Below are 72,089 nucleotides of genomic sequence, written 5' to 3' on the forward strand. Positions count from 1 at the left end.
ACAAACAACTGCCTACTTCTGTATTGATGGGTCCCTATAAAATGGCTACAGCCTCATTCTTTTGCTTTTCAGGCACTTTTTATTTAGAGTGTTCTCTGAAGCAACACACTCCTTGTTAGTTTTGCTACTCCCTCCATTTCCATCATCATTATCCTGAAATGTACTTGTTAGCAACTGGTGAAAACAGATGTTCCTTGATTGAATTTCATGCAGAAACTGGTATTTGAGAGCTGAAATTTCAAAAGAGTAAATAACGTGACATAAATTGAAGTTTAGTGGTTAATTACCATTAAATGGGCCTCTTAATTGGTATAGAATGCATTGAGAAAAACATCCATATTTCACTTAGTCTTCATTAACATGCTTAGAAGCACACATTAGATTTATAATAATGATGTTTAATAGCTGATATTTATTTTCCAGCTAAAACTTTTCAGACAGAAATTACCAAAATACTAAACATAAAATGTTCAATGGAGAATTATTGTTAGAAATTAAATAACTCCTGCAATATCTATTGCTCACATTTCACTCAGGCAAGTGTAAAAGGAAGCTACATAACACAGCTGGACTAATTTTGAAGCCTTTGAAATGCCTTTTAGCAGATGACAAAATCCTGACTGTTAGAACTTCCATTAACAACCAAATAGTTTAACAATACACAAATGATTTTGATGTATCTACTGGGAAAACTATATCAGGAAACCATAATGGCTGATATTTAAGGGGGACGTTTGCTAGAAATCATAAGGCCTACAAACTGGCCCTCTTAAAGAAAGCACCTGGGGGATTCCACCATATGTTTAAGCTTTGTCTTGTCCTACAAAGTTAGTCTGTCCTTCAAGTGATTTGTCAAAGGGGTCTTACTGTGACAGAAAGAATATGTGCTGCTGCAAGAGAGGTTGAGAGAGGAGGAAAAGAAAAAAAAAGTGCTTCTGGCTTTTTCAACAGCCAACCACTGAACTGATTATAGCATAATTAAGGCTGTAAAGCCGTGAGATTATCCACCTGGTTATGCGCTAAAGTCACCATCTAATAAGGTAAATTAGCAGGTCCAGCCTAACGTTTGGTCCAGGAGCCCACCTGATTAATGCAGTTTATTGGGAGCTGTTAAAAGCATTAACTGAAGACATGCTCAGTAATTCGTCATATTTAAAGGCTTGGAAATTAAATCTCTGCTAGCAAATGAGAAGAGATAAAGCGAAATACTCTTTTAGAGGTTACAAATTTGCAAGCTGGTTTAGGGAAGCACCAAGAGAATTGCTTTCATCTTCATTTAAGTGGTTAAATTGAAAATAATTGCTTCAACAGTAAACAGAATTTAATTAAAAGGACAACGATACCTGGGAGAACAAACAATAGTAAATTGATTTTGTTACCAGGTGTTGTTGATGCTGTGTTAGTTTAAATCAAATAAATACAATTGCTAAGTGCAGTAGGTGCATTGCGGACTTACTTTTCATCCCCTGAAAAGTGAAGCACACTCAGGTTCCTGCTTCAATTCATGATAAAATAAATATTCACTGGTATTTTTATTTTTTTAAAAGGTCCTCTTATTGACGTTGTTATTTTGTAAAAGGAGACATGCTCTTTTGAACTCACAATTGTTGTACTATAAATGACATAAAGCAACATGCAAATAAGAATACATTGAAAAAAAGGAAGTGCAGCAAATTTCACAGAATTAGTTCTGGGCAAAACTAAGAACTAAAGTGGTCTGCTGTATTGTTTTTTTTTTCAAAAAATATTTTTAGACCAGCCGTGACACAGTATCTATAAACTTATCCTTCTATAAGGGTAAGCTTGACACTTTTTCTCTCTACTTTTACATCTAAATATACTCCTTTTTTGAACTCTGCCCTGTATGAAGCAGTCATGCATGCCTGTTTTAATTGAAAAGAGGTATATGAAAACACTAGGGTTTAAAAACCACAATAAATTATTTAATTAGTTAAAAATAAAATTGCCTTCAATTTGAAATGATAGACTTGCAGACACATACAGTACATCTTCACTTTAAACACAGGTCTGCTGTATGTAACTCAATAATTTTATTTTTCTTTCATTTATAATTGTGACGTGAGTGATGTTGTCATTTAAATTGAAAAAAAACAAACAAGTGTGAATTACTTCTAGAGACTTGTACACAACAGTTTTATTTTTGCCCCTAGACATTTACCTCTTTTTCACAGCAGAACTGGTCAGAAGGTTTGAATTTGGATCAAGATAGCAAAAAGGGAAACTAATATAAGTCTATTTAATTAAATACTGTTAGACTGTTACAGTTATTCATTCTAAATTAATTGTATGTCATAGACATATATTTATTTAATTTAGAATTAATCATATTTTGCTAATTGTAAATAACATCATTGGATTTTTTATGCATACAGTATGTTCCTCTGCAGTTAAATAATAGGTTACACTAGTGTTAAGGACATCCAAAGTACTCTCAATTAGGGAATGAAGTAGATCCATTGGCAAAAAAACAGAATTCATATGTAATTACATAAATTTAAGCCAAATGGATTGAAAAATAATCTGCATTTGTGAAAACTGCAGTTTAAAGAGATATGAGCAAACTATATTTAAATAGCCTATACAGGCCGATAAAGACTGCTGTAATTGTTTTCTTAATCTTCCAAAACAAATCTTTTGAAGCAAGTAATTTTTCACCTTATGCCATTTGACACAGGTTTAATATAGCTTTTGAAATACAAGGAATCTTGTAGTTTTAATCAATTTATAGTGACAAATTTTAGTTATCCACAGAGCTTTATAAACCTTATGCTATTATTACATATCAAGTAAAAAAATCCATTAATTAAATGTTTATTTTTCATTATGTGTGTAATAAAAAATGCATCCTTTTAGAAAGTGATCCTAGTAGTGAATTCTTATTTTTACTTTACTTTTACTTTGGCTGTAAAAATGTTGTATCAGACTGTAAATTTAAATCTTCCTATACTGATGAACACGCATACTGAATACATATATAAATTATTTTTGATATAAAAAGAAAAAAATACTTGACATATTTTGTTCATTAGGAAATTATAAAATACCAAAAAGGGTTATGGAAAAGCAAGACTACTGATGAGTTCTAGCTGTGGCAAAACGGGTCTACTTAGACCGAGTGTGTTAACTCTCTTATTCTGAGGTTACCACAAATGATTAATTTAGATTTATTTTATTATATATAGTTGATATGATTTATATTTTAATGTGCAGGAATGTTTATTAATGCATTCCTCACAACGTACATACGTACTGTACACATTTTTTATTCACATGCCCCAAAAATTGTTTTAGAACATCATGATGTGAGATCTGTTTTGTATTCCATACTTTAACTAAAATATATAAAGAAGCATATTGAATATTAATTCATTGTTGTCCGCTTTTTTGTATCCTTACTTTTCAGTTTATAAAGATACAAAAAATGATTAATTCAGTTAATCAGTAACGCCCTCCCTCAATGCTATCATGATCCCTTTTTTCAAAAGCAACATTTTTCAAATAAAAATTACATGATTACAAGGTCTTAAAATATGTAATAACAGTCTAAAACTATTTTTCACATAAACATTGTGAACACCAATATATATTTCTAATTTAGTGTGATAAATTAATGTCTATCAAGGATGTCAGAGCTATAAATAGAAATGTTGGAATTATTTTATTTAATTTTTGGCTCTTTTTAACAACATTACAATAAACATAATTAAATCTACTTTTAGTTTTACCTTATTCCATTTTTTTGTATTTAACACAAGTTTAAAGAGATTTTTTTACTGTCATAAAGATCAGACAAATTTAGAAGAATTCTGTTTTTATATGTCTGCATAGTTAGCTGTACAGTACTTGCAAGACTAAAATAATACTTACTTTTCTCTTTTTAGTAGTTATAAATATTACACATCAGTAGAAAATAAAGTAAGCAATAGAAAGAATATAAGATCCATATTTTAATTTGATTTTGTGTTTCCATTTAGGTTTGAGGTTTGAGGTTTGAGTTTTTGTCGAAAAATGAAAACTGAAAAAATAACTATCAAGCAATACAAAATATTTCAAATTTCAAATAGATTTTAAAGCTTGTTGTGAGCTTCTAGCCTTTCTGATATACAGTACAGCTCTAAAAGAAGTGTTTTGTGAAAAACAAGAAAAAGCTATCTTTTTTTGCATCTCAAGTGCAGATGTGGTACAGTCAGAGGTATGTAAACATTAGACATTTTGCAACATAAACAACTGACATAATATTATACAAGACCTTTGTTTATATAGCACCTTACCAATTTGTACATATAGAGTTTTACATACTTTCCATGGAAAGTTCCAAATGTGATTAAGTTATAAATATTGACAGGCTATATGTAGAGAAGTTTGTGTAAATATTTTGTCAGAGATACAAGCAGCCTTATTGCATGATTATGAGTGAAATCATATACAATGAAAAACAACATAATACAGAACTGTTAAATAGCAACTTTGATACCTGCAGTATAAACTAACATATTATTAGCCTTAAAAGTAAACACGAAAAGCATAGCACAATGATAAAGTTCTGAATCATGGCATAATTGCATCGCAACATGTTTTTCTAACTAATTTAAATGGTACCAAAATTGTGTCATGTTACAAGTATTAATCCCAAACTCTTTACTTGGTCCATGTATCTGTCTTAAATAATTTACATTTGGTGAGTTACTTAACATGTGATGCTAAGACTTTGGCATTTGTTGAGTGGATTTTTTGAGTCAAAAACAGATCCAAATGCTTCATTCAAAAATATGTGATATTAATAATATCACAGAATTAAAATAAATAAACCATGTGTGATTATTTTTGAAAAACACAAAGAACATCTGAAGTCTTGCAAAATTAATGCAACATTATAAATTAGTTTTGATTTATTCAAAAGGTAAACAAATGCAATCAAATAAAGTTGTGTGTTAATTACTTTTTAAAGCTATTATTGTAGTAATATACTTTATAGAATAACAATTATTGGTTAATTGACCATTTCACATAAATACTTAAAAAAGTGCTTGAATCAGTTTCATTTTGGGGATTGTTTTTTTTATTTCAAAAGAATAATTTTAAATAATGTAAATTGTGTAAATCTTCATTATTATTATGAAGTTTGTGAACCTACTTCAAAATAATAGCATAAAGTAAATTAAAATAATGGACAAAAATGTTAAGGATTTTATTTATAGTCTTTGTTAAGTTAGCCCATTGAATCCCAAGGACGTCAGGAGGGAGACACGCAAATGAACAATTAACTGAAGCATAGCTCTACAGATATAACAACATGTCTCTTCTCAATGCATTTAAAAAATATGGCTAGGTCATTTCAATTTTTTACCCTCTCTGTGCTGAACAATTTGGTGGAATGTGGCCGAAAACGCTGAGAAAACATTTTGCAGTAAAGTCTGCCATCTTCTGGACCAAACAGAGAATGACCATATTAATAAATGTTTCCCAAGAAGCTTCACTGCCACAGATGAATAATGTTCTAAATGTATAATAAATCACATTTTGTACCATAATAATGGTGAGAAGAAAGGAATTTTTCCTATGAAGGGGAATCAAATCCATCATGAAGGATTTCTTGTGTTAATGTTGTAACACAAAAAATATCCTTAGAAATACTTCAGCAATCAAAGATATACAGTACATGTAGCAGTGGGTTTACCTCTGATACAAAGGCATTGCTCTTTCCCACTAACAGCAAAAGTGCTCTGTAGAATGGTTTTGCTGAGTATTCACTGTTGTTTTATGTGGCCTTGTTGTTGTTCAAAGTTTTTTTTATGTGCATATACTGTACCAGACACTGAATTTAATTTTTTGGTTTAACTATGCTCTAAGGTGCCACCCGTAACCTTGTTTTACAAAATTAAATAGATGCATAACCTACCACACAGTGAAGTGAAGTAAAAAAGTAAAAAGTCATAATTCCTGTAAGAGCTTTTATTTCCAAATAAGCAAATCAGATAGATTTGTAAAAATGAAAATGATTTCTAATACAATATAATAAGATTTTTTTAATATTTGAATGTCTATTTTTCTAAATTTATTGAGATTCAATATTAGTTAGTGTATATACTGTACATAGTGATCATTTCTTCTTCACTGTTACATCCATCCAATTAAATCCATATTGCCCTAAATGAAGATCATGGCTTTACTTAAAAAAATAAATATGTAAAACTACTTAAGTGTAAATGTATGAATTGATCTTCTGCATTTTACCTACAGTGAGAGAGGAATAATTTTAAAATGCTAACTACAATGTATTTTTTTCTGAACAACAAGAGCAATAATAATATTACACAAGTTAGTGATTTTATGTATTGGTTTATTTATGCATGATAACTTCAGTCCAGGCTTTGAAATATAATAATTTGCGATTAGTACAGTAATTACAAGTTAATTAATTGATAGCCTGCCCTTTATTTGAATAGTTTTTAATATTTTGTTACTTATTTTTTCTTATTAAAGCTTAAGCTTAGTCTATCACAAAATAGGGGCTGGATTTGCCCCTATAGGAAAAAATAAGACTCAAGGCATACCGTATTTGGCTGTAGTTTTTTGTTGCAATGTAACAGTGTATTTGTTTGAAGGAACTATTTGGCTGTGAATACAAAAATGGATGCTTTTTCTGCATTCTGTCATGTACTTTTTTGTAAGAAACTGATTGAGCAACTGAGCCATTTATATTTTGAATAATAAAAGTGAGCTTCTGAAAATATGTGAAGTTTCAAATTTCAGTTTTGATAAAAAACAATATGCAAAAAAATAATAATTAAAATATATTTTCATTAAATTAGTTAATGTTCAATGTAAGACTTTGAGATGCTTGCAAAAATTGTTATGCATCTGCAGTCAGTAGATAATTTCAAGCAATACAGAGCAGTAAAATCTAAATACATTGCAGATTAATTGGCTTAAGGGAGATGTTGATTTAAATATTTCTGTTCATTATGTTAAATTACAACATGCACCTTTTTGAGCATTGTAGCAAAAAAGAGCACTTACACAATTTAGATATTGTGTGTTTATTTCTTTGATATATAAAAATAGAAAGATTCTGTACATGGGTGCACATTGATGTTTTGTTTCTGATCTGTCTATTGTCTTCCTTGTCAGGGGGGTAGTCCAGTTACTAGAAATTCTATGAAAGTAAATACAGTAGGATAAGGTTATGAGTCAGAAACAGAACATTGATACAGTATATAAATATTATCACCATTTTGTATGTCACAACACAAAGTAAAATTAAAAAAGACAGACTGTAGCTAGTTCTGCTGAAAGGTGCTGAAAGGTGAAACGCATCTACTAAGGGAAATTTAAACTAGAAAATATTAACTATTTAGACTTATGTGTATATGTGGTTTTCCATGTTCCCTGCATAATAAACAAGTCTTCAGTGAAGTTGTATATGGAAAAATAATATTTTTAGAATTATAATATTACACATTAGTTCTTTGTTATTATTTTATAAATATCACATCATTGCTTTTTTGGAAGTCAATCCAAAATGTAATTTATTTCTTCCAAACAATTCCACTTATATATTTGTATTATACTGATACATGTGGGTATTTGAGGTCCATTGAAAAAAGGAACCTAATGGTTAAATTAACATACAAATTATGGCATAGACAAAACATACTGAATTCCAGGAATAATCATTTTCAGTCTAGACAAACTATAGGTTAAAATCTTTAGGTTGTTTCATCAGTGATTCATATGCAGGCATATTATGATTGTTTTTTTTTTATTCTCAGCACTCTATATAACACTGTAGAGAACCAGTTTATTTACCAAAATGTTTTAATTTAATATGAAAATCTATTGAATTTTTGTAAATTTGGGTTTGGTGACAATACCATTTGACATTTTATGAATTATGTTTTGGTTCATTGTTTTCTTTTGTAATGAAATTGAAAAATTCGGATGTTCTCAGATCTGTGAGCTACACTGTTGGCTGTAGGCATTCAGCATTGTAAAATTCACAATCCCTCCTCCAAATAAATCTTGTTGCCAAGACAAAGAGTTTTAAATTCAGACTCATCAGATGAAAAGCTTTTATTTATCTATTACAGTGTCTTTTTTTGGGTAATTTCCCAATAGATATAGGTGATATAAACTTGGAAAATGAGGGCTTCCACTCAAAAATCCATCTCTGAAACCATCCATTTTCTATCTGCTTCCTCCAAATCAGGGTCACGGTGGAACCGGAATATTTACTGGCAAACAATGGGCGCAAGGCAGGATACACCCTGGACAGAACACCAGTCCAGTGCAGGGTGGACAGACCCAAACACCAACATGTCCACACTCACACAGGGACAACCCACCAGTATGTCTTCAGACTTTGAGTGGAAATCATCTGAAGGAAGAAACAGGCAAATATTCAAGCTTCAATAACCATGGCCACCTGGCTATACGTACTGTACAGGTGTCTGCCAAATGACCAGCTAACAAGGATGTATAGATATAAGAAGCAGCTATGTAGTAACATTTGTATGGCACGTAAGGTGTATAGTATACTAGAAATAACTTGTACAATAATGGGCAGGAGTAGCTTTGTTCATAGGTTTAGTTAACTATATGAGCATGGTTATGACAGATGATTGGGCTGTGTGGAAATAGGAAGCAGGTCATAAGTCATATGTTGACTACCTGGATGTAAAAATTAGATGTCCAGCCCCACTGAGGTAGTCAGACAGATTGTGCCAAATATGAATAGCATCAATTGCAGCTATACAGCTGAAGAGGAAATGATTTCCACCACCTGTACCAATACTGTACCCATGGCATAACGGGTTCTATATTAAGCATATTCCTATAAGTTTAGAAGGAACTTATCCTGATACAGTATACTCATGCTAGTTATCCAAGATCCAGCAACTGAGATTCTTTTAATCAGGCGGTGTCCAGAATTAGCCAATAAGCCAACAAACTTGATGTTCTAAGGAACTTTCTGAGATCAGGGGGAAATCAGTTTCAAAAATGATATGACCATTGCAGGGAGGATACTGGAATAGCAATGAAATTGTTATTGAAAAACGACTTGGTTTATTTGTTGAGGAGATAGTTTGAAGAGTAGAAGAGCAGAAGTGACAGTTCAGTCCATTTCTGGCTTTTTATGGGGTCAAGTACATAAGGGTGAGACAAAAAAAAGTTATGCCATCAATGAAGGAGTTTAGTACTTAGCAGTTAGTAAAAGTGTTGCACCTAGTAATACTTCTAATAGTAATAGTGAATTCTAATAGTAAGAATGCATTGTGAGATATTTTTTAACTTCAGAGGAAGTTTTGGAATGGAATGGAGTTTCAAAGCAGTGAAGGCCTCAAATGAGTAAGAACAAGTTAGCAGTTTTATTCATTTAACATTATTTAATAATGATACATTGTGTCTGTACAAATAGTAAAGTGAACCAACTTGAGCAGAGGGAAAGGGAAAAAACTGCCATCAAACTGCCACAGGAAGAAGCTCCTGGAAGGTGGAAATAGAAGGAACAGAAACTGGGGGAAAAATGGAGGCAAGCGAGAAAGTAATCTGGAGTACGTACCATAGCAGGAACTCAAAAGCAATCACAGGACCGTTGGTATGAGAATAGGTACTGGAACGCGCAGCAGTGAAAGCCATTAAACCAGGTGCTGCTGACTTCTGCTTAAAATAAAACAGTTGTTAGGATCCTCCTGAAGAAGCAAAAAACAGGACGAAAAGCCTGTGAACTTCCTCCTTAGTCCTCAGACACAACTAGACTAACTAACTCCATAAGCAAGGATTTTTACTTTATTAACTGTCATAAATTAAACATGTCTCCATGCAGTTAAACAAAGCAAGAAAAACAAGAGCCCCAGTCTCAAGTAAGCAGCATTTGCCTTCAGACACTGTTGGATCAGAGGTCAGAGAAGACTATGGACAGTGGAGAAACAGATAATCAAGATACGGGTGGCTTGAAAAGTATTCAATTTACAGTAGATTAAATCTATCATACTGTAGATTAATCTAACATAGATCCTGATAGGTTAATCATGAATGTGGTACTTTTGTACCTTCCAAACATTCCTTATTAACTCCATTAGACATTGCAGATAAAATCACACAGTTTCATGAACATTTTAGTTGGAATCTTACCTTATTGGGATAAATGTTTAGATTTTTTGCTATTTCTGTTGTCATTCAGCCTTTGTTTTCTCAACATCCATATTCTTACTTAATTGTTTGCTTCACATGAACAGATGCAGCTTTTGCAGGAATGAGATGTAAATGAGTATGAGTAAAGATATGTATGGATTTAGTGGAGAATGGATGGCAAAAGATTAGAAAGATTCTCCTTGAAGTCCTGAACAGATTTATGCTAATACATAAGTTAGTCAAAAAGTGTCCCAAATGGTTTAAAACATCAATTAGGAAAAAACAGAAAAGAGAGTGTTTATGTTGGTTTTTTTCATTGAATGTAGGTCTTTTGTAAATCTAAGCATTCAGGTTCTGGCCATGATGTATTTTATTGTGTTCTGTGTTGTATCTATCGAAGACAATATCATAAGAAAGATGCTGAATGCATTGACCAAAATTACACCAATAGTAACACAGCCAACAGTATATTATTAGACTTGTATTTATTGTATTTACTTTGTACAGTCTGTGCTTTTCCATCATTGAGTTTGGTTGATATGTGGGAAAAAATAGAAAATCCTCAATTTTCACTAGCACACACAGAAATTCAAGCCACACATCACAATTTTAAGAGCTGTATATTTTTGGTATAAATTGATGGATGTTGTTCAGAGTCCGCAAACTAACATTAGTAGGTAATCAAATCTGGTTTGATTTTTCATCACTCTTAGTGATCTAGGTTGTTCTGTGGTCAGAGAATGTCCATTTGTTGATCCACTCTGTTGTTCTTGGATGAGTATAAAAAGCACCTCTTCTACCACCATGGGAGGTTTGGCATCAATCAAAAACTCTATGAGTATCAGATAACATCATGTTTAATGATTTGTAGGTACAGAAGCAGCACATATGCTTAATAAACTGTATCTTTTTTGTTTTTTAGAATTGCATTGATTTGTCTGCTGAGAGAAGTTAATGAGAAAATATCTAAACTGAAAAATTGTCTCCTTCATGATTTATTTTAAAAACATGCTTCTGCTGTGATACAAACATTTGACAATATCCATATATTGTAGAATGGCATTGTATGCCTGCAGAATGGCAAGGGGGAGAAAAGAACAGTCAGAAAAGAGAAGATATAAATAAAACTGCAACAACAAGAAAAGGCATCCTTATTTATGACAGGATTGTGCACTAAAAGGCTCTAAAACAGGAGTGGAGGGTGATAGTTTGGAAAAACCATGTATTTATTGATGGGATACATGCAAAGTCCAGCCCGAGCTCTGAAAAAAAAAATATCACTTGCCCATTTGCCCAGAGCACAATGTCAAGAAAGAGCCAATCATGTTGGAAAATAGTTGGAAAAAATCAGTTTGAGTGGGCAGTCCACTATCAAATCTAGTTAGTAAGTTTTTTGCAGAAATGTCTCATTCAAGCTGTCCCCCTGATAGAGCAACTTTATATGCTTGTGGTATAATTTCAGTAAAGCTGTACAATACTACATTTATCCTACTAAATAAAGCACAGTTGGGTTATAAATAAATATATAAATGGAAAAAAAGAAACGCAACATTTCCTGGAATGAGAATACAATAGTAATAGCTTATGTACTTTCACAAAAAGTTGTCAATTTGTTTTAAGCCCTCTGACCAGCAATACAGCTTGTGCAATGCATTGCAACTCAATCACATAAAAGCTTGTTAGGTGCACTTTTACACAACAAAGTTCAGGTTGAACAATGCCTGATCGGGTCACCTTTAAAAAGGCCTTAATTCAAAGGCCATTGGCATGCTGCAGGCAGGCATCTCATGTGCCAGCATTGCCAGACACTATGGAGTAAGCCACTCCACTGTGTCCTGACTGCAGAGAAGGTTTCAGCAGACCGGCAGGGTAGATGACCGTCCAAGATCCGGTTGCCCTCAAGTGACCACAGAGCGTGACCGACACATAGACTGGTCCATCTGAGAGATTGTTTCAGATCTGCCTACTGCTGAAACTGCCGGCAGACTCAATGCCACATTAGTGACAGGACAGTGAGGCTCCATGCTGCTGGCCTTAGAGCAAAGAGACCCACTGCTCACACCTCCTAGACGTCACACCCAACTGGCTTGGGCCAGTCAGAGGCTGCGATGGACTTGTCAACAGTGGCATCAGGTCCTCTTCACAGATGAGTCGCTCTTCAGCCTGTTCCATGCAGATGGGAGGGCCAGAGTGTGGAGGAGAAGGTGTTGTGTTTCTTTTTTCCATCAGTATATATTCAAAGGGATTCAAAAACATGGATGAGATGTGCAATGCTGCACATTTCACAACATGGGACACAATGGTTGAAAGACTACCTGAGTGGCAAACAGATATGTCTAGTTTTACTGAGTTATGTCATTATATGACTGTGACCAGAATTATTTCTGCTGTGGAATGCAACTGGCTGAGAGTCACTGAAACTGGACAGACATGAGCTGACCATGCTTGGCTTTGCTTTCCAGTTTACTCCGTAAAGCCCAGAAGAGTCACTACAAAGTGAAAAAGGGTAACCTGATTCACACATTAAGTGTTTCATAAATCTCACAGGCCCATCGCTTTCACATTCCTGGTGGTTGCCTATGTCATGTTGGTGTATCTGCAATTATTCCCCTGAAAAAATATCAAATATCATTGTCTTCACTTTTTTGATGACTGCATTGAGACTGCTTTTTTATAAAGGCTGCTTTGAGTTACAGATGCTGCAAAGTACAAAAACAATTACCACAAGAACAACAGAGCCCTTAGTGAGAAGTTTACACATCCGCTTTATATTGAGATGTGCATTAGAACAATATAATACTGCACTTGACACAATGTATATATCAATATTTGCTTTTCTTAGATTTGTTATGTAATTGCAATAACAGTGAGTACAGTTCGAAGTAGTGTGAAATAGATTTTGCTATTTAGGAAAACAACAAAAAATAAACTTAGCAGGTATGGTGATGACAAAAAATTAGGTGAGGTTGCAAATATGTTATCATCAGCAAAACGAACATTAAAGATATAATTCAGATACCTTATTATTTTATGTGTCTGAATATATTCAGTGAGTGAAGCAGAAGTATGAGAAAACTATAGAAATGAATGCTGACTAATTTAGACAGTGTGATGGAAAAAACGAGAATGCTTTTGTATGATATTAAGTGTTAACAATGAATTGCAAATGAAATGATGTAATATTAAAATTATACAATGCATTAGTTAGAACTCATTTGAAATATTGTGTTCCATTTTAGCCAACATACTGCATGAAAGATATGGCTGCTAACAGCATTACAAATGAGAGAAATTAGGCTAATTCTTGGTCTGAAGGGATCATGCTCAGATAGACTAAGTGAATCTTTTAGTATTAGACTCTTAATACCCTTCTGACTTTTTAATCTTATTTTTTTTCAGTAGAGAACATTATGTAGGGACTTATCTCAGGTATTCAGAATTTGATTGACCAAATCAAATCAGAGGGCTTTTTGAAGATCATTAACTATATAAGGAGAAGAAACACAGGTAGAAATAAAGTTTAGGAATATTTAAGATGGAAAACAGATTCCCATAAACGGGAGTAAATAAGAGTAAAAAGAACTCCTTAGACACATTGTTGAAACCAAAGTCAACGAGAACCTTCAAGTTACAGCTTAATAGAATTATTTGGTCATTAAACTACTAGGAACCAAGCATATAAAATAGGCTTCATCACTAAATCTAATTTGTAATCGTTGTTATGTTCTTACATAGTTCAAAGATGGATGAGCCTATTGTACATAATTTTTTACACAAATGAAAGAAGGAGGATCTGTCCCAGGTCACTATCATTGCCATCAGCTTTAAGATGTCTGGGTCTCAAAGTTTTACCAGACAGAAAAAGAAAAGCGGAAAGAACATTTCAAGGGTCCACAAATTGCTGCTATTTTTGGATTAGATGGCAGGTCATGATGGATGACAGGACCTAAATGTTTTGTTTGCCTGACTGACAAAAACAACACATGGGCAAGTATAGTTATACCCGCTGTTTATTCTCACGAGCAAGTTAATTACAGTAATAATTATATAATTTCTAGCACTAAAAATCTGATTTTAATTCTTTACATAAGTCATACAGTATGATGTCTTGAACACATTTGACCAGAATGTCAAATGGTTGTGATACACTGTAAGATAACTCTGGTTCTGGAAAGCGGTATTGCAGAGGAATTATGTTGCTACCACATAAGCAGTATGTGTGTTTTTTACACCATGAAGGTTATGTACATTAGGCGCATTTTCATAATTGTGCAGTTGAGTTTGAACCACGCAGTGCAATAAATTGGTGTTAAATGATATGGAGTAGAAGACATAATACCTATCATGTATTACTATGTAATTGTTGTTTAGCTGTATTTTGTTGTATTCCTACTTTACATACTATTATTCATAGGCACATCATCCTCTTCTTGAGTGATTAGCTGCTAAAAATGTAACATAATTTGACATCTTTAGCGGTGAACCTACAGTTTAGAGGTTAGACCACATAGAAGGGCATGTTGTAACAGACAAATAAGTTATGGATCCGAAGATGAAGTTTAAACAACTGAGTTTATTGCATGCAAGGAACAATAAGAATTGTCTAGAGAATTGTTGTAAAGCCCCAGTTTATATAGCAAACTTCAGCTGTTTCTGACCCAAATTGTTACTATGGTAATGGGGGGAGGTCACCTGTGTTCGGACATTCTCCAGACCTTGAACACTTTGAATGGCTGGTCTCTTCTTCCCATGGTTAGGGAGTCTCCAGCTCGCACTTGGAATCTCTTATCAGTTAACTCCCGTCCCTGCCATAACTCAAAAGTGTTTAAGCATGGAACGTCTTGTACCAAAAGAAGTCTTTGTGCAGAAAAAAAACAGTTAACCCTTTTTTTCACATCTTGTATCTTTCTTCAGGCAGCACGGTGGTTCAGTGGTTAGCATTGCTGTTTTGCAGGACTGGGGCGCTAGGTTAAATTCTTTAGTTGCAGTCCGCGTGAAGTTTGTATGTTCTCCCTGTATTCATGTAGGTTTATGCCAAGTGCTCTGGTTTTACCTAGTGTTGCCTGGTGATTATCTCGTGAGGTGTACACAGTGTACACAACAGGATAAGGGAAAAATACAAAATACAATAAAACATTCTGAAATATTAGGAGGTTAATATAGATCAAGACTGTAAGCTTAAAGCTTTTGAAACTGATTATTTTGTATAATCTGCAAATTTGACAAGTGCAGTAACTTTATTACATAAAAGTATAAACTACTGATATGTTATAGATTAGTATTAGCAGTGGTCCAAAAACATATTTCTATTAAACGTTTGGACTTATTGTGGATTGAGTTAACATCTAATCAGCGTCCTTTGCTTCCTATTTTTACCAATTTTTCATTTATGTAGCTTTAAAATTGAAGGTTAGTTTTTCAATTGGTGCTATGAAAGTCTGAATATATTATGTCATTAGCCCTGAAGTTATAGTTGTACTATACTAGTGACTTGATCAAAGTGATCTAGGAGGTTATTTACCTAAATCTATGTTAACTTTCTCCCAAAACACCATTTTAATGAAAACTTCCAATTTTGCTTCTCATATTTTTCCAATAACTTCAGATGCTAGGCTAATTGGTTTATAATCCCCTGGATCTCTTTTGTTTTTATGAACGAGTATTATATTTTCTATTTTGAAGTAATTAGGTATATCCCCTGTCATATGAGTCATTTTAATCATGGGAAATAGCCATTTGGTCCATGCAATTTGCATTATTAAAGTTATCTAGACCTAGGCCCCTTAATACCTTATTCTCCTTATAAACTATTCTGTAATATTTTAAAACTGAATAGGATTGTCTTTTAATTGTTTCATATTATAACTTCCCTGATTTCTGAACACCTGAGTAAAATAATCCTTGAAAACATCTGCCATTCTCTCCTCATCTTCCATAATAAGACCATTTGTATCCCTATGACACTTTAATACTTACCTTACTAATTTTGTTTGCCATCTCAATATTGGAAAAGGCCCTTGACATTAGTTTGGCTCCCATAAGCACAATATGTTTGTTTGAATCTGTCCTTAGCTCTTGAGACATTTTTACCTGCGTGTGCATCTCAAGATATTGCTGTGCTTGGCCTTATCTTAATTTTTTATTCTGTATAAACTTTATAGTATAAAACATTTTGTAATATTAAAAAACATTTCTATAGTGATATATTAAACAATTTATGCCAACGTTTTCTGGACTACAGTTTGTTAACACTTATTTTTTCTTGTGCCTTTAGCGCAAGTGTAGCCATGCGTTTTCTACTTATTTCCTGTAATTTACCTCAATTTATTACTCTTAGGCTCTGTCTCATTCTCATTCTCATTCTGAAACCTGCTTTACTAACATCATAAACCATTGCTTTAGACTGTCTTTTTTATTTTTGTAATATAACTCATAAGTGATCACATCATGGTCACAGTTTTCCAATGTTTCTCTTATTTTTACCTTTGTCATTTTATCTGATTATTTGAAAAGATCAGATCAATTCAAGCACATATCTTTTCCTAGAAAGAAATCATTCATCATATCAAAACCATATAGTTTTAGTAACAGCATTTGTGCTGATAAATTGGAATATCGTTTCCCATCTGAAAACTGAAAATATCCAATAATATGATCTTCTCCTTTATGCAATACTTCTGCAAATGCTTTACTACTGACAACACTAATGCCCTGCAGATTTTCTTTTTGTTTTATCTCATTTTCAATCAAAGCTAGGTTAGACATATCTGAACAACTTGCATTCAAACTGTTAAATGAAACGTAGGAAAAAATGGTACTTCATAAAATCTCTACTAGAATCCTATGACATTTTCCACGTATTTGCTTAAAAATCTACATGTTCTGCAACATCTGTGACAGTTAAATGTTACAGGACCAAATATTTATTTTTTTTCCTGTGGGAATTGAACATAATGTGTCATTAATTTCTGGGAAACCCTTGTGAGACTCAGTAGCTGCTGCCACCACCAGCTTCTCTGGTCTTATTACCTTACTCTAATCAATTAATTATACCATGTGCAAGAGAGATTTTACACTGACAATCTCTTGTGAGTCATAGTAGTCCCACAGTAATTGCATCTTTCTGTCCACCTACCTCAAAGGAGCAATCCACCAAAATGGATATTTTATTTCTGCAAAATAATATATAGTTTCATGTTCCTGTATAATGGGCTCTGTCACTGCAATAATAACTTACTCACTGCTTTAATAAACACATAAAGGATTTAGTTTCCTTCTTTTTGACTGCTTGCTTTCATTACTCCATCCATCATCAGTAAGCCACTTATCCCGGTCTGGCAAGCCTGAGGCACAAGGAGGGACTGCGCGCCTACTAGTGCTCTCCCCCTGGATGGGACATCAGTCCATGGCGTTGTCATGGAGAAAGGGACCATTTAGAATAGCAGATCAAACCTAGCCAGCATGTCTTTGGTAGGTGGAAAGAAACTGGAACACCTGACAAAAACTGACATCAAAATAGGGAGGAAATAAGGACTGCACAGAGACATATTGTACTACAGCTCCAAGGTTAGAATCAAAACCTGAGCCTTAGAGCTGTTGGACAGTAATGCTAAGTGCCATACCACCATTTTGCTTTGTTTTATTTTTTTTTATGAATGTTCTTCCTTACGGCCTTGTGGCCATCAGTTGCATTTTTTTTAAAGTTCTCTCACTGTGTCATAAGGTAGACATACCACTCATGGCTCTGCGAATATATGAAACTTTGTTTATGATTACATTAAATTTTCACAAAGCCTGCGAGTATGTTACACTTAAAGTACTTAATTAAATTATTTATACTCATTGCATTCTTCTGTAAAATTATTGTTTGGTGTTATATTATTCTGTATAAATCACACTGTTGTATTCCAGAAATCACAAAACTGTCCTGATCTGTGGCATTAAAGCCCACTGACTGATTTCACACACACTGGACAAGAGCTGGTCAGGTTATTTTTGAGTGCTAGAGTCCATACTGAAGTTAATTATTTCCCCTATTTTAACAAAGTCTCCAAGACCCAAAGCTGCAAAAAATAAACATAATAGACCCCCCACACACACAATGCATGTGCAGTGGTTTTCTCTCAACAAGAACTTCATCTTTTCAACTATGGAGCTGCTGAGCAAGTCCTAAGAGCTTAATTTAATTATATCTGACCATAAAAAAAATGTTTTGAAAGTCATTCAGATTATATTTGGTAAGCTTTTTTGCCCTTTCTTTGTGGTTTGCCATTAGAAGAGTTTTCTTTTTTACAAACAAATCTATAAAAGCAACGTTTATGAAGATGAGACAAGGTAGATTTTGGCACTTTGCATCCTGAAGTTGCCAGTGAGTATTGGACCATCCAATTGTTGCCTTTAGATTTATAGTTTCCTCCCAAACATAAAGTTTAGCCCATGATGGCAAGATATTCTTGTGTCCTTTTCCTGGCAAAATGGCCATTACAAAAGTGGACTTAATGTCTTACTAATGGACATTAAAACTTTTTATAGATTGCATTTTAGCCAACCCTAAACTTGTGGAGAGCAATGACCATGAAAAACATATGACTACTGAATGCTTTCCCTGTAATGTAGTAATGTATTACCATCTTTTATACCCCTAAGGAAATAAGAAACCTTCAGATACCAGTATATAATTCTGGTGGCTTCCATTGCAATTCCATACAATACAATGTCACAGTACACCTGCCTTTGTTTAATTTTACATAAAGAAATATGTAGAGGTATGAATAAATGTGACCCTCTTGGTTTTGTGAATTCAGTTGTTAATAACAAATATGATGTATGATAATACTTTTCTCTATGCAATCCTGTTATGATAATAGTGTAACATTTGTTTAATTAGACACATTATCCTTTCAGCAACCATAGCCAGCAGCCATGTCACCCTGCACCTTACAATTGGCAACCCACTGAAGCTAAGCGGGCATGAGCCTGGTCAGTACCTGGATGGGAGACCTCCTGGTAAAAACTAAGGTTGGTGCTGGAAGAGATGTTAGTGAGGCCAGCAGGGGGGCGTTCACCCTGTGGTCCATGTGGGTCCTAATGCCCCAGTATAGTGATGGGGACACTATACTGTAAACAAGCGCCGTCTTTCGCATGAGATGTAAAACCGAGGTCATTAAAAATCCCTGGGTGTTTCTCGAAAAGTGTAGGGGTGTAACCCCCTCGTCCTGGCCAAATTCCCCATGTCTCCTAATAATCCCCCTCTATGAATTGGCTACATTACTTTGTTCTCCTTCCCTGACGGCAGGCGGAGCGATGCACTGATTGGAGTATTCTCGGTCTCATTTAATGGCAACGTCAGCTCAAACCAAACCACCAAATGGAGATGGGCGTGCCGACAAGCGGTTAACGATTAACGCTAGGATGAGAGAGATCCTTTCAGTAACCCATTCTACTTTAATACATTTTTTGCTTTTTAATCAGGGGTATGAATATATCGGGAAGGGTTTATTTAATCTATTTCAGAACAGAACTATCTCTCTCTTCAACTTCCTAATTAAGAATTTCCTCCATTATTTCTGCCTAAACATCACTTAATAAGTTACCATACCTTCTCTGTTATAAGGCAGAACACAGGTGGGCATGAACCTCTATGAGACAACCCCCCAAAGTGAGTCAGTGTTTTTCCTTGTGCTTCAGCCAAATTCATTATATTTCAGCTAGCATATCTGAATGAGGTAACCTCAAACTCACTAATTAGCTCTGGGCAAATACCAATTACAAATCTCTTTCAGTTTTTTTTAGAGCTGGAAGCAAATTTAAAAAATACAAATAAATAAGTCTGTGATTAAAAACTCAGATACAGCACAAACCAGAAGACACAGGAGTTCACAAAGACCAGGTTTTAGGGAGGCCATTGTTCTCTCGCTTCATTAGAAAACAAATTTGGGAAAATGATCCACTATTTTTATCTCCTGTCTACCCCTAATACATTCCAGGAATATTCTGTACTTTAGGTTCCTCTGAGGTGTTGACTGGAAAAAACTCATGGATGAGTCAGAATCACTAGCATTTGTGTTCTCTATTAATCATTGTTTGAACTGTCCACTCTTGAGCTTTGGTGTTCTCATGCAAAAACTGACACCCGTCAACAATTCAGTTTCTGTGTACTGTATTTACCACAATTCTAACCTCCTACTGACTCATTGCAGTCTACCCAGTATTGTTTAACCTCTGACTGTTCCACACGACAAAAAGTACCTTGTTTATCCTCCCTGCTCTATTGCCCCACTATTCACAATATCACCTGACTGTCCTGTTTCAGTGTTTTCTCCAGGTTTGGTTGTGCTTCCTCACAACAGTGGAACTCACTGTCTCAACTTTCTTAGTTATCAGCAATAACTATACTGTATACATGCTTCTTTCACCCCAAAATGCAACATTTAATTCTCTGTTTCGATCATTGCATAAGATACAGTATTTTATAGTTTTTCTAAGACGCGATATGCTTGAGATCAGAACAATTATACCATAAAGGAATAATTTTAATATTTAACATTTTTTCTTCAATTGTTACATTCATTGATCAAAAGTTCATCTTTTTTAGGAAGGACAGCACACTTGAAATCACCACTTGCCTTGTAGGGACTGCAAGTGACAAAAAGAAAACTGAAGCTAAGTCCTGCTGAGCAACCTTCTGCACCCCTCTTCACTGCTCAAAAGAACAACTATAGCTTCATTAATTCTAGAAGCAGATTCAGTGGTTCCACATCCTACAGCTTTCCCCCAACTCAATGACACATTTTTCATATCAGGACAATAACACCAACAGTGGCCCTGATGCCATCCCTCTATGCCCGTTTATCAAAATCCAAACAGGATCGCCCTTGGATTCTACCCCCAATGTCCATGGTGGCTTCCCATTAAGAATGTCAGCAAAATAATGACACATAAACTTTTTAAATCCAAAGCAACTGAATGTATAAGGTATATTTAAGGCAAATACAGAAAATAAGAAAAATGCACAAACACATGCACCCCTAACAGTCAATATGATTGATAGATAAGAATAGATATGGATCTAGACAGATCACATACATATTAAGGATGCACATAGAGAATCAACACGTATTTTTAAAGCACCTGTTGGAATAAATCTGTTTAAAATGCACATTCTGTTACCAAAATATTTTTCAGTAAAGCTGCACGGGGATCCACATTTATGTGTGTCTGGAAAAAAATTTAAATAAAAAAAATCACATGCTTACTTATGTATAATTTCTCATTTAGTTTGTGCTTGACTAAAATCTATTCTATTCTTGTTCTCTATTCTTATCCAGTCTATCTAGATAGTCTATCTAGTCTATTCTTATTATCACTATGAATGCTAAATACCAAATTACAATGATTTTGTTTATTTCAGTGATTTCAGTTAGCTGGTATATAGTGCTACCAATGGAATAATAGCCGGTAAATATTTCCTTAATTGCACTTCATATAACTGTAATGCAAATTGAAAACCGTGTTATGTGGTGCTCCAAAGCAGATTTGTTACCTTGATTTTTTTCTTTATGCATAAAGAAAACAGCTTGTGTTGCCCTGCAGGTAAGAGTGGCTCAAGTTTTCACCTTCACTTTTACTCCCAACCCTTCCCCTGAAGATCACTCCACATAGAGAAAATAGGCATCAGGAATGCAGGCATTGGTGCATGGCCTGCTCAGGCTTATTAAAACTGGAAGGAGGCAATATTTCACCCCCTAGAAATATAAAAAAGATAGACAAGTGAGAGAGGCTAATCCATCTGATGAAATTAGCAGGCAGAGTATGTAGCTGTTTGAGATGATGAACGAGGTTGAAATAGCTACACAGTCCGATATCCACTGGGATAATTACTCCAAGCTCTCAGGCTAAAATCTGTCGTGGAGGAACCAGGAGACTTTGATGGCTCTATTTCAATGGGCCTGCTTATGAAATACATAGTAAAAGCTATTAAAATTGAAATTGTTCTAGGGTGGTGTTCTGAGAGTAGGCTATTGACCCTATCAGGCTCTGTTTAATAAGGTGCACCGCACAGTAACTTGGCTCTCACGGGTGATATGGATTGCAGCCCACCTACATACCTTTAAGTGTTTGAGAATTCTTTCAAGGATTCAAGGCATTGATATCACTTTCATACAAATATTTTAGCCTGAGCAAATCTCTCTTTTTACAGGCTGGAATATGTTTTTTATGCAGTTTGCCCTGCTTGTTTCATACATAACCAGCGTTTTAAGAGAGAAAATGAGATTTGTCAGGGCTACAAAAACAAGCAAAAAGAGTAAAGTGAACAAATATTGTTTTAGAAATGATAGAAAATATAACATTTTTTTAACTTGCTCTGCCAAAAGTGATCAAAAAGCATTGAAAGGTTTCAGATATATTTCTAATCATAATCCTTTCTTTAATGTTAATTGTGCATTTTAATGTTTGTTGCTTATCAAAAATACGGGTTCTGTTTTGTCCTTATTGGTAGAAACAAGATCTTGTGTTTTAGAATGGTTTGACTTTTAGTGTGTTGATATTTTTTTATTATAAATACTATAAATTGGTGTGTAGATTAATCTTGTAACATAATCCCCATTTTTACAGATTTTAGAAATCTTTTAGATGTGATATGCCAGTATTGCAGCTGCAATTCATTTTGTACCTACAGTACCTTGTCATTTATTACAATGTGGTCTGTGGCACATAATACCCAGCAAATTTGTTGAATCTGAGATCTTTCAATACATGGGTCAATAAGCTAATACCAATCAAATAAACAAGAAGCACGAAATGACCTTCTCTGATTTGTTCCCTTTCTTATGTTCTACTATATTTTAAATTATACAGGATGATTTTAGACAAGTACTGATAATTAACTGCTAACTACCAAACATGCTAGATAAACTTTGTTCTTAGATTTTGATTTCTAAGAATATTGTGAGTTAAAAGGAACTATACTGTACATAGATATTTTACAAGGAACACCTATCAGAGATAGGGTGTCTTTTAAGAGCAAGCAGCTGGTATGATTTATGAGAATATGAATACTGATTAGTTCTGTATTCATAATTATTCATAAGGCTTCAAAGCAGCGTAAATAGATTTCTAATTCTGCTTTGCGTTTATATAGTCAAAGTTTGCAGCCCATGGGCATCTGATTTACCCTCATTAGGGCTAATCAATATGGTATAGCTAGTTTTGATTAGTGTAATGGATGGATTCCAATGAATTTTTAAAAATGCAATTTTTCTGAACAGAAGAGTCATACTCATCCCTATTATTATGATCATTTCTAAATATGTATAGCAAGCAATGTTGCGTTCTTGCTGAGCAAGTTGGAAATGGTATTCACACTTCCATGCATACAGTTATTTAAATCCTTCCTCTATAATGAAAATCTATTTCTTCTCCCAGAAAAAAAATAAAATAAAATTTACAACAGTGAATTGACTATTGTATTAGAAAAAATTATATCAATTAATTGCTAGCAATGATCATCAAAATGTAAAATCATTCTCAAAATGAAAAGCTCATACTATGGGATAAGAAACCAAATATCATATGAACATCATATGTGAATATAATTTAATACGGTGAAAATTAATTTCCGAGTCCTTCAAATCAGACATTAAACCACAACCCTGACTATTTGTGGTAACAAAAGATCCATGATTCTTTTTAAGGGTAGAAGTGCTAACCTGTTGCTTTAGATGCATTCCAAGTCAGGTTTTCTGAGTTTGGTGTCTGCCCTAATATTTTATTAAAGAATTCTTCAGGCTTATCTTCAGTCTTCACTCCAACAATTGTTACATTTCAGGAAGTGTAAATTATTTTGGCATTCTGCAAGAGGCAATCTGTTACATTAATGCAAAAGTAATGCAAAGTACTATTATAATTATAAATAAAATATATTATTACATGATTGATGTTCTGTTGATTTTAACACTTGTATCTAAATAAAGCCTCCCCATTCTTAGATAAAAAAGTATGCTGTACTAACTTAAGAGTTGGAACCATTTCAATAAACACATAGTGAACAGATGTCAGCGATTGTTTAGAAAGAAGAGTTTGTTTGAGGGCATGAAACCCTAAAAGAGAGAAGATCAAATACTGGTGTACAATCCTGAAATAAATCAGTCAGTAAAACAATATAGATACAGCTGGCACCTGAGAATACCAAAGGTATTTGTTCTGTGTCCACGCAAGATGACTTTGAACCTGTGTTTCATACTGTACAGAACAACATCTTATTTTGTTCTGCATAATTGTTTCCTGATAATGATGCTGGCAAATTGATGGATCAGCCAGGTGGGTATTCTCCTTAGAGCTATTTAGGCAGTGAGTAAGGCTAATTTTTGGCAACAGTTTGTGATATAATAAAGAAAAGAAGAGAAAACAGAAAATTAATTATTAACAAGTGACGTAAAAGACTAATACTGTATATAAAGCAGCTCACTATGTATGGAATTATTAATATACCTCAGTTGTTAAACAATATTAACATTTAATTCAAAGAACCAATGGATTTTATCCCTGGACTATTAATTAAGAAAACAGAGAGCTGGTTAATATGCAGAAAACAAATATTGTTAAATGAAGACCCTTCATATTATTGTATATATACAGCTTAATTAAGGTTCCAAAGTGATACTTAATAGTCTCGTTAAAAACAAAACTAGGCAGCCTATAAACAATATATACCTAAAAATGATACTCAAAAAAAGTAGATATTGTTCAAAGCTGAACCAGGTAAATGATGTTTAAAACCAATGCTGGTATAAAAATGAAAATTATCAATGCAGTATAAGTGACTAGGAAATTACCAAACTAACCTATGACAAGGTTTCAAGTAGGATTTGGTCTACAGTGAAAAGCACAGGCTATCAATTGTTAAGTAATATTACACATTGCATTAGGGACTAATTTATAATATACAATATAATTAGAGGGTGGAACTGCGGTACAATGGACAATGTGGTACAATGCAGTACTGGGGCTCTAGGGTCAATTATTGGGGTGCTATGTGCATGGTGATTGCATGTTACTCCTCTTGGTACTCCGTTTTTCTTCCACAGTCCCATACAGATAGGTTAATTGGATTCTGAGAAAATTGGCCCTGGTGTGAGTGTGAGTGTTTGTTTCTGTCTGTGCCCTGCTATGGACTGGCATCCCATCCAGTGTGTATCTCTCCTTGTGCTCATTCCTTGCAGGGATAGGTCTCTCCTGTGACCTTCATCTGTTAAATTTCTGTAATCCTCATTCTACACAATGGCCACCTTGTATGATGGTATGAAAAATGTTTTATAATTTACTGAAAGGTGAGTCTAATTCACTCTCATGTCAAATTAAGTAAAATTGTGAATTCATAAAGGCATTTATATGATAAAGCAAAACACGTTGTGATAAATGCTATGTGAACCCACACTATGTGTGTGTACAAAATAACTATGATTGACTCCACATAAGGTAAAGCACCTTAATATGTGGAAGGAGCTATTGTTATAAAGAAGATTCCAATTTGAAAGTCACTGATTAGTATTAGTTTTCTAATAGTAAAACAAAAGTGTATGATTTACAAATGTGTTTCTGTTGAGAAATGGTATTAAACGAAGATTAATTCATAACATCTAGGAAAACAAAAGGTACTGTGAAAACAGATTATAAGGTTTTTTCATTATGAATAAAATAAAGGTGTGCTGTAACAGTATGAATACAGTAGCTGGGAATGTCTAGAGTTATGGAGAATCGTTTTTCAGAGACAGAGGTTTCAGAGTATTGGCAACCTGTGAGAATTATAATAATTTAATGTGTTAACCTATAACTTAAGGTGTCAAATACTGCAGTAATTGGGATCGTGTGATAATTTGTTTAAAAATTACTTGCCTAAAATTAATTAAATACCTTATTAGAGGATAAACTCATTTGAAGGTTTCCTCTTAGCCTTAGAAAGGTGGAAATGGTTCAGAGGTATAATGATGGGAAGTAAAATGTTGAGTATTTCATGGAATTGAATGTTCTTCTGTCTTATCTAGCAGGAATGGATAGTGGAAGCTGCTATAACCTCTAAAATCTTGTATTTCATTCTGAAAGTGTTGTAGGAGAAGGAGATATAGAGGACATATGAAAATAATTGTATAACCAAATATGAAGAGTCCACAGTAGGGGGTCTTATACTGATAATATTAATTTCTGAAAATTGAAATGTGAAAGTGAATCACCAATGATATTAAGGAAGCAAAGGATATAGGAAACTGAAAGGATGAATTGGTTGCAAATGGAAAATCATATGAGATGTCTAATTAAATAGGCACTAGAAAATTTTGCTTGATATGCCTGAATCATTTTAGAAAAGTATTAGATTGCACAGTGAGTTAACATTTAGAACATATACTGAAGGCTTTTAAAATAATGTGGGATCCTGTGGGATCCTGGTTTTTCACAAAATTTACCAAATACACTTTAGTTTAAATCTGTATCTGTTTTATTGTCTATCATGGTGACTTTAAATTCTTGGAAAGGGAGCTTATTTTTTATACCATTTACCCATATGATTTGTAACTATTGAAACACACTTGACTAACTGCTGCAACATCTACACTAATTATCTGAGCTCTTGCAAGGCAGCTGAAACACTAATAAATGTAATGCATTTTAACCTGCTGATAATTTTAGTGAAGAAATTTGTTAGTTAAATCAGGGGTTCCCAGTCCCGGTCCTGGAAGTCTGGTGTGATGTAGGTTTTCAATTCAACTGATCTCTACGTCAATCTACTCATTAGTGGCTTAATTGGAACATTTCATCACCTTCTCCTTGCTCTTCAGGTGTGGATATTTTAAACAGACCTAATATACAGTACCTGCAGACACAGGCACAGAATTATTGGTACTATGACAAGGTAAAGAAGCTTGTAGTCTCTCCTAAGACCACAATAGATCACTATTGTCTCTCCCTAGAACTACAGTAGGCTCTTGATTCGTCATTCTGGGATTTTCATAGGCATACATAATGTTAATTAGGTCTTGGGAGAATCCTATTTTCTTCAGATGGAGGTAATTTCTGTCAGAGTACAAAAGAGTAGCAGTCTGCATCTACAGTTAAAAAGAAAAGGAACGTAATGCAAGCTACTCAATTTGCAGGACTGCCAGAAAGGCTGGTTCTTCTGTAACTAAGCATCTACAGCATAACTGAACCAGCTAGTGCTAAAACAGAGTCTTCCAGGTGTTGAAAGGAAGACAGAGAGAAAGTACTGTTTCCCAGACTGGTGATGGTAGAAAAGAAAAACACAATCTTCCAAACTTCAAGAAGAGTTTGGTGGTGGTTTAACATTAAGCAGTGGCCCCCTGGATCTAACATTCCCCCAGAGAATATGGCCTTGTTATGTTTGGTAATAAAACACCTTAATGATCTAGCTGTGATTGTGATATGGACACACTTCTCTGAAATACTGCCCAGATGGCATCTCAGAGTGCTGGACAGAGGAACAAAAGGTGGCCAAGGAGTCTAAAATGAAGCTTGAAACTCACTGTGTGAAAATATTACAGTAACAGATGTGAGGTCCTGTGAACTGAAGAAGATAGGCAGACCAAATTTAAAAAACCTAACCTGGGCTAGTAAATCTCTGACCCTGTATAAAGTGATCCTGTTACAAGATCATAAATTCATTTCACATGGAAAATACCATACTGAAAAGGACACTTGTGAATGTCCAAATGTATATCTTCTTATATAAATAGATAATAGGAAAGGTAGATACAGAGAAAATGACTTTCAACAAAAAAGAGATGTTTTCTTATATACCTATCTTATATATATATGTTTGTAGCACAAAGAAGGTCTAAAATCTATCTTTAGCTGGAATAATAACTCAGATATAAATTTAGATCCCCCCTATGCTCTAGATGTGTTCATAAATAAATAGGTTAGTAAAGTCAAACAATCCTTGTTTCCTGCTTGAATTCCTTCTCTGAAAGGTGCAAGTACTAGTCTAATTACCTAAACTGGAATGATGCATGTTGATTGATGCCAGTCTTAGATATTATCCTGTAACAAGTCTTCTGTGATCATCAGCCTATTGGTTTAACAAAGGGAAATGTGAAAACAACAGATGCACTAACAGCTATTTATAAGAAACTCAAACATATAGTGAATTAATAAAGTAAAACTACAGTTACTGTGAACTTATAACTCACTATAGATGATTGAGCAGGAGAGAAGAGACCAGATCCTGGGCCTCTGTACAGTAAGTGAGTACAGTACGTGAGTCCTCACCATTCAGTTTGGGATTCTCTTACAGGTTTCACTCATTTTTCATCTAATCTCCAACAGCAGAACATCAGATATACTCCACACAACATGAACCCCTCTCCAGATTGTATAATTTCACACTGCTCCTTAAGGAAAACCTTTTCCTGCATACTGTATATACAAAAATTAAAGAGAGGTGTTTTGTAAGAGTTATGTCAGAAAGAGAATTACCATAGCCACCTAAAGCACACTTCTAGAATAAAATGGAGATAGTCTTAACAATATTATAATATTTATAACATTTTATAGAATTACACTGCATTAAACAGAAAATTGATCGATCTATTCTTTGTAATTTTAAGTACAGCAACTGTTAATAAGAAAATGTTGTACTACCAGGATTCTCCCAACAGAGAATCCAAAAAGTCTATTCAGAATGTAATTTACAATACACAAAATGAGATATAATAAATATAATTATAAACATTTGTACATATTGTATGTGCTTTTGGATGCTACATGACTGAACCCTGCACAAGTTGTTTCTGATTTACAGCATAATACTACAAACCAAAAACCTTTCTAGTCCAAAAAGAATATTGTTGTGTTTAATTTTGGGAAAAAAATGTTCAAACTTATTGTGTTTCTGATCAACTTATTTATTTATTGTTACAATGCTATTATAATGTAATTCCGTAATATATATAACGGCCACTTATACTTTATTGTGGAACCTCTCAATAAACCGAATATTCTGTAGGGGAGCTACAGTATTCTTGTTTTTGTTTATATACCCCTAGGCTGCTTCTTATTGTGTCAAAGAACTCCACAGAGAGGTTAATCTAGGCTGACTCTTGTAAGTGGGCTAATAAATTACAGACCTGCTTAGATCGCACTCAGCTCACTTCCAGTTAGATCAAGAGTGGTCACAGTGGAGCCCCACAGCATCTGAGTCATATGTTGAGACACACTTATCTTAAATGAGTTCTCTTTTCTAATCAGGTTCATTGTTTCAAAGTAATGATGAGAACACCTGAAATGTCAGTCATCTAACTTTCATACCTTCCCTGGGATGTGGATACACCATATGACCAGAGGTGGATAAACAGAAAACTGTTGTAAGTCTGAAAGTTAATCACAATGCATGTCCTAGTTGGGGCTGCAGTGTGGTTGCTCTGTAGGCTAAGGCTAAGGTTGCTGGTTCATATTCCGCGGCTGGCAGAGGAATCCTACTCCATTGGGCTCTTGAGCAAGGCCCTTAACCCCAGCTGTTCTTGTGGCGCCGTATAAATAGCTGAACCTGCGCTCTGACCCCAAGCTTCTCTCCTTGTCTGTGTGTCTTATGGAGAGCAAGTTGGGGTATGCGAAAAGACAAATTCCTAATAAAAATGTATATGGCCAATAAAGTGATTTCGTGGAATCTTTATCAAAGAAGAGCCAGGAAAGGTGTTCTCATTCACTCAGTAAGGCATTTATTCATATTGCGCAATAAGGAAAGACAGCAACAACTAGTCTGTGCAGCAAGAGCTGATTTCCAGAGTAAAATAGGAAAAGGTCCCTTATTTTATACACTAAGCTGATGCAAGACCCCAACTTGTTTACTTCATTATGGTTGGTTAGTAATACAAAGACAAGCAAGACAGTAATTTTCCAGTCCTTATAGGTCTTAGCCTTGAAGGACAGAGAAGACAGCTACGTTCAGTTTTGCACCTGCCTTTTTTGCTGGGGCAGAGATAAAATTATTAAAAGATCCCGTGCCCTTGACTCGCTGGGTACAATCACACTTTGTTCATAGAATCCAGCTCCTTTTACAACACAGCTCTGCCCTTAAATGACATTTTTAGGATAAAACACTTTTCTTCAGTAACTTTCCATTACATGATCTTATCTTATCTTGACACAATAATTAACACACATAACATGCTTTATTAAATTTATTTTGTAAACAGCACTTTGCAATAATAATGAATATCTTCTGGTGTCCAATATACTAGAAAAGGGTGAGACCTCTACCAATACCCTTTTGTTCTCAGATATGAGAACAACTGTTAAAAAAACAGAGGAAATGCAAGGTGTTCTATAACACATAATAGTCACCTTATAATTCCCATTTTTTGGATGAGAGTTGCATATGACAGGACAGTGGACAAACCCCTGTATGTAATGCAATGCTCTTATAGAAAACCTTCAACATTTCAAACATTTATTAGATGTTCACTATAGTATTTTGAAACACCTAATCGAAAGAATACCTAGCTACATCTACCATCCCCCTCTCCTCTGATATAATTTTGTAACAGTTGACTGTTATTCAACCTGACTGACCATTACAATACCATCACAAAGCATAAGAGGTCAAGACACACATGTTGTTTTTAATATTAGAAAATAAATCAGAAATAATATATCTATTCTTTTTTTCTGTGATGGACATTACCAGCAACATAAATCCATTTTACAAAAAAAGAAGTATTTATTTTTGTATAGATTTTGTATTAAAAAACAGTATACATTACTGCAAATGATATTTTTAATCATATTCATAAGGCCTTCTACATTTTTCATAAATTACTCATAAATATAGAAGAATCCATATACAAACTGGTGCCTTTAAAACTGTGTTCAAAACTGCAGCTATATAAGTACATATATTAATATTTGCCAATGGTGCTATTTTAAAAGTACTGTATTTATATGTACACTTAATGAACATAAAATCAAGTATAATATATTTAAAGTCTGTGGTTAAACTACTGATTCTGTCCCTGTGAAATTATTACTGCTAAATTGCACAATTTTGTGTTCCCTGTTATATCACTGTTAAGAGCAGTGTTATAAAATTTTCACTGACTGAAATGCTTTCTAAAGTTAAGGCTTACTACACCATAGGCAGAAGCTCATCTCTGTTATCTTACTTTCATTGTCACATATAGAGGGCATGACTCTTCATTCACCATCACATTTTTTTCTCTTCCCTCCATTAAAATGCATTCTTTTTTCCCAGTAACCATATAAATTACAGCTCAGGATGGAGATGTTGTCCCTCTAAAATATTTGAGGTCTGATTTATTGTTGACTTTGAAAAATACAGATCAAAACAAAAATGAGATTGAAAATATAATTAACTCCATTACAGTTCACTCAAATGGAAACAGCCTTGTCACCTGTTCTTATTTATGACAGCACCAAACAGCTCTATTCCCTTGCCAGTTATTGCTGTAGGACAGTATTGGTTCTGAGGCACAAACTCAAAGTGAAATAAAAACAACCTGCCAGAATTAATGTCACTAGATCATTTTACAGCTACATGGCTTGTACATAATTGCCAGAAACCATTTTACATTTGAGCCTCAGTCTTACAGATGTACAATAATTCAGTTGGTTCCACAGCTTCTTTAGGCACTAGGGCATCCACAATGTAAAGTCCACATTTTCATCTTGCAAGACAGTTGTTGTTACATGAACAGCATGAGGACATGTGTTGTCCTGCTGGAATGTTGTCAAGTTAGTATGAGCCTACAGAAAATGAGGGCCCAGTACTTGATCAATATATCCCTGTGTGGTCAGGTTCAATCAATCACTACTAGTGCAATCCAGTAGCAGCTACACTCCTACCCAGACCATCATATTTGAACCATCCCATGTACTGGTCTGTTGTACAGAACAGTTAGCGAAACCTCAATTCATCGGACTCCCAATTGGATCCACCAGTTAAAGGCACCCAAAATGAGGTTTAAAATCATATGTTCCAGCCTGGGTCACGTCACTAAAAGACTACGACCAGAATTCCTCAAGCGGTAGCGCACAATTGACGCTACTGGGTAGGGTGGGACTAATCATCCTGTGTTCTCTCAGCTTTCAGCTTCACAGTGACTCCTGCAGCCCCCAGGGCACTTTGCTTGCATGCAGTGTTGTTAGTGAGCTACAGTATGCACTGAACCTTCAATATTGAGAAGTGTTGATGCATGGGTCAGTGGTAAGTGGTTCATAGGGGTCTCCCTACACTTCCTCAGTTTCCTTTGTGTGTGTTGATAGGAGCACATCTGAGAGCTTCAACATGGAAAACACACAACTGTCTAATCCATATTGGGTGAGTATAACAAAAACAAAAATGATTGGTGATTCTATCCATTATTTTGATTCACCACTATAGAGGGTTGATGTCTACTGCCGGTGAGTCCAACATAATTGACTCCCATATTTAAGTGACATGAAGGCATTCTAATCTTGGTAATCAGAGCATACTGATTCCTTTACAGTATGAATTGTTCTTTCTTGATTTTCACCAGGCTACACTTTCAACAACTTAAAACACCTCATTGCCTCTCTCACTCCTAAATCATTTAGGCGATTAAGCACTTTATGCAACAAAGTTGCTTGAATGTATTACAGTTAGTCATAAATGATTGATTAATCACAATGACACTAAAAACATTTAATTAATATCTAAAACCTGTATACTTTATTTTCTAGTACCCTACATTCATAAATAAAGTAATAAGTTTCTTTTTGTACTCAATTCATTAAAGAAGATAATTGATGTGGTGTTACTTCATGCGTTCAGTGTATAAAACGTTCACAGATGACTCCTGAAGGTTTAATATGGCTCTAAAAGCACAAACCCCTGAAATGTTTTAGAAAAAATGGCCTTTGTGTTCACATGTTTATCCAAGTGTTGATGAGTGTTCCACTGTAACCTGCTGCTTATTTTTTTACATTACTGGTGCAGATGTGACTTAAAAAAGCTTGTTAGTATATGGTAGTTCAGGTGGAAAATCAGATTGTTAGATTATTTTAATTATTTAATGATTGCTTTAGGAGATGTATTTACAGACTTTGAAACTGGAGTATAGCCGTATTCTAGCACACAACAGTATTTTTCTAAGTGCAGCTTTTAGTTTTGTCAAATTTCAACAACAACTGTGTTGCTGGTTCTCTATTTCTTCTGTTCTTTTCAAATTCTCATTTATTAAAGAAGTACTAATTTTACATGTTTCTAATGTATACTGCATTAAAACTAGTGGTAAGAGGTAGCTGGGCTTTTGTTTATTCAAACTACTTTACTGTTACCCAGGGATTATTCTCGTAAAACATTTAAATATTGAAATAAAGTAAATTCACAAAATTTGTTTGGTGTTGGAATATGAACAGTATATTTTCTGTTCTATGCAAAACGGTCATAAAGACAAGCTAAGCTGAGTAATGGATAACTTTATAACTTATAGTATATGCTCAGTATAAGAATGTGAATGTTTTCAATAACCTGTAAATATTTACATATTCACGCTATATTTAAATATTTAAATTAAAACACTGTAGTCTTCCTCAAACAATTATTCTCAAATGGTTAATTAAAAATGAAGGAAGCCAGCATAAAATTAATAAAATGTTTAATTCAGTGCAGTATTTTAGATCTGTATTATTAATACTCCCACAGTTTCATAATTTAGTGTTCATGATGTCATTTTCACATCATCCTAATGACACAATATTATGCCTAAGAATGTAATTTAATAGGACTTCTTGTCCAATATGGGATGTTACATTAAAACCAATATACAGTTAAATATAATACAGATAAAATAAAATATAATAATTCAGAGAACCTGAGCTCATTGAGAAAGAGAGAGAGATGTGTCATATTGTACTTGGTAAATGTGGTAGATGCTTTATAAGCATTTTACTTTTGACTAGTTTGCTATTCATGAATTAAAATTGTAATATTAATATTGTGAGGGTCTTTAAAAAAATGACAGTTATGTTTCATAAATAAAGAATGTGACTGTGTGGTTTGCAGTACTTATTTACATACAGTAGTTCCCTTGTTTGGGAACACATGCATTCCAGCAATTCAAACTTCTTGATAATATTTTGAGAGAAGCTTTCATATCCTTGTGGACCTCACGATCATTGACAATCTTGAATCCTTGAGACCAACTTTCAGTATTGAAAGAAGTAAAAATTAGGTGGGAGAATATCTGAAGTGGACAGAGCTTGAGGTAGAGGTTAAATGAAAAATAGCTGGTGATTAGTCTGTTTGACAGAATGTCTAGGGATGTGCAGTAATAGTTTCTCTCTAGGGAAAATAAATAGACAAATAATATCTGATGTGTTGCTTGACATATTAAAATATATTCATCCAAATCAATGGTTTGTTATAATTTTTTACTATTTTTTAGTTAAGATGACCCATACCTCCTACTGAATTTTCATATGTAAACCATATATAATCTATTCTTGACTTCTAATAGCATGAAGTTGAATTTGCTTTTGAAACCAAAACTGGAAATCTGCCATCAGGATAGATAAGTATGTAAAGCATAATGCTGTACTTACTCTCAGGATTTATAAATATTAAGGTTATCAAATATTGTTAAAGTCTCTATGGTTACATGTTGGGCATCTAGAGTTTACAGATTATGGAGCAGTGTGTGTCTGAGAATAACTGTAGCATCCTTCTGTGTTTTGAATTTAATAGAGTGGTCACAAGTGGTGATTTAATTTACCACTGCCATTATCTCTCCAGTGATAAGCACCCCAAACTAACACTAACTTATGCTGGTCAATACTTTCACAGAGAGCAGAAAGCAGCAAAGCAATGAAGGCAGTGCATGAATGCACAGAACCCCCTTGTATCATTCCCAACTGGCATGGTGAAAACCTAATGTTCTCTTACAAGGACAGAATGCACTCAATGGGTAAAGTGTATTGTCACAGAGACCTATACTAAATTAACCCTATGGGATCCAGCGATTTTTATGCCAGGTCTCATACACTTCTCTTGAGATCTGTTTGAACGGGTTTGGCCTATGCTATTTTAGTCAGATGATGTGACCTTCATTCTTTAAATTATCTCAGATTGCGTCAAAGTCCTTGTAATACATAGTTTTACTTATCTTGTGATTGGCATTGTAAGTCTTCTGAGAGCTTTTGTGGTTCAGTTCACACCTTAATTCCTAGTTTTTCCTCTCCTTTCTATGTGTGATAACTTCTAACTTGATGTGTACTTCCCATTTTTGTGACTTGTCTTCTATAAGTCTTGTTCTCCTGGATCCTTTGTCTTTGTGATTTTTTTGCAATACTAAATGTAAGAATCAATTTTGTTAATTGTTAAACTATTAAAAACATAAACTTTCCAACTCCTCACTTAAAAGTTGGATCTCAATGGTGAGGCCCCCAGCCTTTGAGTCTTCGTCAACAATCCCATTGGCTTTAAGAATTTAAATCTTAGTACAGAGATAAAAGCCTCAAAAAACTCCTTTACAATTTTGGGAGCCCAAGGCTGTCCGTCAACAGATATATGGTAATAGTAACCTTGATCTCCTGCTGTTGGACCTAAATACCTCCCACTTCTGCTCTATTATCAGGTCTCATCTATGGAGTTAAAAAATTGATATTTTCATTAACCAAACCTTCAGTGGCTTAGAAGCGGCTTAAGATTTAAAGACTTGATTATTTACAAGTCACGGGAAATACATTTCTTTAAATATTTTGAACCACAATGAAAATAAATATGTGGAAACTAAAAAAAGTGTATGAAATTGTAAGATGCAACAGTGAATACGACAAAAAGTCAATTTGAAATCCCTATTAGAACTTAAAAAGTTAACTCGTATACTTCAAATGGGCTATATAACCAGAGGTGTTAGCATGTCAAGAAACATGTTTTGTCCCATATTTTGGGACAGTTTTCAATACAAAGCCATGTTTTCTTCTTTGTTAATATCTTGTTTGAAAAAGAAATTTATTATTCAATTTTATCATTATTTTATCAAAGCATGCACACAAGGACTCTGTTATTTTCACAATCTAATCTTATGATGTTGGCATGGAAAATCATCCAGAGTAAAACCTTACCTTATTTAGCATTTCCCTGAAAACTGTGCCATGCCCACATTTTTATTTGCTTCACTGTTCCTCTTGTCTGTCTTTCCCCATAATGTAGCCCAAGCGCTGTAATCCTTGAAACATAAAGATGGCTATTAATTGAATCACCTAATTTTGTTCCTGCTTCAGAAAAGGCCACCAGCTAGTTCAGGCGTGGGGATAAGCTAGGATGACATTTCTATCCCAAGATGCCAGCGGCAGACTTTGATACATCGTTTTCTTTCTGAAGGTTAAACTTAGATAACCTGCCTTTGGCATTTAATTAGCTACTTGTTAAATACTCTTTTGGTAATAAAATGATTAAAAATTTTATTGCTCCTCAAATGAGGCTCTTTTTAAATGGATTTAATGACTTTGTTAAGGTTCTGTACTTTGCAGACCGGATCTGCAGTTATACCAGTGTGTAAAATGGTAATGGTAATGATATGCTTTACAGCTTGCAAAACCGCAATGATTTTTATTCAAATGACTTTGGTAATCTTGATGTATAAATTAGAAATACATTTTTTTTCTTAGTTTAATGTTTAAAGCTGTAGGATTCAATTTCTTTGCTTATTTTATGCAAGCCACACTGATTTTAAATTACATTTGCATTGCTTTGGAGCTGATCATTTTACTTCTAAGACTAGTCCAATGTATTTTAGATGCTAATGTGAATCTAAAGAAAAGACACAGATAAAAAAAATACAATGATGATACACAAAATACATTGAGTTTGTCTTTGAGACAAATGTTGACTGTTCAGTGACAAGGTGTTTTATGTTGATATCAAATATCTCAAGAGGTAAGGTGAGTTCAGGACAGGTTTGAAACAACATTGGCTTAGGGCAATAATGACACACTTAACACAAAGCAGTCCTACAGGCTTTGTGAGCACCATCTGTTTTTTCTCAATGTTTGGATGAGGTTCTTGCTATCCACTTGAGTTTCTACACCTAGTGGTCAGGACTAATAAGCATCCTATCATCTGATTTGTTCGGTGTCTGATGCACAGCTGCATTCTTTGTTCAACAGGTCTGTGTGTGAAGAATGGTGATGGGACTGACACCTTTGAAGGCAACATCTTAGGAGACATGTTAAAAGTGTGTTTGCCACACAACATAAAAGGTTAAAAATAGTTACTGAAACAATTCTGCACAGCAAAACAGCAAAGCAAAAAAGTATCTATGGAGCAGGGAGTAAAAATTAAGTAATGATTAAAGGCTTACACTAAGTAAATGTCAGCCTTCATAGTATCTCCATTTCACACCATACCTGACATTGGTAGTTTACATCAATACAATGACTACAGCATACCATGTTTTATGAAGACGTTCTCTTAACGTCTAGCTGCCACCTAGTGGTTGAATGGTTCATAACAAAAGAGGCAGCCCTCTAAGGCAACAGATAAATCTTTTTTCACAATCAAGGCTGCTTATGTATATTTTATTTACTAGATAAAAGAGAAGGTTATTTTAATCAATAAATGTTGATTTTATTACCTTTTCTCACAAAATACATTGAATAAGATATAAAATCGTGTCTGCGTAGAGACAACTTAAAAATAAAAATGCAATTGCCAATTATTCCCTAATTATTTGGACCAACTCATCATCATGGACTGGAATGACTCCAATGCAGACCATGCACACTTCCTCCGATACATGCCCTACCAAATACAAAAGTTTTTTTTTTTCAGCCTGGTAGCACCCCAAAGTCCATGAGTTACCAGCAATACATAAACGATGACTTTGTTGTTGGTCTGCTAATCCAAATTAAAGTTATTTTGTATTGGTTAAAGGAGTATATTTTTAACTTAAGTCGTGTGATCTAAGTGGCATGAAGAATTTCAGAGCCTCATTTCATCAGTGACCTAGCATATTTCACCTGGAGAACGCATATTAAGCATTGATCAATCAAATGGGCATCTCAGTGGTCAGGGTGGTTTGCATTAAGAACTTCAATATGAAACAAAACTAAAACTGTTTCAAGATTTTGTTACTTAATGTTACTTAATTGTTTTAGATTCTTTCATTCTTTTCAATTTTAACTTGTTCTTGCAAAATGTATGAAGGCAAGTAAAATGCAAAAAACAACTGCAATGAATAAGAATACAGCTACTGAAGACACTGCAGTGTGCCCAGCTATGTGGATCTTTATTCTGTCTGTACTAAAAAACATACCTCAGTAGTACCAGGAGCTAAAAACCTTGTTTGAAGGTTTCACAAGAGATTAAGTGAAATTAAAGGCCACCTGTGTAATCTGTATTGTGGTTCCCAAAAATGTTTTCTAGATATGTGCCATCGCAGCTGAAGACTGTTAATTAAAAACATTTCAATAAAATAATATGTTATTATAAATGAATAGAATGAATTTACAGGATTGTAGGGATTGGAAATAACACTTTCCACCACATAGGTTTATGACCTCAATTGTCAGCAAAGACCTAGACAATACAAAAGTATTGCAGAAGACATCTGCACCATCTGTTAGTGAAGCTCTTCACAGTACAAATAAATAAATGACAGAGGTGATAATGAATCTTGTAACACCCCTGTGGAAATAACATTGAGACCTAGTGATGCAATATACTGTACATCATATTCACTCAGAAAATATGAAGGAACATTTTGGTGTGTAGTAGAATCCTACAAGAGCTGCAACAGGTAGCAACCAATTCAAAGAACTTCATAAATTGACCCTGGCTGTTATTACTTTGCCACATAGTACTGCATCAATACTGCAGAAGTAAAGTCTGTGTTCAATCAGTTCAATGTGGAAAATAAGAATTGCTACTAACTGGGCTTGGGATTTTGAATTAGTAAAAGATCACATTTGTAAACAGCTTTTCAACTGATCCAGTAGCTTAGCTGGTAAACCACAGCTGATTAATGGATGGATATGCAGTTAAAAAGATTTTCTGTTTTCAAAAAACACTGTACAGCAAAAGAAAGTGTTTTTCATGACTTTAAAAACAAGTAAATATTAATTCTGAATCACCTGAAGAAGGCTCAGCAGGCAAAATACTGTGTTTCTTCTTTCTATTTTTCTAAGATAAATTAACGTTTACTTGTTCGTTTGCAGCTAACACACACTGACACAGCTCCCCACATACTTAATATACATATTATTGTCAATCTATATTTTGAACAGGTACATTGTAATTGAATATATGAAATTGTATGAAAGTTGGATGCCCCGTTAGGCAGATATGGCTTTAGGAAAGTAAAATATTTTAATAAATGAAAAATGCATTAATAAAATCATTGACAGTAATATTTATTTTTCAGTCAAGTGATACAAGAGAAACCTTTGTTTTGTCAGTGTTCCAAAATGAATCATAGGATTTATTTTAACCTTTGTTTTTAGGTCTGATAAAATAAAGCAATCTGAGCATTTTTTGGTGTATATAAAATAAGCTGAAAAGTGATTAATTTATTTAATAATAATTATAATAATTGCTTACACTTATATAGAGCTTTTCTGGACATTCCACTCAAAGCGCTTTACAGGTAATGGGGACTCCCCTCCACCACCACCAGAGAGAGCAGAGTGATGTAGCCAATTCATAGAGGGAGATTATTAGGAGGCCATGATTGGTAAGGGCCAATGGGAAATTTGCCCAGGACGCCGGGGTTACACCCCTACTCTTTTCGAGAAACGCCCTGGGATTTTTAATGACCACAGAGAGTCAGGACCTCGGTTTTACGTCTCATCCGAAGGACAGCGCCTGTTTTACAGTATAGTGTCCCCGTCACTATACTGGGGCATTAGGACCCACATGGACCGCAGGGTGAGCGCCCCCTGCTGGCCCCACTAACACCTCTTCCAGCAGCAACCTTAGTTTTTCCCAGGAGGTCTCCCATCCTCACACCTGCTTAGCTTCAGTGGGTTGCCAGTTGTGAGTTGCAGGGTGATATGGCTGCTGATTAAGCATTGATATAACAAAAATCAAAAGAGGAGTAGGAAGTCCCAGACAGGGATTAAGCACTAGGGTGAAATGTTTTCGGTGCTGTACAGTGACAGTGGAATAATCCACAATGAACATGAACCTCCTTTGTGGTGAGGTAGTGCATCTACAGTAAGTTTCTGACCACCTGAAACTATTGATCACAACAGCTAAGACATTTAAAGATGAAGGTACAGTATGAGGCTTGTCATTCAGAGCACCACACCCAAGGAATTTTTATAAAAAGCTAATAGGATTAGCTCACTCTGTCCTTTCTGGCTGGCAGACAAGATGCCATTAAATGGTATCTCATTTCCAATCTGATTCTCTGATGCTGTCACATTTTTAGTGATGCACCACCTGCACTAGCTGTAGAATATGCAGCCATTTACCGTTTTATTAACAGAGCAGCTGCATTCCTCTCCTCCAACTTTACATGGTCCGGAGAGTTTACAGACAGCTCCTGTCCCAGAAAGAGATTCCCTGAGGCAGTCCACATTAAAATTGAAGAGTGATCAAAGGTCTGCATTGACAACCAGGGAAATGCCTGTTTTGGTGAATTGGTTCAAGTTGTGGAAATACTTCCTGGATTTTTTTCTCTTAAGTCTTATGGAGGCAGTGTTTCCCTGGTTAAATGATTACACTTTTCTATGTTTGTGGTTGTGTTGTATAAAATTAAAATTAAATTTAAATTTAAATTTGCCTATGAATTTATCATAGTCCTATAGTTATATTGCATCATTTCTTATTTTGAGTGAGAGGCTTGCACTTGTTTGTGCTGTGTGGATTCTTAAACTGTGTAAAGCATGTGTTGCTCACATTCATTCTTGTAAACTCAATTGCCTTAGATCAGCGGTTCTCAAACTTTTTGGACCAAGTATCACCCCTGAAACCCTCAAACCAAAGCATCCAAGTACCACCTACAAATCATCTTCTCATAGGAACCACAAAAAATCTCAATGACCAACTTAAGCACACATGCACACACACACATATAATAAAAATAGCACTGAGCACTTACCATTTCAGTGAGAGGGGTGAGTCTGTTTAGTCAAGCAAAGCCTTGCAATGTCAGGGATGAGGGCAGGGAGCTTCAAACGCAGATCTGGCTCAGCATCCATTTTGTTTCGATACTTTGTCTTGATTGCAGTGACAGCAGAGAAGCCTTTCTCACAAAGGTAGGTAGTAGCAAAAGGTATCAAAAACCACACAACCTTTAATGAGAGGGCTGGGTATTCACTCTGCCTTTGGATCCAACGGTGACTGTCTTTTCAATTCTAACATCAAAGTCGCATCAGGTGATAACTCAAGCAACATATCACCCTGGAACTCACAACTGGCAACCCACTGCAGCTAAGCAGTTGTGAGCCTGGTCCATACCTGGAGGTGTTAGTGGGGCCAGCAGGGGGCACTCACCCTGCAGTCTGTGTGGGTCCTAATGCCCCAGTATAGCAACAGGGACACTACCGTCCTTCAGATGAGATGTAAAACCGAGGTCCTGACTCTCTGTGGTCATTAAAAATCCCAGGGCATTTCTCGAAAAGAGTAGGGGTATAACCCCGGTGTCCTGGCCAAATTTCTCACTGGCCCTTACCAATCATGGCCTCCTAATAACCCCCCTCTATGAATTGGCTTCATTACTCTGCTCTCCTACCCATTGATAGCTGATGTGTGGTGAGCATTCTGGTGCACTATGGTTGCCGTCGCATCATCCAGGTGGATGCTGCACATTGGTGGTGGTGGAGGGGAGTCCCCATTACCTGTAAAGCGCTTTGAGTGGAGTGTCCAGAAAAGCACTATATAAGTGTAAGCAATTATTATTATTATTAACTTCTCTTTCTCAGCACAGGTCAGATCCTTGGGTATTCCAAAGACAACAGTAAAGGGGTTCCTGATCCACTCTGGTGTGGCCTCAACTGGAAAATACTGAGAACTGTTCTTCCAATGACAAGAGGTGCACTGCAATTACATCACAAACAGCAGCATCAAATGCCACACCATATGTGTGCAGATAGTTCTCCAAAGTTGGGAAAGCAGAGACATCACTTGCGTTGATTTTATTAACAAAAAGCTGCAGCTTTTTTCGTCAAAGCAGTGATCTTGTCAGACACGTCAAAAATTGTTAATGCGTAACCCTGAAGTCCCATATTCAGCTCATTTAAATGTGAGAATATATCAGCCAGGTACTGTAGGCCAGTTTTACCAGCTACATGACAAAGCACACTGAACGGATGTAAATTAATTGATCGAGCCTTGATACAATTCACAACTTTGACAGCAGAGTCTAACCCGGTGATACTCTCCTGTAGTTCTTGTTCGTAGTGGCTAACAGAACAGAAAGTCCTCATGGGACATGCCCTCAAACACATATCTAAGGTAAACGAGCAAATTGGCCAAATCAACGACATCTACAGACTCATCTAATTGCAGTGAAAAGCGTCTGCTCACCTTAATGTGCTCTATCAGTGTACTTTTGACATCATCTGCCATATCAATAATTCTACGAGTGACTGTGTCATTCGAAAAGGTCAGCAGGTAGAGTTGTTAAGTAGCCTTTTCTCAACACATAATATGTGTGGATACACAGCTCTTTTGCCAACGGTAAACAAAGGTCTTCACCAATAGTGTGGGGCTTACCTGCTTTAGAAATTCGCAAGCTTGAATTTTTCCCCGTTTCCCCATAAAAGACAGTCAGGGGCCTGTCTCAAAAGTTAAAAGAACTTTGTAATTCATATACAAGGGAGCAAAACACGGAGATGTTTGGTGTATTTATCTCAAAACCTAGAACAGTCCTTAAATATTATTCTATTATCTATCATGCTTTCCTGTGCTTACATGATTGGCAGTGTTCCAAAATCACGTACATTCTACTACCTCCCTATTTGCTAAAGATAACTCCTTTTAATACAGTTAATCACTTAGGCTCGTAGCACACATAGAATTACATAGTAGCTCTTGTGTCCACGTATTAGCACGCGCTGTATCATTGTAGCTTATATAGACTGTATAGCTTATATATACACAATAGACTGTGTATTTGACAATTTTATGAAAATAGAAAATATGTAAGCCTGTCCAAGTTTTTCAGTGTACACAACAAATTTCCACGGTCATCTTGCATACCACCTGGTGGAGCTCCACATACCACAAGTGGTACACATACCACAGTTTGAGATCCACAGCCTTAGATGAAGCTGTCAACCAAATGAAAAATAAGAATAGAACTTAGTTATATCTGAAAGTGTAGTGTATTTGTAGTGGTTCTCCTAGTTCTCAGAATAAATTCAGCTTTTGGAAACGCTACTGCAAGCCCCATACTACCTTAGACGTTTTGTTTAACACCTGGAGGAGCCATGTTTTCACTGATATCAAGGTCAAAGATGCCTTGGCTAGCTCAAACCCACCCAACTTGGCAATGATCAGCCTACTGTACAGTTCTACTTCAGGTTTCACCCTTAGACTTGCTAAATCTCATATTGTTTATCCTCCATCACCTCCATCATACTGATATAGCAGAAACAGTTGTCATATCATGTTATTTGCCAAACCGCTTTATATCATATGGTGTTGCAGGAAGCCGGAGCCTACCCTGCAAGCAACGAGGGCACGGCAGGGTACACCAAGAACGGGGTGCCAATCTATCGCAGGGCAACAGCAAGTCAATCATACATGGGAACATGTATTCATTAAGAACAATTTGGAGGCCACTGTAAAGGCAGAGGGGGGAAATTTGGCCCAGACACCAGGATAACGCCCTACTCTTATCAAGAAGTGCCCGGAGATCTTTAATGACCACTGGGACTCAGGCCTTCAGTTTAACGTCTCATCCGAAAGATGGTGCCCACTACAGTATAGTGTCCCCACCAGTATACTTGGGCATTAGGACCCACATAGACCACAGGGTAGGCACCCACGCTGGCCCCACTAACACCACTTCCAACAGCAACCATAGCTTCCCAGAAGGTCTCCCATCCAGGCTCAATCCTGCTTAACTTCTGTGGGTAGCTAGTTGAGAGCTGCAGGGTGATATAACTGCTGGCTATAGACACCCTTTTAATATAACTAATGTAGAAGATTACTGGGTATGAGTTTTGTACCAAAACTTTGCTGCAATTTGATTACTTTGCATTCAATTACACTGAAAAAGAACTACAGTTTAACTATGTCATGCTATTATTGCATGCCAGTAAGCTATCTTATTGTTTTTTTAAAAGGGGTTACCTAGAATTCCATTACAATGAGTACATTACAACAACAGGTTATTACCTTCTATGATTAAGTATGTTTTCATACTTTAGTGGATATACCATGAGGACATTGGTTTTCACTTAGGTTATCTCTCAGGCCTCGGGTTATACAAATCAGTATAATTGGACTCCTTTTCTTTGTTCCATGAAAAAGTGGCTTACCCAAAGCCTTTAAACATTCCATATTTTCTGGAAGCAAAATGAAGTTTAGATCATAGTCGACTCGTGAACTATGGGTTCATTTATGTTCTGTAAAATGACCTCTATTTAATATGGCCCAAGCATTTATTTATATCCTGCTTGGGTAACACACATCACATGAGGTATAGAAGCACACAAACAATTGAAGGTGTTGGAACATGTTAATTTTGTCCACTAAATTTGATCTCCAAAGGCATCATTGAAATGGCTGACCTTCAGACCCAGACGTGCGTGCACTTCCCAGCTGCTGACACCCATATAAATGGCCTTATTATCTTCCTCCAGGCTGGAGGAATCCAGGAGCTCTTCAGCCCAATGAATCATTGCCTTACACTCTCCCCTGCTAAGATGCCTGGTGCTCTGCTGGAGCAATTCCAGCTCTTGTTTTCTCATTAGCGGCCTACTTCTCTGCCTGACACCTGAGTGATAATTCAATGGGATTAAAATCAAGGACCTCCATGAGTGGCAGCCCACCCAGCTAATGAGGTGCATTTCAGTAAATTGTTGACAGAGCTTTCTGGAAGGTTTCTTTAATTTACCAACATGTAACAACAAGGGAAAAGCATAAGTCAACTAGATGAAGATGAATACGCTTGGAGGTCCTGGGGCACTTTACATTAACACATGACAACCTGAAAGCACTCCTGTCACTAGGATCTGATTTGCCTGTAGGCACTCAGTAAGGAACAAGGACCCATCAAAATGACAGACTGTGGAAAAAAGAGACTTTAAAAAGATAGGATTCTAAGGAAAGAAATAAAAACTGCATGTCTGGGTTGTAGTTGACAGAAGTTGATTTGCTCTTGTCAATTTAATAAGCTTGGTATGAGCATGCTCATTGGACAGGGCTTGGAATGCTTTTCAGGTTAACATAGTGCTAGCTTGGGATACATTTTTTTCAGGGAGGAAAGTGTATCAGGCATCGTTTTAGTCAATTGGATACCCAGTTCAAACATGGATTGAAATCACATATTCTCCACCTAGTGAGAAAAAAATGCCTGAAGGCATATTCAACTATGAAAAGCTGTTTCAGAAAAGATGTTTCGGTGCAGGTCTTGGCTCACTGAAATATGGGTTTCTTTTACCTTTACTGCATCTGCAATTAAAACCTTTTTAAAATAGCATAATGTAAAAAGTACCTTCAGGAAGTCCTTGAAGTCTTATTTCTTATTATTTCATATGTTGTATATGTTTTATTAAAATCTGTACATGTGTTACTATTAGTGCACAATATTTGTTTTAAATAAATGGTATATACCTTTGGTTTATAATGCCAGATACATTTCTCTGTACAAGGGAGGCTTTAAAGTGTTTACAAAGAAAGAAATGTAACCCAGTAAACCCAGAAACCCAGAAAAACTTCCACAGTTTCATCTGTTTGCATTACAAATATTAATTGTCATAATTGTTGTATTTATAAAAAACATGATGAAAGCTGCTTCTCTCTACAAGCACACTACTATTTGGCCCAAGATGGAAAGAACAGTGGTTTTGTCACTTTGTGAAAAGGAATAATTCAAACAGTGGGATTGATTTATTCCAAAACACTACACTTTTAGCAACAGCTAATGAGATATGCAGGAAATAACAGAAATTTAGGACTGAATGACATATGTTCTATTTAACTGAAGGAAAGGTGTTTTTTTTTTTAAAGCATGGGAGAAAACACATTTAGTTGTCAGTTAAGCAATCAAAATTAAATGCTTTTCATACAGTGGCAGTTTAAAAGAGTATTAGCACTTTAGATAAATTTGAACACATTATTGACTATTATCTGGGTGGCGCAGTTTGGCAGTGGTTAGCATTGCTGCCTCGCAATGCTGGGGCTCTGGATTCATTTCCAGAGCTGGGGTGTTGAATGCATGGAGTTGTTCTCCTCATTTTCGCGTTTGGTTTCTCTGGGCACTCCAGTTTCCTTCTACAATCCAAAGACATACTGGCAGATTAATTGCCTTCTGAGAAGATGTGCACAGTGTGTGACTGTGTACATGTGTGTATCTGTGTGTGCCCTGTGATGGACTGGCTTCCCTTTCAAGGTGTGCCACATGCTTGCTAGGATAGACTCCAGGTCCCCCATGACCCTGTGTTGATTAGAAAATGAATTGATGGATTCACTTATGCTTAAAACAATAATCCCCATAGAACTGTGATTGTCTAATTAACATAAATATTTTTAAAAAATAATATAAAGGTAAATATATTTTTTATCCATTTACTTTTGTTAGCTTTTGTCGACCCAAAAGGAGTAACAAACATTTAAGTTCTTTTACCTTATGTATATTCTGCATAATTTTTGAATTGTACTATAGCATGTCAAAGAAATTTGTTTCACATATTGTCTTCAGCTGAATTGTTAATTAGAGATTAAGTTTCCATGCTTATGAAGTAAAGTGCATGAATGTACTATTATAAATAACATGGCAAATGCATAATAATTTAACATTAATTATTTTACTTTTTGTAAATCGGTGCAGATGAAACTGTATGTGTGTATAGCTTATACTGTACTACTGTACAGTTCTGTATGTACAATATTTGTGTTCAGTAAATCTTCACTCATTATAAAGTCAGCATGTTATGGCTATCTGATGTAGTAATTTGTTAATCAGTAACCCAATATTTCTTCCTGGTTTTACAAGCAGATTATTCAAAAAGTGATTCAAAGGTGTCTAAGACATGTAGATTTTGTCCTTATGAGTTTAATATTGTATCAGACAAAAACGTATTGTTGAGTTCCCTCCTTAATACTAGCAAAAGTTTTATAATATTCAGGAGCATAGCACCAAATTAATTGAGCAGTATAATTAACTTTAATTGGCCGTTACCAAGTCTATTGAAAATTGCAGATACTTGAGATTATTTCTAAGATTATATAGCAAAACCTTCATTTAAAATGCAATTCCTTGAGCCATAGACACATTGATTGCTTCTACAATAAAATGAGTAACCATGAAAATAAGATAACAAATGTCATGGAACAATAAAATCTAGATGATTGGTGATTTAGCATTATTAACCATCCATGATTTGAAAAGCTGACTTTGGTGAGGTCAGTGGAAATAGCACACAGTTTTGAACTAGCAAATAGAAATGTTCGGAACATCATTGTCAGTCTTCATCAGGCTAATAAAAGACTGGCTAGCAGGGCCAGTGGTAGAAACTTGTAGAAATGTTTTTCAACGTTTTTTTGGTAGAAACAATCTAAATGAGAATCATTTTGTACAAGGGCCCAGGAGGTGTGGAGATGGTGAAGGACATGAGTACTGCTTAGAAACCTCAAATAACACATAGAGGTTATCCTATAATAATACAGACATAATGTTTGATGTAGTTGAATAATTTAAGTCAGGAAATTCTAAGGAAATTCTGAATCTGAATTTTCACATCAATTCTCAGAAAACAGCTTGTAATATTATTTCTCCACTCAGTGCATATTTGCAGCTAAAAGATAATGCCTCAGGCTCCAGCCACAATACCATAAACTGGAAGAAAAGACAATCCACATTATCCCAATATGAATCTAAGTATGTCTGGAAAAACTTGTATCTTTTAGATTTTACCTTATAATTTCAAAAATAATTGCCTTTCCATTTGTTCTAGGAAAACCTAATGGCTAATTTAGTCATTAACCAGTTCTCCAATATCATTATTATAAATTTTAGGCCATGAGCCATTTGAATACATTTTCAAATATTCATTTCTATAATTTATCATATTTCTTTAAACTTTACAAAAAGCAAATATACAAGTGATCAAATATATAATACTGCAAGTGTATTCATTATATACGCAAAGCAGGATTTATAAAAATATTGCCATTACATATACCGTTTGAAAGATGCGAAGAACTGCATTGTAATCAGCCATACATCCACTATCAGAACCTCACTTGGTCTTGCCAATCCAGATCCAACCCTGGAAGTATAGGCTCCAAATTAGTACTACACCCTGACCAGATTCCAGTCCATCTCTGAGCACATGCACATGCAAAATTTAGAGACACCAATTAACATAGCTAATGTAGATTTTTGGAAAGCTGATGGATAAAAAGGAACACCTTGGACAAATCTTTGTAAATATGGAGAAAACTTCACACGGACAACACACCAGTCCAGAATTAACTTCAGGATCTTAGAGCCGCGAGACAGTACTGTTAACTGCCATGTGTCAGGTGTCAGGCCACCCATAAACTTTGCTTATATAAATATAATTATTTTATTCCCAGAGGGCACCTCACATGAGAAGCCTTAATACAGTTAAGCAATCTTTCCCTATAATATTATGGGTGTTTAATCATATATTTGAGAAGGATGAAAATCTGCTCATTTTTTTCATGAGGGTGAGCATTATTGGCCACGATGAGTGGTAATATGGAATTCAAAGATTAATTTATTGCATGACTTTGGAATTATCAGGAACAGCAAAGTGTTAAAATGCTTCTAGGTGTATTGTAGCTAATTTTCTATGTAAATTATACAATATGTTTTTTCAGGGTAAGTGACGCAAACCACAGTGGTGTGTTATAATTAAATAACTACAAAGGTTAATTATTCAAATTGAATCAGTAAATTATTTAGCCTTTTAATAGAAAAATTATTATCTGGCGGTAATTTTCCTGAAAATATATTTAATCGAAAACTTGAAAATATAAGGAAAACTGGAAAATGCACAAGTTTGACAAGTCTTATTTGACTTTCTAACTCACTTTTTTTAAATAGGGTTTTTGATATAAATTGTTTCATGATAGCAATGGGTGATTCCAATATCACCAAAACCTTATTTTTGATGATTGTTAATGCTTCAGGTAATATTTTTTTCTAGGCTTAAACACATTTTTTGTCATTGAAAACAATTAATAATATTCTTGTTTACAGAGTATGTTGACAGTTTAAGCAATAGCTGTATCTATATTACTATAGACTCTAAAACTCAATTACTTAACAAGGTTAGGCAAACATCCTAATTGTGTTACATTTGAAATTCCAAATTCCTCATATTCTCTGTTTTCTTATCATGAACAAATCGTATTCAACAATGGCTGAGACCTGTCATGGCTGGCTCGGAAAGAGAGGGTGTTCTGTGTACAGTGTGATATTACAGAATGTGTAAATAGTCCTATTGGATTGAGATTACAGTTGTGATATACATTTGTAATTTCTTCATATAGATCAAAATATTTCCAAACATTATTGAGCAAAAACTTTAGGCTTTTTCACACCAAACTGTATATAATATATAATTAACCCAATCATACATCTAAATATTAACACTGGTTGATGGACACCGGTACTTTGGTACCCTCTACTGGTGAAACTTTTCACATGGAGTAAATCATTTTAGTCTTCTTATCTACAGCACACAGTTTACATAGAAATGTACATAGGCTTACCAGTGGGAGTGGGAGTGATATTTTACTTGCACTCAGCATAATTTGTGTGAATAATTAAACATAGTAAGTTTGCTTGGTAAACAACTGCTTTAAGTGCAGCTGATCATACACTGTAAACATCCAGAATTATATTTTGTTCAGAACCATAATCGCTAAAGGAATTTTTTAAAGACTCATGAGCTGAACAAAACAGAAGAAACCATAAATAGGACAATGTCCCAGAATTTAAATATATTTTTGTGTGTTGAGTAAGATAACTTTATGGTACTCCTTATTGGAAGACCATTTACTGTATACTATATTACAAACACATCTAAAGATATGCTATTAAGAGTTTTGTCATGTGTCAAATGAGTTTAATTATTTTCAAATTAAGTTTTTTACAAAGTTAAGCGTTTATACTTTAGTGGAACCTACTGTACATGATATTATATATAGGGTGGAGTGGCTGTTAGCACTGCCTCCTTACAGTTCTTCAGTAAGGATACCTTCTGTGAGGAGGCTGCATGTTCTTATAAGGATTGTGTGGGTTTTCTCTGGGTGCTCTGTTTTTCTCCCACATGTGTGAGAGACATGTTGGCTATGTAAATTGTCCTTGTGTGTATATGCCCTGCATGAGACTGGCATCAGGGGAGCAGTCCTCTCTTATACCCTGAGTTTCTATGAAAGAATCCAGGTTGCAGGAAACTTAACAGAAAAAGAAGGGTTTTCTGTCAATGGATATGTGGATACATCCATGGTTCATTTTCTAAGTGCTTCATCTAATTCAGGGTCGCAAGGGTGTCAAAGCTCATCAAACAACAGGCTTTAAGCAGTGTAAGCAGTGTACAACCTGAATAAGATGCCAGTCCATCACAGGACACACACACTCACTCCATGACAAATTTTCCTAGAAGCCTATTAACCTATCAGTGAGTATTCAGACTATGGGAGGAAACCTGAATACAACCAGAGTAAATTCCACTTATATAGCACTCCAGAATTGGAGCTAAAGCCCCAGAGCTCAGAGGCAGAAGTGTTAACCACTGCACCACTGTGCCACCCTTAAATACTAGACATGTTAAATGTAGTAACCTAAGTTTTTCATTGTTGCAGACACAAGATGGAGACAGAGACTATGATACAAACTGCTGCAGTATCCCATAGATTTTCAAAGTGTTTAAATACAAGACCATTAATTAGAATTACACTTTGATTTGTATTTAAAATATCACTGCAAATAATGTATTCAATATCAGTATTAAGCAAAACATATTTAAAGACCATTTTGTGAGCAAATTATCAGTTCTCTATGCTTTTATTCATAAGATAGGACTCAGCCTTCTTCGTGGATTGTTGGTTGTTCACTTTTTTTCTAATTTGGAGCATCATGTAAAAAAGTCTCTCTTCTGACGTAAGAGTTGTCACCTTGGGCTATCTGAGGTGTAATGTGCTCTCACGAGGCATGTTGAGATATAACTCAAACAACGCACACACACAAGTACTAATACACGAGGATACATTTATTAATACATAGAATATGCATGTAAACCTTTACTCCAGTTACAGGCTTCCGTCCAACAGATTTCCGCGCACCTGTCGGCAATGCTGCCTACCGGTAATCGAGAAAGTAACGCTGGAGCTGCCGCTTCGGCTCTGCCCCCACCAGCTCCTACACCCGCTCCTCGACCTCTTCCACTTACTCCACCGGTTTTGACAGCAACCCTACAAAATGTCGGGGCTTCTTAGCACAGTGTGCGCTGGTTTTCAGGCTCCATCCGGAAACTTTTTTTTCTCCTCAAGACAAGATTGCCTTCGTAGTTTCTCTGTTAACTGGCCGTGCTTTGGAATGGGCTACTGCCCTGCTAGATCGCGGGGCCCCTGAAGTTCAGGACTATGATCTCTTTTTAGAGAAATTTAAGGGTTTTTTTTGTCTTCCTTAGCTAGTCAAGACTCTGCCTTCCGCTTCTCCTCTATCCGCCAGGGCCGCAGGTCTGCACAAGATTATGCCATAGACTTTTGAGTAGCAGCAGCGGAGATTCACTGGGATGATGAGGTCCTTATTTTTCTTTTTCGTCAAGGATTATGTGAAAAAATAAAGGACCATCTGGTAAAATATGCCGCAGTAATTTCCCAGGTGTTGGAATTAGAGCTTAGAATTCTTCAGAAAGAGGAGTACAGAAAGATCTCGGAAACGAATACTAGAGGCTCCTTGGCCATAACCTACCAGAACTGTAGACTCAGAACAACCTATGGAAATAGCCCGCACCCGGTTAACCCCTGAAGAAAGAGAGAGACGCTGACAAGAGGGTCGCTGCATGTACTGTGGAAAATTAGGACACTTTAAAGCTGACTGCCCTGCTTCATACTCATCCTCGAGGCGCCGCCCACCTTCTCAAGATCCTAAGGTGAGAGATAACGCAATCCCCTCAGTTTTCTTCACGATTTTCTATTCTATCTACACTTTTTTGGGGTAATAAATGGATGCCACTTCTTGCTTTTATTGACTCAGGGGCAGCGGGAAACTTTATAGACGCCTCCATCGCTCAAACTTGGAACTTACCCTTGACCCTGGTGACTCCACCTCTTCGTGTTCAATCTATTGATGGCTCCCCAGTATCTCCAGGACTTATAAGGTGGCAAACTGAAATAATAAGCTTGCAAATTGGCGCCACCCATGTGGAAGACATCTGGTTTTATAGTACTAGGCTTTCCTTGGCTACAACAGCATGACCCTAACATTTCATAGTCCCGTAGAGAAATTTTAACTTGGGGACCCCGATGTATTAAGAATTGCTGTCATCTACCTATAAGAATTGCACTCACGGAGAAACCACCTTCTGTTGTTCTTACCATACCCCCTCAGTATTCTGATCTACAGGAAGCCTTTAATGAGCAAGAGGCCTTGGCCCTCCCACCCCATCGACCATATGATTGTGCCATTGACCTTTTGCCAGGTACTATCCCTCCTAAAGGTCGTATATTTCCGCTCTCCAATTCAGAATCTGAGGCCCTGAAAGTATACATACAAGATTCTCTGAAGGCTGGACTTATACAGTGGTGTGATTTCTTATTTTTTTGCAAGTTTGTCACACTGAAATGTTTCCGATCATCAAACAAATTTAAATATTAGATAAAGATAACACAAGTAAACACAAAATGCAGTTTTTAAATGAAGGTTTTTATTATTAAGGGAAAAAAAAATCCAAACCTACATGGCCCTGTGTGACGAATCGGCACCGTCGAATCCCATCCAGATTTCAACATGGACAATTTGTTTGGTTGTCTACCCGTAACCTTCCTCTAAAGCAACCTTCTGGCAAGCTTGCTACCAGGTACATTGGTCCTTTTCGTGTCCTCACCCAGATTACCCCAGTAACTTATCGGCTGCCCTTGCCTCCTACCCTTCGGATCCACCCTACATTCCATGTTTCCCTCCTTAAGCCCTTTCACAGATCCACCCTGTCTAAACCACAACAAAAAACCCCACCGCCTCGAATAATTGATGGACTCCCTGCCTACACTGTCAATAAGATCCTAGATTCCCGATGGTCACGTGGATCCCTGCAGTATCTAGTTGATTGGGAAGGCTACGGTCCAGAGGAGCGTTCTTGGGTTCAGGAGCCGCCCGTAGGGGGGGGGGGGGGTAATGTTACGATCCCTGCCTTCCGGCAATGGAAGAGGCAGAAGAAGGCATAGCCTTACTTCATTAGTCTACCTATCAGTTTACTTATTCACCACCACACCCCCGTCTCATCTTGTACTTAAACACCAGTCTTTTCCTACCTCCTCGCTCAGTATTGGTTTTCCTTTCGAGCTTCCTAGTTGCGCTACACCTTCTTCCTCTTTGTGTCTTTCTTGGTTTTTGGATTATGGTTTTTTCCCCTTTGACTACGGTTTTTCGGATCACGGCTTGGCTTCGTTCCTCACTCCCTGTTTTGGATCTCTGGCTTCCCCTGGACTCTCGGATTGCTCAATCGTCTTCGGTTTTGGATCACGGTCTGGCTTCGGTAACTCTTTCCCTGTTTGGATCTCTGGCTTCCCCTGGACTCTCAGCTCGTTTCTTCGACTACTGTTTTCTGCGGATCACGGCTAGGCTTTATCAGCTCCTGCAAGTGGGTTCATTAACTGGTTTTGGTTTCTCTTGCCGAATCCCTAACAGTATAAAAGTACAATATCAGATGTGCTATAAAGTAGAAGACATTTCTTCATTTTACTGATAAATGCAATATACAGTAAACAGGAGTGACAAAAACTAAAGGGATGTCATCATTAATATCATTCAATTCACTCAATTAAACTATAGACTGGACATTTCACTCTGATGTTAAAACGTTGAGGCAGACCTTAAAAGGATTGATTCCAAAACTGAGATTTTAAGAGAATGAAAGCCTGGGACACAATAAATAATTAAACTAAGCTAGGAAAAGCCATCAGAAACATGAGTTGAAGTTAAAGAACTTTCTTACAGTCTTTGACGACAGGTAACCAAAAACAAGCCATCTTGTTATATATAGTACCTATACATTCATAGCAGAGAGTATTATCAGGAACAACTTTTATGATGTAACATATATAGTATTTTTTCTATATTAAACATATTTTCCTGTATTTGATATTAAGGAATATGGCAGTATGCATGCTAAAGATTTAATATACAGATAGTGACAATTTCAGCTGCATTATATTACATTTCTGGATACTTTTTTATTATATTGAAATAGGATTAAAAATGAGGATTTCCAACAGCATTTCAAGGTTTGTAATCTGTTATAAAAATTCGGTTTCTGAAAATAATATTTTTTCTCAACTCAAAAAACTATACAATGCCTTGTGGGTCACATTTATTGACCTATAACAGACAGTGCCATAAAAGAACAGGGATTTGTTACCATAACCATTCATTGCAGCAGTTCATTTTAAAATGCATTGATGAAAAATATTGATGAAAAAGGCATTAATGTACAGCAGTAATGAAAATGTAAATACTTACCTTAAAAAATGGTTTAAATTAAATGACCAGCTGTACAACAGTAAAAATCAGTTGATAAGCTTTTTAAAAAAACACAAAGTAGCACAAAATTACATAAAAGCAATGAATGACAATAGATATCCCTCTATATTCTGGAATAAATACTTTTCATTAAGTGCTTAGACTGTAAGCAGCCACAATCTTTTAATTACCCTATTGGGAATAAAACAGCTGATTTCTACACATCATAGGGGTACCTACACAAATTGCAAGTTTTTTGAAGAACTTTGCAAAAGTGTGGTCACCATGGTTTCTGGCTGTCTGGTGGACAGTGGATATTCTCTTTTCTATATCCCTTAACACCAATAAAGATGCTAGCAACAGGATTAATGATTATTGACTATTGATTATTGTGCAATACCAACCACACAACTGGAAAATGTTTCAAAGCACTTCATACAAGTGAATAATCTCTTGAAGATATATGAAAGTCCTAAGGCATCACAGTGTCATTTTCATAAAAAAAAGTTTAATCAAGGTTAGGGTTTCTTATATGTATATGTTAGCATGAGACATGTTGACTTCTTTTCAAGCTTGAGCTGTCTTGAGAACTGATTGAATGACCAAATTCAAATTTGTCAGATTATATGAATGTAAAGAAATGGTTCCAAAGGTACCTCACACATTTCTGACATAATTTCTCCACACACAGTGGATCACAAATTCACACATCCACCCATTCTCTAACAGTGTAATCCATTGTAGTGTCACCAGGAATACAAGAAGCTATCCTGGCAAGCACGGGCACAATGCAGGATACACCCTGGAGGGGAAGTCAGTCCATCACAGGGCACACACAGACACGCATACACTCACACCAGTGTCAATTTTACAGACACCAATTAACCGCTATATTTTTAAATTGTGGGATGAAATCCAGAATACCCAGGAGGATACCCATGCAAACATGGGATGAACATGTTAACACCACACACATAACACCACAGATATTGGTCCAGAGCACTAGAAGGCAGCAGTGCTACACACTGCACTACCACTAATAAATTATTTAGTGAAATGTGGCCTCTGTAGTACACTCCTTCTGTTCAAGGCCTTCATGGCTAATTTACTCAAATACATATATAATGGGGATAATCATTATAGTGACAATACATTTGGTAAAACAGACTTCTGCATAAACCACAAAGGCTATTTGGCCATCATTTTATTTGTAAAATTCAAACTACCATAGTCCTGGGAAACCCTCCACCGATTAACTTGAAAGTTGTTAGGTTTTGTTAGCTATTTTTTCTAAACATTTGTATTTTTTTTACATCCTTCTGCTGACTCAGTTAAAATGTGTCAGGTTTCATAAAAGCTACCTTATTAATATTTTATACTCACACAACACACCTTTTGTGCGTCATGACATTCTTGGAGAAATGCCGCCCAAAACTCAAACTAGTCTTATACAAAGTTTTGCTTAATAGATGACATTAGATTTTGAGTATTTGTAACACTGATGATCATTCAGAAATATGTTTGCCATTGTATTGAAACTTGCTCTAGCTCTAATAAAAGTCCATTGCAAGAATACTTTTAAAATCTGCAAAAAACACTTTTACTATAATATGAGTATTTCCTAATATACACATGACACAGAAAACATCCCAGATCAAAAAAGCCACTTAAAATAGCATCAAGCTGTGACAATTAATAAATATACTTTAGTACTTAAATCTAAATGTCTCACACAACTGGGAATTATTATCTCATATACTATCCAGGTGCAGTGACACAGGAGGATTTGAAAGTTCATAAGAGTGTGGCAGGCAAATCTGAGTGGTTTACACACCTGCAGTGTGTTATGTTTCCTAAATACAAGAATCCTGGAGTGGATACACATATCAAGTTCTGTGTCCCACAACAGTGAACACACAATGTTCCACTGGAAAGGAATTATGACGTCATGGAAATATATGATATCTGAAGTCTCATATTCTCTCCTGAGAATACAGATGTTAAATTAGTGTTTCCTCTTACTGCAGTTTTATATAATTTGGAAGTGTGTGCTGTAGCTACTGGGTGTGTAGATTTACTATAGGAAAACATAATTATGGCTCTAATTCAAGCAAAGGTGCTTCCACTAAGTACTAACACAGACATATGTTTTTGAATTTTAAAATAATTCATATATTATACTCTTGCAGTTAATGTAGTTCAGGTGGGTAGCTGCATCAGCATGCGTAGGCTGCAAAGGAACAAGTAATAGGTTTATTCCATGCTGAAAAGAGAAGAAAGAAAACAATCACCTGAGTACAACCATCTATAGAATACCTTTGCATGATCTTAAAACATGTTATACATCCCATGTCCCAAAACAAGATTTTCAAAGAATACAAGATTAAATTTGGTTTGGAAAGAGAATTTTGATTAGCACTGCTTCCGCCTAGAACTTTGGCTCTGGGATGGAATTTGCTCTTTTTGTGTAGAGATTGCAATTGAGCCTCAAGCTCACATAGGATTTCTCTGTTTGCTTTGGTTTCCTCCCTTCTCCAAAAGAACTCTTGCCTAAGTTAATTACTGTTTCTAAATTTTATGTATGTCCTGCAATGGACTGACATCCTCTCCAGGGTGTGGTTCTGCCTTACACCCTGTAAAATCATCCCTGGGTTGCAGCGACCTTTAATGGAACTATATTTGTTACTGGTTTACCAGCTTTTTGAGCATAACTGAAGCTTGTTTAGGGTGGCACAGTAGCACAGTGGCTAGCATTGCCACATAGAGTTTGTATGTTCTCCCCACATTCATATCGGTTTCCTTATGAGTTTGTATTTTCCTCCCATAATCGTGTTCATCTTCAGGTGCCCTGGTTTCCTTCCACAGTCCAAAAACATACTGGTACGTTAATTGTTTTCTGGGAAATTGGACTTGTTCTGTGTGTGACTTTGTTTGTGTCTGTCTGCCTTGCACCTGTTGCATACATATCAAGTCTTCCGGAAGTTCCAGAAATCAGCGTCTCCTCCCTGATTCATGCAAGTGATCCATAATCTCCTGGAAATCGCCCCCTGCCCCCAAATTTTTGGGTTGGCCACACTCCCGGTCTGAAAAAAATCATCAGCGAATCATTTAATTATATATAATGACCTTGAGCCATCTGAGAATCTGCTAAACAAGCTGCATCTCTGTACATCGAACGTTTGCAAAGAAAGTGAGATTATTCAACTGGATTGGTGAGTTATAGTGTCTATAGTGTGTTGCATTTATATTCTAGTAGCTATATCAGTGAATTATTTAATTATATACAGTGCCTTGCGAAAGTATTCGGCCCCCTTGAACTTTTCAACCTTTTGCCACATTTCAGGCTTCAAACATAAAGATATAAATTTTTTATTTTATGTGAAGAATCACCAACAAGTGGGACACAATTGTGAAGTGGAACGAAATCTATTGGATTTTTGAAACTTTTTTAACTAATAAAAAAATGAAAAGTGGGGCGTGCAAAATTATTCGGCCCCTTTACTTTCAGTGCAGCAAACTCACTCCAGAAGTTCAGCGAGGATCTCTGAATGATCCAATGTTGTCCTAAATGACTGATGGTGATAAATAGAATCCACCTGTGTGTAATCAAGTCTCTGTATAAATGCACCTGCTCTGTGATAGTCTCAAGGTTCTGTTGAAAGCGCAGAGAGCATCATGAAGACCAAGGAACACACCAGGCAGGTCCGTAATACTGTTGTGGAGAAGTTTAAAGCCGGATTTGGATACAAAAAGATTTCCCAAGCTTCAAACATCCCAAGGAGCACTGTGCAAGCGATCATCTTGAAATGGAAGGAGTATCAGACCACTGCAAATCTACCAAGACCTGGCCGTCCCTCTAAACTTTCAGCTCAGACAAGGAGAAGACTGATCAGAGATGCAGCCAAGAGGCCCATGATCACTCTGGATGAACTGCAGAGAACTACAGCTGAGGTGGGAGAGTCTGTCCATAGGACAACAATCAGTCTTACACTGCACAAATCTGGCCTTTATGGAAGAGTGGCAAGAAGAAAGCCATTTCTCAAAGATATCCATAAAAAGTCTCGTCTAAAGTTTGCCACAAGCCACCTGGGAGACACCCCAAACATGTGGAAGAAGGTGCTCTGGTCAGATGAAACCAAAATCGAACTTTTTGGCCACAATGCAAAACGATATGTTTGGTGTAAAAGCAACACAGCTCATCACCCTCAACACACCATCCCCACTGTCAAACATGGTGGTGGCAGCATCATGGTTTGGGGCTGCTTTTCTTCAGCAGGGACAGGGAAGATGGTTAAAATTAAGGGGAAGATGGATGCAGCCAAATACAGGACCATTCTGGATGAAAACCTGTTGGAGTCTGCAAAAGACCTGAAACTGGGACAGAGATTTATCTTCCAACAAGACAATGATCCCAAACATACAGCAAAATCTACAAAGGAATGGTTCACAAATAAACGTATCCAGGTGTTTGAATGGCCAAGTCAAAGTCCAGACCTGAATCCAATCGAGAATCTGTGGAAAGAGCTGAAAACTGCTGTTCACAAACGCTCTCCATCCAACCTCACTGAGCTCGAGCTGTTTTGCAAGGAAGAATGGGCAAGATTTTCAGTCTCTCGATGTGCAAAACTGATAGAGACATACCCCAAGCGACTTGCAGCTGTAATCGCAGCAAAAGGTGGCTCTACAAAGTATTAATGCAAGGGGGCCGAATAATTTTGCACGCCCAACTTTTCATTTTTTTATTAGTTAAAAAAGTTTCAAAAATCCAATAGATTTCGTTCCACTTCACAATTGTGTCCCACTTGTTGGTGATTCTTCACATAAAATAAAAAATTTATATCTTTATGTTTGAAGCCTGAAATGTGGCAAAAGGTTGAAAAGTTCAAGGGGGCCGAATACTTTCGCAAGGCACTGTAGCTGTGTTGTTTTTCAAGGGGGACCCCCCCGGTCCACAAGTTTTCATGGAAGGGACGACATCCCTGAAATCAATTTTTCAAAGTCTGCTGTTGCTTGCCAGGATGTTCCGGTTCCCCTGCAACCTGATGAAGTGGATAGAAAATGGATGGATAGAATTTGTTTTAAGTGCACAGCTTTATTTTACTCCAAACAATTATATTCAGTTTTAAGTCACTCTCTGGTGCATGGAGTAGTTTGATTTACACTTTCATTTAAAGCTCTACCTGTCAAGGGGTAACCGCAGGGCAGCTGGTTTGGACCTTATGCAAGGCTGTAGGAGAGTAATCCCAGAAAAGGCTCAGTAAAGTTCCAAATTAGTTACCAAATTTTGGTGGAGTGATGGCACTGTGGCTAAGGATCTGCGCCTGTGGCTAGAAAGTTGCCGGTTCAAATCCAGCTGCTGGCAGAGGAATCCTACTCTGCTGGGCCCCTGTGCTGTATACATGGCTGACCCTGTGCTCAGACCCCAAGCTTCTCTCCCTGTCTGTGTGTCTCATGGAGACCAGCTGTGCTAATGCAAGAAATTGTATATGTCTAATAAAGTGATCTTCTCTCTTATCTTAAACCCAAAAAAGTTAAGTGATGCCGTAGTCGAGGGATAGAGCAAGGATTTCAAGAGTCAAGAAAGATGATAAGGTTTAGAATATTAATCCAAAGGGAAAATCCAGGAAAGCCTGGAAGAGGGTACCTCAATAGTGAGCAGAGACTGAGTAGGGTGAGAGGGTAGAAATAGGGAAGAGCATGTGAATGATAATTGATTAATTAGTGCGTGGACAGTTACGGTGAGAAGTGCTCGTGAGTATGCTGTCACGTCTAAGTGCTCGCTTGCGGTTCGTGACACTACCTTTCCTTTGCAAGAATGTTAAAGGTCTGTGACACTATACTGTTCAGTCAATAAATGTGTACATTGTGTGTAAAACCAGGACTATATAGTATGTAAATGACAGATTACAATAATAATATAACTTGCCATACTATACTTAATCTTCCAAAGGAACAAGTAACAGGTTTATTCCATGCTGAAAAGAGAAGAAAGAAAACACAACATTTTGGCTATGGAACCTTCTTCGCAGGGCTGCCACTAGCCAATACGGCACCTTTGTGCAAATTAGAAAAAGTCGCCCCTTCCTCAAGTAAATTATACAAATCAAATTACTGAAAATAAAATAATAGAAAAATAGGAACTCAAGTTATTATTGTTTCATGGAAACTAAATTCTTTATGACAGTTTCAATGCTTACTTGCTCCAATATCTCATTTTCCATAGAAATGGTCGCTAGATTTAAACAATCTTTCGTGTGACATTGTAGGCCTTAAGTAGTTTTTAATAAATTTTAATTTGGAGAAGCTACTGTACATTCTCCACTGGCAGCCGATATTGGCAAAGTTAAAAATATCCTCAGAGCTACAAATGTATTCAGAAATGTGTCTGGTAAATTATTGCTGCAAATATATTGCAATACTTCAATGGGAGTCATACTAGATTTTAGAAAACAACTTAAGGTTTTTAGTTCCTCATACATCGATGTCCCATCGATATCACCTTCCTTACTATGTTCATCAGTCAATTTCAATTGTAAATTTTTACATTGTTCCAGTAGTTCACGTTCATTATAATTATTCAAATTACATACGGCACACAGAACACTTGGTTTATCACAATGATATTCTTTCAGTATCGTAAACCTTTCTTTTAAAGATGATAGTGTTGTATCCAATATAGAAAAAAAGAAATTGATTTTGAAATTTAGTTTTGGATCATAGATGGGATGATCATGGAATTTGTAGTTGAAATGAGTCTTTGTCCTCCTTTTCTAGTATTTTCTACATAGGAGAAGTTGGCATCAATGTCAAGAGACTGTATTTTTCTTTTAGCATCAATAATATATTTTTGTAAACATCATTGTTTTGTTTTTCTTCAAAGAATTTCTTAATTCCTTCGATGCTTTCAAGGGCATTATGTACGTTGATTTTTAGTTCCTGCATTTTGCTTACAACATTAATTTTACTTAAACCTTTATGCCAAATTAGTACTGAGCAAATACATTTAAAAGTAAATATTTTCAAAAGTATACCTTTGGCTTGCATTCTAGAATCTATATTTTTATTAATATCATCAACAATTTCTAAAAGAGCATTGCATACTGTCTTTGAGTTTTTAGTGTCATGATGGCATCAACTCGACTTCCCCATTGCGTATTCGACAGTGGTTTCAAATTTATGTTTGGTAAATGTGTTTCCAATATATATATACAGATGTTAAATCAACAAGGTCTTTCAATTATTAAACTCGTTCCTCCTGCATAAGTCGAAGTGGAGCGATATATATCGGCCCTGTTAGAACAAAACACTTTACTTCCATCTGTTGGAAAATTGTTATAATATACTCATTTTGTTAGAACAAGACACTTTACTGCCATCTGCCAGAACATTGTCGAAATAAATATACAAATCGCCCATCTTTGGAGTCAACAAAGTTATAATAAAAATAGGAAAACATTTTAAAATAATAATGATATCTAAGATCTGAATGGCGCCCCCTTAGATGTGGCGCCCTTGTGCAGCGCACAACCTGAACAACCGTACGTGGCAGCCCTACTTCTTTGGCTGTATACTTAATGTTTATTAACACTTAATGTTTATTAATGTTTTATTTCTGTAAGAACGTCATGGCTGTTTTTCACTATTTCCTTAATTGAATGGCAGCTTTGCCTTTATGTTTTTTATAAAGCTGAATATTCTTTCTACTATTGAATCAGACGTGTGTTGTGTCAGCATGATGAATGGTAATAAAGACTCAGGACAGGTTCTCTTATCTTCACTCAGACACTGCTGTACAAGACTTGTAGTGGGTCTCTGTTTGTAACAAGGACTTTGGGAGTGGTGTTTTGAGCTATTTTTAGTTTTACAGTTGCTGGGTAGCAGTCAGATCTTGTGGTTCACTTGCAGTAGAAAAAACCTTACACTCTTCATTCACTGTCTTGACAACGGCTTTGTCTGAATGTCAACATATACATATACATGTAAATTAATGTAAATGTAAATTCACACATGTAAATTCTGCCTCTGGTAAAGAACAGACATGGTCAGAGGAATACATAATTGACTGATGCTCAAATAAAGTGCATTTCTCTAGCTGATTTGACTTAAATATTACTCTCCAAACTGACTGAATAATACAGGACATCATGGAAAAGTCATGGAAAACACAAAAAAAAGTTACTTTTTTCTAGTTGATTTTTGGAATATTAAGTAGTTTCTTATAAGATTTATCCATCACTGGAGTTATTTTGATTCTTTTTAAAATACAAACAGTTCTCTTGCTCAAAGTGTTTACAGAAACTATGAAATTTAATTAATGTTACCACCTCAGTACCAAACGGGTTTTCCAATATACTGTTCACAGCTACTTCCCAATGTATACAGTATTGTCTCTAACCACATATTAATACACTAACAACTCATTTATAGAAATGTGTTACTAATTCTTCCTAATGAGTTGCAATAGTTTGATATTATTTGAGGATTAAAAGAGAGCAAGGTTAATTAAAAGGCAAAAAATAAATATAACAATTTAATAGAAAAATAGTCAATATGAAAAAAGAATACAGGAATACTATACAACACTACAATATTACTGTATATAGTGATGATAAACTACCACTCTTATCATTTCCAAGGCCAAACATTGTTTGGGTCTCTTGAGATAATCAGGTATGTCCATGTTGAAAAACTGATGTGGAGGGCAGCCATGTGGCCTGCCCAGTGTGTTTCAGCTTTTGTCCAGGAAGGATACTATGTGATCAAGTTTTTATTTCAATTCATTTCTTAAATACTCAGAATAGCTGATTTACTACAGTTAACACATGACACATAATGTGATAGTACAGAGGAGAAATCATGGCTTGACACACCAGAAGACTTAAGAATTAATGTCTCAGCTCCTCTGGGACATACACATTTATTTGCATAATGACTTTTCTGGAGCACAGAAACTGATTTGCATACCCACTGCATGTGTGATTTATATCGGAAAGAATTAAATACAGACTGCAGGTGAATCATATGGGATGGTGTACCACACCTGCACCCATAAATACATCTAAGTCTTCAGGGCAAGACTGTTGCAAAACACCTGGGTAAATAAATACACTGTTTTTCCAGTTCTATTAAGCATATTTTAGTGCTTACAGATCCACTAGCGGCTAACCATTGTTATGAATGATCATATGGAGGCTTTTTCTCTGTACATTGGAAATTGTTTAAATGTTTCAAACATTAATATTGCAAAGTAAACCTTATTTGGTTTTAAATAATGTTATTGCCATATTTTCTACAGTTATGGTAGTAAAATACACCAAAACAATTTCAATTCTTAAATTTAATCTTACCAACCAGCTTCCACAAATTTCTCGACAGAACACAGCTTTCACGTAGTGGCATAGAGACCAAAACAATCGGAGGTTTAATTCTACTGCTGCCTTCGTCCACCAGAACTGTCACTGAGATATCCCAAGTGGTACATCTTCTTCCACCTGTTCTGCAACTGAGGACATGATGGCCAGAGCTCTGTTTGTCAAGAATGAAGTCGCAACAGGAAACAAAGCAGCCGCAAGACTCAAGGAGTCCTGGGCATCCTGTCAATGCTGATCCTATATTACTCATTGGATTCAACAAAGGAGCAAAAGGGAGATTAAAATTCGGAAAAACGGAGGAATACATAAAAAAAACTATGTTGGTAATTAAGTAGCCTCTAGTAGGAAGCAGATGGCAGTTAGAGATTTACAAAAGAATGAAATAGATACCTGTTGTCTAAGCCCTGTGCTGGACATCTGTATAAGGAACAGCGATAGGAAAGATAGAAGGTGGGGCAGGAGTAAGCTTATTGAGTTAAGAGGCTTCTCTGTGATGACTACAGAGTTTTTGTAGGATGCTTGTGGAGAGATGAGATTAATTTGAGAAAAGGATAGAATAGCTAGAGTTGAGGTTTATAAAAAAGGCTATAAAAGCATTATTTAGCATTGGGACAACCTGGTTAGAAGAAAATTGATATAAATGCTTTAAAGACAGAAGTTATCTGATCAGTATTTTCTGCCTGTACAAAATCTTACATGACAAAGGCCTAAAAGTACGAGTTGACTCTGACGAAGAATCCTTTTTGTATCAGCTGATAGGTCACCTTGCCAAAGATTTAAAGGCCTGGCTGAATCACATTTAACACAGATGAATTTCGCCTGATGCTGTCAATGAGATGATTGACATTATGGCTCATGATGTTCTGCTCACAGTCACAAATGGAATACATGATGCATGTAATTTTGTTGCATGTTTTCAAGTTATGTGTATATTTTTATTAATTTTTTTGACACTGAGGGTATATTTTTTTAGTTAATACAACACTTCAGACACTACATTGTGGAATCTCTACACCTTGCTAAAAGACATACTGCTTAGATTTACGTTTCCTCTTATAATGGATAGTGCTATGATGATACAGCAAACGTCATAGTAAGTTGACAGGAATTACAAACACTTGTACAAAAGATGAAGCATGGGTTGTATAGGTATAGATTGTACAGGTTTACTGTTACAAAACAGGGTGGCACAGAATATAGTACAGAACATAGCCACAAAATTTTGTTTCATTAGCTGAAAATTGTACTACTTGATTTGCCTGTCATAAAGAATATTGGGGGTCTGACAAGGACATTTTCCACATTGGAAACTAGGCACAAACTCATTGCTGCCTGTTTACTACAACTACAGTGAACTGCAGAACATTCTGGAAAAGGTAGATGGTAAAAGTGATGCTGGGGGAGAATCAATAGATTTTACTTTAAAGTTTTACATTTACTCTTAAAAACACTTGTTGTTTAGATGTTTGAAATGTGCAAAGAAGACAGCTTTGTAAAGGATTCACAGCATTTTCCTCACAACATTTTGAGGCCAAGAAAAGTTCCACGTCCCCTTGATGATGGAGTGTTACCCCACACATTTCAATCCCCTGAAGAACTGTTCAAACAGAGATATTATGAAGTAATAGATTATGTGTATAATTCTCTGCACAATTGATCTGGTTTTTCAGCGTTCACTGACATTAGAGAAAATGAACAATTTGTAATTTGTAAAGGTGACTGAGAATATTTCAGATTTATAAAAGTGACATTGATAAAATGAGACTGTAATTACACCGTGATACAGTATGTTCCTTTCATCTGTCCAGGATGCTATGAAGGTCTCTTGTGGCAGGAAGCAAGACTACCTGTGACAACTGCTAACAGAACTGACAAAGCTGATCAAACTAATAATTACGGTGCCTGTCACCTCTTTCTGCACATCAGAAAGATCTTTTACAAGCCTTCGTGAGAATAAAGACATATTAGTAATCAACAATAGAACAAGCAAAAATGACCCTCATTTTCAGAAAACCATTGCAATAAAGTTGAATCTCAGTGTGGTGGCCAATACATTTTTCAGGCAATGAATGAAACGTGAATGAACAACAGCTTCCACGTGTTAAGGCAGGTCAGAATTATTTTTTTTATGTAAAATATAAATTTTATTAGAAGAAATAATTGTTACTGAGTTTATTCAGAAATGAAATAGTGCTCTAACATTTTGATTAGTATAATGGAAAGTTGCCGTAATGAAATGATTTTCTTCTTGTTAAGTTCTTCACGTATGCAACAATGCATTAATACTTTTTATTGCTACCATTTTAACTGTACAGTAGTACTTAATTCAGTTTACTAATTTTCTGTTATTTACAATATTTTGGGAGTATCCCTAAATGATTATACTTATGAATTGTATTAATTTCAATGAAAGATATATTTCAGTATTGCTTTATTTGAGTGTTGCTTTATAATGGCTACATAATCCCTTCATAAGTGCTACATAAGAAGTTATAATTATATGAATAATGCTTTATATGGATGTGCGCATATACTGTAACATGACATGTGTAAGGCATTAGTTTTAACATCACATCCTACCAAGTGCTATAAATGATGTAAGAACATTCTGGAATTTTCCCATGTGTTCCACTATTCCACTTAGTATGATATTAAAATTCTTAGTCTTTAACAATATTTTAGTTCCATCAATTGATGCATGTAATGGATCTGCTGGCTTGTTCAGACTGTTTCAATCACTACACAGATCTTTTTACAGTTTCTCTTCCACTTAAAGTTTATTCAAAATATTAAATATCTGGAGTTGGATTTTTTAACTAAACAGAAGGACTGCATTTATTTTAGTAATCTTGATCAATACAAAGCAATTTTTCTCACTTTAGTAAAAAGATTACTTGCACTTTACTGCCTTCAAAATATATTACGTTTAAGAAATTCTATTACATATTTAAAACATAGAGCTAGAAGATATTAGTCATATTCAATATTGTTCAATCTTTGAAACATCACCATATAATCATACTAGATGGCAATGTTGGTATGTGTCTAAAAAGGGTATTGATACCCAAGACATTCACCTTAATCTATAAATCAAGTGACAAAGCGCTTTGAGAAGCCACCTTTAAAGGCGCTATATAAAATAAAGTTTATTATTATAGTTTATTATTATAAAGATGCAGTATGAACTGAAATGTTGAACAAGTGTCCCCTAAGATGATGTGTAAACTAAATTTGACTTTTAAAGAAAACTTGAATTTTATGATTACATCATATTGACAGTTCAGAAAACAATAATGATTCTCAACTACATTCTTATTCTGTATAGAAGAGAGTACCTTTGTGTATGACATTAACATTTCCTATTTTATTTTCACACATACTGTATACTTAGTTTGTCGAAAACATACACATGCACAATGTCTTGTTCCAGAGGATGAGACAGTTATGCTTGGCCGTACTACAGACTTTAAAAGTGTAAACTAAAAAATATTTTAATTTTCTTTGCTTCTTGGATGTGAGAATAACATCTTAAGAAGAATGATATAAGTTAATAACTTGTGTTAATGTAAAAAACATTTGCCGTTTGGGGTTATTTTTGTTTTCTGCCAACAACAGCCTAGAAATAAAGCTGAGTCTGACCACTCAAGCTAATAGTTTTCAAAACAGCCATTATGATGTCACTTGAAATCATATATTGTCTGAATTTAGACCTAAATCCACATTAATAAGTGCTTTTTAAAAAATAATTATCTGAAGGCAATTATTCTGGCCATTTTTCTTAGGTGTAGTACAAACTGCAGTATATATTCAAACATAGCACTGAAACTATTCAGTGAATGAATCACTATTCAGTGAGAATCTATTTTCTAGTATATTAAAATACATAATTAATGTATTAGATATTACTTTCTGTAAACCATAATTACTTGAAGAAAAACTGCAAAGTTGTGGATAATATCAGATATGGATCTGTAAGTGAATGCCTTCCACAAGCAAAAGTGTAGAGCATTTAATAGTATTTAAGAAGAACAATTTGCATACTGCAAAAACATGAACTGGTGATCAAATGTTAATGTTAGGTAAAAATGGCATGTGTACCTGATTTATTAAAGAATATAGGAATATAATCGGACAAAAGAAAGAGCATGTGTGAATGTGTATAAGGAGCTGAGAAAAAGATGAGAAAGTCCTTCCCATATCTCTATGATCAATTATTTTAACTCCATTCATCTACAAATTTTGGCTTTCCACACTCCACCTTGGCATTAATCTCCCAAATTTCCCATTACTTGGGAATGGTGAGTAGAAAATACTCCAACAGAAAAGATTAAAAAAAACAAAAGTGGAATTTTGGATTTTTGTGCTGTTTTGTTTATTCAGGAAATCAAAAATTCTGGAAAGTACAGTATGTGAAGAACCTTGTATTAAAACACGTGGAAAGAGAAACAATTTAGGAAGCAATGAAACTAGTTTTGGATGAAGGTACCAGAAATAAGTTAAGTCAGAGACAATAATAAACAACCTGGAGCCTAAATTCAGATTTAGGATCCACACCTGAAGTTAATGGGAAAAGGAGGTATTGGGATTGTTACAAAATAGTGTAAATCAGTGTAAATCAACAGAAAGAAAACAAATTAATTAATTATTAAATAACCCTATCACCTGCTGAATACATTTTAAACATAAAATCTAGTTCTGCTTCCTGGTTTAAATTTCACCATGAGCTTCCACTTTTCCATTTAAATAGCTGAGCCTCTATTCTAAAACAGCAGCTGACATTCCTGTATCTACTGATTGGATAGTTATAAACCATTCCTATAGTATTTGTAGAAGAGGAGGGTGTAGCTTATTTTATATAGCTATGCCCCAACATTGCTTATCCACATTTATAAAAAATTATTCTAGAAGAATATTGTGTATTGATAAGGGGGAGAGGATCACTGTCACAACATCTAATTAAATCTACCTGAAGAAAGATCTTCAAGTTACTCTGGTAAGACAAGTGTGCCTACCCAAAATAATTTGTTTTTTTCTGAGGTATTCTTTTAGAAGTTCGAGTAGGGAGCTATGTGTAGGCTGCAAACAAACAGGTTAAGTTTTATACAATGCTGAAAAGAAAAGAGACATAACATTTTGGCTGACACACCTGAAGAAGGCTCCACAGCTAAAATGTTGTGTTTCTTTTCTTTTCTTTTCAGCATGAAATAAACTGTTCCATTATTATTCTTTGTACAATCTGTAACAGTACAGTATTCATAAATGATACGCATTTATTGTCCAAATTCTAAAATTCAGTAAACATATCCAGAGACCCCTTAAGATAAAAGTCTGAGAACATTCACAGTCCTTCTCATTAGATCTGTGTGAATTTTGAAATTTGCAGAGAGAAGTAAAAGTTTAAAAGCAATTTCTGAGCACTTGCATGGCACAATTGCATGATATATTCAGTGTCCAATAATTGCAAGTTTTCTAGAGCAGCACCTTCAATATCAGTATTTTTGAATATGTAACTCTAGGGAGTATATACTTTTGCATTGTTTTAATTGATTTAATTTATTTTTCTAAATTCCAAATTTAATATGTTGATATTTCTTTGAAGCCTTAATGTTCACCATTCTATATTCTGTGATGACCTGACATAAACCAAATAGTAGGTATGATGTTTCCTGTGGGGTATTACTAAGACTTCTAACAGATCTTTTCAAACCCCTTTTTTCATGTAATCTAATAACTACATGAACAGTCCTTGTTCATAATCCGTATTAAACACCTTAACTCAACAGTTCTACATCAATGTTATGGGGTCCCACTCTATCATTTTGAAGTTTCTGGTGACCTCTTCATGACATTAAGCTTGTAATTCTCTCAGCCAGGTGAGTAAAGTTAATAAAACAAACTTATTCAAATCATGCCTTTCCTCAATCATCTCCTCAATATTTATTACCAAACTAGTCACTTTATACAGGGCTATAAGTGGCACATTATAAATACTAAGAAATGTAGCATTTTCAGTATTGCTTTTTTGCACTTTAAACATAATTCCATGGTGTCTGTAAGAAATTTAGTATTTCCATGTATTTAACACTGTTCAGGGCTTTTTCAGTTTCATTTTAAACTTTAGCTGATCAGAACAATACAGGGTTTCTGTTTCTTTGAAACAGCTAATTACTGAGACAGCTTTAGATCCAGTCTTGTGTTTCACTGCTGAGCGTAGACATTCTGCATTGTAATTTCAGTAGCTGTTCTCTGAACAGACCAAAATTTTATTAATACAAAAATTCAAATGTCTTTAACAAGCAATTCAGCCTAAACATGATAGATAATAGTACGTTTCATTTTTAAAGGGGAGCAACTGCTGATTCATCTCTTTCTGAAACTAGTCCACTCAATGCTCGAACTCTATTACTATTGTAATACTTTTTAATGTGGTATTAAGTGAATATGTATAGTTTGTGGATTCATGCCAGAAATATGAAACCTCAATTTCAATTACATTTAATATTTTTCACATAATTTATATGAAGATTTCCTGTGAGTATTGTAGTATTAAATTCTGTAGAATCAGCATAAGACTATACCATAATATTATCAAGTGGATGCATACAGTAAGTGAATGTCAGTTGACATTTCTGATACTGTAGTTGGATCAATATCTTAAAATGTGGTTGATTATTATTCCCCATACAGGACTATATATGCCTTGATCAGCAGCAGATTCCTTCAGTCTCTTATATATCATAATGGATACGTCCTCCACAACGCTTTTTAACAACCTCAGCATGGCCAACATGACACAGAAGCCATGGAATGCTTTTGGAGAATGTGAAGAGTGGAAAGCTGGAATCCTCTACAGCATAAGTGTCGAAATTCTGATTTCCGTGCTGGGTCTACCCATAAATGTGATGGTGCTTCAGATTTTACTGAGTAACACTAGTGACTCTTCCACGACGGACATCTTCATTTTCAATCTTGCAGTGCTGGATGCCTTCTTTAGCATTTTGGTCCTCCTTGACTTCCTTAACTTGTTTTTATTTAATAAAGAAAACATCTGGTATATTCAGCAATTTTGTTACGGCTTAAAAGACATGGGGGGTCCCTTACTTCTGTGTTGTATATGTTTAGATCGATACATGGCTGTGCTGCATCCCATCACTTTTACACGATTCAAAGACCGGAAATATAAAATAGTTTGCATCATACTGTTGTGGGTCATTGTTCTGATCTATTCCATTGCCAAGGTTTTCATCAGGACTGAGAATTTTGAAAGGACTTTCACAACAGAGATCCTGAGTGCCTTTATTTTCTTGGTTTTCTGTAACATCTCAATCCTTCGGGCTCTGACACAGTCTGGGCCAGGAAGAGATGAAATGCACCCAGTGAAGAAGAAGGCCTTCAGGATGGTTCGCTGCATTTTAGCTATCATAATGTTTAATTATCTTCCACCAGTAGTGCTTTTTCCATTTCAGGATTACTTCGCTCCTGCTGTTTTTAAATGCTACATCGAGCCTATAGCATTCTCCTTCCTTGATTTCAGTAGCTGCACTCAACCTTTACTTTACTTGTCCAGAGCAAAGAAAATACCTTGTTTGCCTGAATCAGGTAAAAATGAGCAAAGATGACTTATTGAAGTACTGCCTAACATGTACACCTCATCCACAAAGATAACGTTTTATTTTTTCAGAAA

At 35.5% G+C, this 72,089-nt stretch overlaps 1 protein-coding gene and 1 long non-coding RNA gene across 2 annotated transcripts; one reads left to right on the forward strand and one right to left on the reverse strand.

The window, feature by feature from the left end:
* Positions 1-7,963: 7,963 nt before the first annotated feature.
* LOC107076999 (uncharacterized) lies at positions 7,964-36,442 on the reverse strand. The gene is made up of 3 exons (XR_001478116.2): positions 36,268-36,442; positions 9,584-9,681; positions 7,964-8,398 (listed from the first exon to the last, which is right to left on the reverse strand). It is a non-coding gene; the product is annotated as an uncharacterized lncRNA (long non-coding RNA).
* Positions 36,443-71,145: 34,703 nt separating this feature from the next.
* LOC138225387 (C-X-C chemokine receptor type 2-like) lies at positions 71,146-72,024 on the forward strand. Its single transcript, XM_069185455.1, has one exon. The coding sequence runs from the start codon at positions 71,146-71,148 to the stop codon at positions 72,022-72,024; it is 879 nt and encodes a 292-aa protein (XP_069041556.1).
* Positions 72,025-72,089: the final 65 nt, after the last annotated feature.

The sequence above is a fragment of the Lepisosteus oculatus genome, chromosome 2, assembly GCF_040954835.1.
Source record: "Lepisosteus oculatus isolate fLepOcu1 chromosome 2, fLepOcu1.hap2, whole genome shotgun sequence".
Lineage (NCBI taxonomy): Eukaryota > Metazoa > Chordata > Actinopteri > Semionotiformes > Lepisosteidae > Lepisosteus > Lepisosteus oculatus.

Excerpts from the sequence above, each read along its gene's own strand:
- LOC138225387 (XM_069185455.1), top strand. The coding sequence starts at position 71,146 with ATGGATACGTCCTCCACAACGCTTTTTAACAACCTCAGCATGGCCAAC.